This window comes from Diadema setosum, chromosome 16, assembly GCF_964275005.1.
Source record: "Diadema setosum chromosome 16, eeDiaSeto1, whole genome shotgun sequence".
Taxonomy (NCBI): Eukaryota; Metazoa; Echinodermata; class Echinoidea; order Diadematoida; family Diadematidae; genus Diadema; species Diadema setosum.
The window spans coordinates 18,465,347-18,528,468 of NC_092700.1; the positions used below are offsets into that span (position 1 = coordinate 18,465,347).

At 38.1% G+C, this 63,122-nt stretch overlaps 4 protein-coding genes across 4 annotated transcripts; 3 read left to right on the forward strand and 1 right to left on the reverse strand.

Moving 5' to 3' along the window:
- The first annotated feature begins 1,783 nt into the window (after window positions 1-1,783).
- On the forward strand, window positions 1,784-17,612 carry LOC140239654 (uncharacterized). The gene is made up of 13 exons (XM_072319483.1): window positions 1,784-1,964; window positions 3,481-3,537; window positions 4,210-4,305; window positions 5,174-5,284; window positions 5,372-6,862; window positions 7,496-7,595; window positions 8,249-8,338; window positions 9,522-9,575; window positions 10,190-10,284; window positions 12,524-12,625; window positions 14,388-14,466; window positions 16,223-16,528; window positions 17,479-17,612. Exons 1-13 carry the CDS (start codon window positions 1,881-1,883, stop codon window positions 17,541-17,543), a joined length of 2,730 nt encoding a protein of 909 aa, XP_072175584.1. The 5' UTR covers window positions 1,784-1,880; the 3' UTR covers window positions 17,544-17,612.
- Window positions 17,613-29,359: 11,747 nt separating this feature from the next.
- LOC140239931 (lipid droplet-associated hydrolase-like) lies at window positions 29,360-43,284 on the reverse strand. The gene is made up of 6 exons (XM_072319749.1): window positions 43,234-43,284; window positions 36,847-37,048; window positions 36,266-36,403; window positions 35,330-35,446; window positions 32,033-32,262; window positions 29,360-31,087 (listed from the first exon to the last, which is right to left on the reverse strand). Exons 2-6 carry the CDS (start codon window positions 37,016-37,018, stop codon window positions 30,752-30,754), a joined length of 993 nt encoding a protein of 330 aa, XP_072175850.1. The 5' UTR covers window positions 37,019-37,048; window positions 43,234-43,284; the 3' UTR covers window positions 29,360-30,751.
- A 3,409-nt stretch (window positions 43,285-46,693) lies between these two features.
- LOC140239655 (uncharacterized) lies at window positions 46,694-51,887 on the forward strand (the record flags this gene model as incomplete). The annotated part of the gene is given in 10 exon segments (XM_072319485.1): window positions 46,694-46,926; window positions 47,328-47,531; window positions 47,633-47,872; window positions 48,020-48,096; window positions 48,229-48,419; window positions 48,899-49,198; window positions 49,319-49,468; window positions 49,974-50,157; window positions 50,432-50,545; window positions 50,548-51,887. Coding segments are annotated over 10 exon segments (1,872 nt in total), but the record flags the coding sequence as incomplete, so codon positions are not given.
- A 2,980-nt stretch (window positions 51,888-54,867) lies between these two features.
- Window positions 54,868-58,030, forward strand: LOC140240089 (acyl-coenzyme A diphosphatase NUDT19-like). Its single transcript, XM_072319895.1, has 3 exons — window positions 54,868-55,582; window positions 56,113-56,320; window positions 57,714-58,030. The coding sequence occupies exons 1-3, from the start codon at window positions 54,884-54,886 to the stop codon at window positions 57,935-57,937; spliced, it is 1,131 nt and encodes a 376-aa protein (XP_072175996.1). The 5' UTR covers window positions 54,868-54,883; the 3' UTR covers window positions 57,938-58,030.
- Window positions 58,031-63,122: the final 5,092 nt, after the last annotated feature.

Genomic DNA, 63,122 nt, shown 5'->3' on the forward strand with positions numbered 1-63,122 from the left:
AACAACAAGGAGAAGATGAGGGACTGAGGTCGCGTCCACCCCCCCCCCCCAATCTGTTTGATCCCCTCCTGTGTTATATGCTTTCATTTTTTGAGACATGCTGCAATTTTGCTTGGAGTTGTAACGTATGCGCCTTGTCAGACACTATTAGGGAGCTTTAGATTTTAGACGCGCGGACGTTCAAAGGAAAAAAAAAAACATGATCTGAGCTTGCGCAGTAGCGCGCGTAAAGTCAATCTATTTTTAGCTACCGTCGCCTGAGTTTTTCACTACGCGTACCCACCGAATTTAGTTCGGTGCGCGTACCGGGCTATTTTCACATCCGCACAGTTTGCGACGTAGAGAGCTTCTTCATGCACTGATCATATGGGGGCGCGATTTTATTTTTTATACGTTGCGTCGTTGCGTCCCAGCGTAATCTAAAGCTACTTTTCCACACGACGCAGGGAGAGGAGAACGTCCAGCGTGAGCGTCGGCTCAAACGTCCGCGCGTCAAAATCTAAAGCTCCCTATTGTTAGACCCGGGTGGGAAACATTTGGTGACACAAATAGACACACAAAAATGAAACACTGACCTTAAAGGGATGGTTTATTTTTGGTTGAGATTGGGGATTCAGATTTAAACTTTTTGCAAGATAATTAGAAACCACCCGTGAAATATTAAGGAGCATGATACAATTCTATAAAAGAGAAATCAGACTTTATTTGATGAAATGGGTCTTGAAATGGCTGGGCTATCAAACAACAAACTAAAAACAAAGTGGTCCTGATAAAAGATGGGTCCCACTTTTGATTAAGACCTTCATTTCTGGATATCTCAGTCATTTCAAAACCAATTTCATAAGATAAAATTTGAATTCCTCTTAGAATTGTACGCACTTTCATATTTCTTTAGAGATTTCTCATTGTCACACAAAAGCGTTAGAAGCTGAAATACCCATCCAAACTTTCAATCCATTTAATGAGATTACATCTGATTGAGCCACAAGGCAAGATTCAGCATGATAACCCGTTGGTTCGTATTTATCATGAAATCTGCGTATACGATACAACAATAACAACACACACATATATATTATTATTATTATTATTATTATTATTATTATTATTATTATTATTATTATTATTATTATTATTATTATTATTATTATTATTATTATTATTATTATTATTATTATTATTATTATTATTATTATTCCTCTTCTTCTTCTTCTTACATTAAATGTACATAGGACTCTACATATCGACACCCAATCGGGAGTATGAGAGTCTCAACAAGAACATACTGTATGTTAACAGTAATGAATACACGTATAAAAATGAACACATTTACAATAATGAATGCACATTTTGTGCATTGTAAATATATTCATTAGTTAAAAAAAAAAAAACACCACATACACACACACTTGCACTAGCTGTGTTTATAGCACATTGTTTAACCACCCTGCCATCTGCCGCTTAGTTACATTCACTCTGGTAACTGTATTATCATCAAGGAAACAAATGTATTAATAACATTCCAGTGAATTTCATCTTTCTTTCTTTTTTTTGAATAATGGTGTATTATGTAAACTTTTTGGACCGCCCTCAAAGACATATAATATTAGCTACCGTACCTTGTTGATATCGATTCAGCGACGATCAGTAACAAGATAAAATTTTGCTATCGATCATTTGGCAAGCGCAGCAGCAGCTGCTGCAAGGTCAGAGGTCACGTCGCGGAGAATGCTGCGAATTTGCACAGAATAGCAGAAATGTAACACGTAAATTTCCTATTTTTCCTTGATCTTGCGTGGGATCCACTGAAGCCCTGGCGTACAAACTGGCTTCAAGATCACTTCTGCCCAGAAATTTCTGATATTCGCTTCGAGAGAAAGATGGCAGATCACGACGAAGTTGTTACAGCTGTTCACAGTCTTCGACAAAAGTTATGTGCTGATCCTATGCCCGAAGAACGACAGGTAATCATGCATTTTGTATGCATGTTGTGTTGTCTACCCAGGCAGGGTTGAGGGTCTAGATCTATTCTATAGAAAGATCTAACTGTTGTTAGAGGTTATAGACTGTCTAACGTTACCACTTTTTCTAGCTAGGCTCTTTTTGGCCTACTTTGTTTAGTAGACCACTCTAGTCTGTACTAGAGTGGTTCTACTAGAGTTCTTCAGTAAATAACTAACTAACCAGTGCAGTGACTGAGTGAGCATTCAGGCTATTGAAACTCAAGTTTGCTTTCCTTGGAGTTGGACTTGATACTGATTGTTACTATTAGAATAGTAATAATAATAATTAATACAAGCACACGTGACTCATTTCAGCGCTTCCAATTGGCTACATTCTTGAACCCATTTTATAATTGCAATTATTAATTTCACTTTTTGGTTAGTAACGTTACATGTACTTGTGTACATGACGTTCTAACAGTTTAAGGGTTTGGAAATGCACAATATGTCTGCATTTTGAAGACATGTAGGCCCCTACTGTAAGTTGATTTTACTTAATTTATCCATGAGAGCACTACACATTGCCTCTATGAATTCAATATTTGTGGCTAGAAAAGGGCATTTAACTTGACTAGCTCTGCCTTCTTTGCCATAATATGAAGATTTTTCTGATGAAATTAATCTGAAAGATTACTTGTTCATAATTGGTGAATTTGATACCTAATGATGTCAATATACCCTGAAAAATAGTTTTTCTTGAATCATCCATGTGTAAGTCAGACACAAAAATCAAAATTCAAAAAAAAAAAAATCAAAAAACAAAATTGAAAAGGCTCCCTACCCTGGGAGGGGGGACACCCCCCCCCCCCCCCCCCCCCCGCTCGGTCGCTTTGCTCCCTCACTACACACGCCAAGAGACCAAGTCATGAAAATCTCACTTTTCTCAAATTTTTTACTTGGCATCTCTGCATCATGTGGTGCAGATTCCTCACAAACATGCACCAAATCCATTGTTTTAAGGTGTGTGTGTGAGGAAAACATTACTCAAGAAATTTCACAATTTTTAAAATAACCGCTGAACTAAAAATGACACCCATGAACAGTTGATAATGCTTCCAAACCCCCGCGCCTGTTAAGCAATCTTTTGCAAACTACACTTGTAGAATGCAAATGTTGGACTTGCACTTTTTTCAGCTTTCGCTCCTTCACAAATTGTTATCATGCTCCATGAAATCAGCCCTTTATTTGATTGCACTGTACAATGTGTACAAAATCTATTCTCTGTTGTCACTCTATACAACTTTACAACTTAAGCCCACTTCATTGGTTGTTGAAGATACTTCATTACACAGTACTTGGCCTATAAAACGTAAAAGTGCAAAACGTGAATGTTTGAGATATTTTCTTAAGTTTTACCACTGATTGTGTAACCATTCATGTTTTGACTTTTGTCTCTATTAGTGCATTCACTTGTACTCACAAGCTGCACACAATTTACTTGCTATCATTTTTCTCTTGTTAATTCTACTTGAAACAGATACTCAAAATATTGCGGCGCCTGGACAGACTACCAATTACAGTCGAAGTATTACAGGTACAGCTGTACAGTGTACTGTATTTCTCCATGTTGTGTTTTCACTTCACTGAGACTGGAGTCTAACCATACAATCTTTGTAAAATGGAAAGCAGTTAATGTTGTAGTCTATACCTTTCTTAGATTCTGAATTTTGGACTTTGATTTATTCACTGTATACATATGGATGTATTTAGGGAGCCTAAATTCCCCACAATTTGCAAATGGTTAAATTTGTGGTCAGGAAAATGTACATTCAACAGAGAAATGTACAGTATGTGCTCATCGCATTTATGTTGGGATTAGAGATGATATTTTTTGTGTTTTAAATTTGTTAATAGTACCTGATTCATGAAGTTTGAAAAAAAAAGGAGACCATGCAATATATGGCATATATTATACAGTAACATTTAGCATTAATATTCTCTGAAATGATTTCCATTATGCTACATATACATGTATGAATTCATGAAATTATTCTTGCGGGTTCTACAATTTGTGTGACCCATACAATGTCAGTCGCAGCATACAATGTGAATGATCGAATGGCTCGAATGATGAAATTGATGTGCGGGCCTATCTTATCAGAGGCCATGTGTCCTTATCTGATTTGGAAATGATGTGCAGAAGCACTACATATCCTTTCTTCTTTACAATTATATTTTCATTATTTGCTTTGTCTGTCCTATTTAGGAGACGGGCATAGGAAAGGCTGTGAACAAATTGCGCAGGCGCGGTGGTGACATCACAGTGGCAGTGAAAGGACTCATTCACGGATGGAAGGAGCTGGTAGGTGAACCTGTAACCATTGATTTGGTCAATGTTACCATTGGTTGAATGGAATTTATAACCAGAAGTCAATTTATTGATGCAGCATAAAAGGATGATCCATATCACAAGGGTTTAATGGTGTCACAATGCTCAATTTTTTTTTTTTTTTTGTCACAGCATCTACACCAAGCACAGTGCCATAAAATGATACCATGCTGTTAGTGACGAAACTTGCAAACAAGACAAACACTTGTGGCAACCTGCTACCAAAATATCCAAGTTAAAGTTCATTGTTCAGTTGAAGATCTTTGTTCTTTGGATACAGGTCAATGACTGTGGTCACATTTTACCAAAGAATAAGGCTATTATTAACCTGTTGAGGACGAGTTCCGAGTATACTCTGGTAAGTGTGTATGGGAAATATGTGTTGTAGCAAAATCAGTCCGTTCTCAACAGGTTAAAGAGAAGTCTAGGATCATGCTAGTTTTCAGGCAAGAGCTCAAATTCCTGGCCCTGGTTGTATCAAAGTACAGGCCTTTTTCTTGTACAAGGTAGCTTCATACAGCTGTGAGTATTTCAGGCCATCTCTCTCATTCCAGCCTGCATCCCTGATGGAAACATCAGAGAGATCTAGAAGCTCAGATTTCCATGGTCTCTGCAAGGACTAGACCTCAGTTGCAGGAAGACTTCACCTTGAACTCAAGATGTGTACTTTGTTCTCACAATTTAAATTCGTTCAATGTTGATATGTTTAAAGCTATGTGGTACCCTGTTTATGTATTGCCATATAAGGCCAATCAAAGTACTTCTGTTAAATTCTTGCAAACTCCTGTAGTTCCTTGCAAACACAATTTTTCTTGAAGATTGTCTTTACCTCTGCCTTCAGGTGCGCAAAGCCATGGAGGCCGAGAGACAAATGGATGCTGAAGCTGAGCATTATCCAGCTGCTGAAGAAGAGAGAGATGAGGATGAAGAGGAAGGAAGAGGAGAAGAGGAGGAGGAGGTAGCGGAGGAGGAGGAAGGAGCAGAGGAAGAGGAGGAGGACCAAGGAGATGAAGATGCGGGGGAATCGATGGATGAGGAGGAAGAGGAGGGGGATGGTGAAAGCTACACTGGCAGTGACAATAGTGCCTCTCAGTCAGAGGATGACAGAGACGCCCCTTCGTCCTCTGGCGGGGAAAGTCCTCGATGTGACAGTCCTCCGCCTGCTCCCGCCCAGGAGTCCAAGTATCCTCACAAAACCGACAGGTCTTCATTCAAGGACTCTGGCAATCATCACAAGTATCGCGATTCTGATCGGGAGAGGATGTCGCAGAAGAGACCGCATGAGCATTCACCACCCCACAGACAGCACCTCTCCTCCTCGCATTCCAGTGAAAACACAGCCAAAAAGAAACGAGTGGAAGAAAACTTCACTTCCAAGAACTTGGCTGGTCCAAAGAAATTGAAAAAATCCACTCTGGGAGACAGTGTGCCGGTGCAAGACCTCTTCCAAAACCCCCATAAGCTTGGAAGCCAACCCCAGGCCCCATCTGCCAGAAGCACTAGTTTGAACAAAGTTAGAAGTTCCAATGCAGATAAAGATCGGTCTTCCCCTAGCAGAAAAGACCAACAGCTTTCTCATTCCCCTGCAAAGAATTCTGCAAATGGAAGTAAATTGACAAATGTGGATCAGACCAAGCAGAAGAAGGCAAACGCTGCAGGCGATGCGAAGAGACCCGAAGGGAGAAGTGAGGGTATTGTTGAGATGAATGGAAATGCAAAAAAGTCTGGCCCTTCTGTCAGTGTTGATGGCAAGCCTCCGTCAAGTCAAAATACTTCCAAGTCAAAAAGTACTGCAGTCAAAGTGCCATCAAAGAAGCCTTCATCGTTGTCAGTAAATGATAAGCTGAAAACTGAATCCACAAATACTGGAAAAGAGACAAAATCTGAAACACACAGGACTAAAGATAAATTGTTGAGCAAAAGTCCGGGCAAGAGCAGCATCAAATCAGAAAGTAGACCTAAGCCTTCATCATCAGTGTCGTCGTCGTCATCATCATCATCATCATCGCCTTCTGTGAAAGCTAATAAATCAAGTGCAATTCAGGGAGATGTGAAACGTAGCGAATCCAGTGCGAATGATGGGGAGAAAACGAGGAGAAGACTTTCGAGCGGTGGTGGGAACAGTGGTGATGATGAAAAAAACTTCCGCAACACTGGCATGTCTTTTGCAGACTGCCTGATGGGCCCCATTCCCAGCGGAAAGCCGAAAAAAGTGAAAAGATTAAATAATGGAGCGACAGCAGCGGCATCCACGAAGAAGGTGGCAACAGCCAAAGTGCCAACATCAAACAAATCATCCTCAAAGCAAGCAACATCCTCGTCTTCATTGTCGTCAAAGTCGATGACATCAGTTGGGTCAAAGTCATCGAAAAGTGTGCAGTCGTCCAGCAAGTCTGGTGTGCGAGAGCCATCTGGTGGCAGCAAGTCTAAGGCATCGGGAAAGGATAAAGGGAAGGTTACTCCTCGAGAAAAAGTCAAAACGGAGAGCCGGGGACTATCTCAGGAGATGAGTACACAGAGGATTCAAACAGTGAGTGTAGTAAAAAAAATAAGGCAAATGTTGTTTTCCGATAATTTTTTTCTTGTTCTTGTTCCTATCCTGGATGTCTTCAAAAACAAACAACACCACTTTCCAATCGATCTGATTCTCATAGTATGCACCTCGCTTTTTTAATCAGCTGCTTTCAAGCATTCATACTGCACTATTTCTTTTAATACAACACAAAGAGAGGACTCAAGACTTTGATAACTTACAGTATGTTACAATTGATCCTCCTACCAGTTCTTTCTGTAGAGCGTTGTAAGACAAATTCGTATGTGAATAAATATTTTTGTTATTATCATGGTAATTATGATGATGATGATTATAATTATTGCTCCTACAAGTACTGCTACTGCTGCTACTACTACTACTATGATTTGTGATAGAGCTTCTGTCTATTCTTTTCTGAAGAAAGTTACTATGCTAACTAAAGATTATCATTCAAATTCATGAAATTCTTCCGTTGAAATGTTTTCATTGCAACTGATTGACAAATTGCCCTACATCAACGTCGATGTAGGGCAATTTGTCAATCAGTTGCTAATCAGCTAATCAGTGCACAATTTTAGGTGTTGGTGTACAAATGTACATCTTGTATCATTCTTCCATGATATTTCACAGAGAGAAGAAGATTTGCATCAGGGTATAACTTTTAACTTACCTGAGATTTCAGCTGACTACAAACCTCTACGCCTACCGGAGCTTTCCCCTAAAAAGAAAGGTAAATGTAATGCCCTTGTTTTTTCATTTCCTCATGTTAACTTTATCGTTTGTTGGTTTGTTTTTATTATATTAGGTGGGGATAAAGTTTTCTTATTACAAGGACCCATTTAGAAGCACTTTTTTGTTTGACACTGTATTGTTTGTTGTTTTAGTATCAGAGAAGATTATGTGCTCTGAGATGACACTGGTATTTCATGTGCATTTTGTGAATTCTCTGTGTGAAAAAAAAAAAGGATTGTAAAAAGAAGATCAAATCCATGGAAGCTTTGAAAGAATTAAATTAGATCCTAGTTACTGATTTGCAAAGATGTATATTTTAATAGGTCATCATGTAATTTAGTCATTCCTGTGATTAAACTGAACAGTACTCATGGACAAAAGGGGCATAGAATGCAATGTACATGTAAATGTCCCCCACCTCTGCGCAAATATCACAATGGCATTTTAAAACAAAAAGCTACATCCACCCAGTGAAGTTAGGAGTGATTTATAGTTCTGATCAAGCCACAGACTTTGGTTCAGGAGAAAACAGACATAATGAAAAGTGGCTGAGTTATGCACTTGTGAGTTTGTTTTTATTGTTGTTGTTGCTGTTTTTTATATCCCTCAGTGGCAGTGATTTTGGTAATCTCTTTTATTTTGTCTCCCCAGTGTTGGGGCCGAGTGATGAGGGATCCTACATCGGGTCAAAGCATGCCAGAACGAAGGTCTTCTCGGGGAAAGCAAGGTCGACATGGAGATGTAAGTCCCTAGTAATGATGTTGTTTTATTTGTGACTAAAATAATTCAGCATTCTGCATGTAATTTACATACCAACCATTAGGAAAGTTTTGTGGTGATGAGATCACCCAATTTAATTTGCATATATGTGACTGTGACCAATATTAGTGCTTTTCAAAAATATGACATCAAAGCACAATTTATTTTTTGCTTTACAATAATGTAGATATCTTCCGTTTCTTTTTCATACACTGAAGGTGAATTCAATCGACACATTCACTGTTCTCATTGTTCTGTGTGTTGGCTTTATTCTCCATCAAAACCAATGTAAGGCAGAGTGAAAGTCTTTCTGAGTACATCTGCAGTACTAGGCCAAGAAAAACCCTTCTCTCTGTGGGCAGCAGTGTGACTTTAAAAAGTGTTGTATTAACTTCTCCAGAAAATACTGTGTGGTAGTCCACTGCTTGCAGTATGGTATATCTTGAGTGTCTCCCTCAGGTGCTGCTTGCAATCTGCAAAGATGCCAAGTTTCTGTGCCAGTTAAAGTGTTGTGTAATCAGACTGAGTAGTCACAGTGCAACAGCGCCATCTAGTGTTTAGAACATTGTACCTGTGACTTGTACCTCAACTGGGTCTCTACAATAAAGCTTTTGCTATATAATCAAAGATCAACCTGGATTCCTCCCTTTATTGCACTGAACTGGCTGGGAATGAAAAACTGATATAGCAAAGCTGTGAAGCAACAGAGGAGGGTGAGAGGGGTGTTGAGCAAATGTCTATACGTGCATAACAAATTTTCATTGTTGTCATTATCATGTCTGATGACTATCATTCCTATGGCCTATTCTTCTCCATGCACAGACAGACAAATGTGCTCTTTACATAAAATAATACCAAAGGATATGCTGTCATTTTGTATCATAGATTTTGTAAAATGCAGCAACTTAATTTTTGCGAGTTGCCTCTAACATTCAATGCATATAGTGTAGACAAGATATTTAGTGTTCATTTTAATTTTGTGAAACTTGGCTCTTACAAAATTCATGAAATTCAAATGCATGTGAACATTCCTCGTTTTACAGTATGTAGTTGAGTTCTGCAATTTGGGACTATTTTCTTGTGTGTAATGCCAGTTTGAATCTATTCCATACTTTAAAGACCCCCCTTTTTTGACCTCGTAAACTCCCATTTTCTCTACACATAGATGTGCCTACCTTGTTTGAAAGCTGCATGAGGATTTTGCTAGACAATATTGATGGTAAGCCTCTGTACTAAATATGATGTACGTTTTAATATTTTTATGTGTAGCAAACTGCTTCAAAGTTTCCTATTCTATTGAATATCCTATTAGGATGTTAGAGGTTGTAAGAAATATTTGAAAAAGAGTTTTAGATCTGATTTTATAGACAATTGAATTACATGTTCACTGTACAATATGAGAGAAGAAGAATTATTCAATCAGAATATCATGCCAGTTGACAGTGTCTTTGTACTGGTTGCCTAGCCAATTGGAGGAAAATTTTGTTTGTTTGTGCACTGTATTTTGTCTTTAGTAATTAAATGATTCATTTAAAATGTAAAGATCATTCATATATTGACTACTTTTTTCTAGATTCATTGTTTTTATTCTTTTCATCCACGATGATTCTATTTGTATATGCTGTTGATAGAAGTGATTTGTAGTCTGTGTACAATGTACAACTGTATAATAAACAGTATTTTCATGTACTCTGTTTTTGTTTTACTTTGTTTTGTTTCTTAAAAAATGAAGTGTCCACTACAGTATGGTTATATTCAAATAAGAGTCATCATTTGTTTATTTATTTATTTATTTATTTATTTTTGTTTTTCATTTTTTGCTATCCTTTGTAGCCCTTGATGAGATTGGAGTACCATATGACATCATCAAACCCATTCTAGAAAAGTGTACTCCACAGCAGCTGTTGCGACTTGAAGACTTCAACCCGGTGAGTTAACGGATGTCTGGCTACATTACATCCTGTTCTATCAGCCGTGACTTTGTGCTTACATTTAAATGTGTACTTGACAGCCAGAAAACTTTCGTATTAATTTTAGTAATACAGTGAATTATGGTCAAGTTTTTGAAGTGTGTTTACATTCATATTCATTTCTACAGAAGAACAAAATATGGGATGAGGAAGGATCTTTGCTTTAAATGGGCAAAATGATGAATATTTCCTTTAAAAAATTCACCAACATTGCAATATACTGGCTCTACATATGTCACTATTCCTCATTGTTTTGTCTGTCACGTCAATCAGGCAGTTAAATTATGCAAGATATTGTGATCCTTGTAGCCTGAAAGCATAGCACACCAGATTCCTTGTAGCAGTGGATTAAGTGTACTGTAAATTAAAGCTCCAGTTTACCTTTGGGAGCAGTGATTTCAAAAATGTTCAAGATATCACATTTGATGCATATGTGTAGGTCTGTTGTATCATAAAACATCCTACCATTTGAAATATTTGCAATAAAACCTAAAATATAAAGGAGATATCAGGGTTTTTCCTCAATAAACCATAACTGTACGCGGTTTAGTCTGGAAACATTTTTTGTCCCCGCCGAACGAGTTCGAGCAGGGGACTATGAAACGGGCTCCGTACGTGTGTGTGTCCGTGTGTCCGTGTGTCCGTCCGTGTGTCCGTCCGTGTGTCCGTGTGTCCGTCCGTGCGTCCGTGTGTGATCAAAATGTTCAAAATGCTACTCCTTCGCCATTTCTAACCCGATTTTGATTCTGTTTGCTTTATATGATAGCACTACATGAGAGCTTTGAAACTTGTATACAGAATTTCAGTTGTGACCTTTGACCTTGACCTTTGACCTATATTGTACATTTTGCTTCAAAATGCTACTCCTTCGCCATTTCTAACCCGATTTTGATTCCGTTTGCTTTATATGATGGCACTAGGTGAGGGCTTCAAAACTTCTACGCAGAATTTTGACCTTTGACTTCTTTGACCTTTGACCTTGATTTTTGACCTATATTGTACATTGCCTACAAAATGCTACTCCTTCGCCATTTCTAACCCGATTTCGATTCCGTTTGCTTTATGTGATGGCACTAGGTGAGGGCTTCAAAACTTCTACGCAGAATTTTGACCTTTGACTTCTTTGACCTTTGACCTTGATTTTTGACCTATATTGTACATTTTGCTACAAAATGCTACTCCTTCGCCATTTGTAACCCGATTTCAATTCCGTTTGCTTTAAGTGATGGCACTAGGTGAGCGCTTCAAAACTTCTACACAGAATTTTGACCTTTGACTTCTTTGACCTTTGACCTTGATTTTTGACCTGTATTGTGCATTTTGCTACCAAATGCTACTCCTTCGCCATTTCTAACCCGATTTCGATTCTGTTTCCTTTATGTGATGGCACTAGGTGAGGGCTTCAAAACTTCTACACAGAATTTTGACCTTTGACTTCTTTGACCTTTGACCTTGATTTTTTTACCTATATTGTACATTGGCTACAAAATGCTACTCCTTTGCCATTTCTAACCCGATTTCGATTCCGTTTGCTTTATGTGATGGCACTAGGTGAGGGCTTCAAAACTTCTACATAGAATTTTGACCTTTGACTTCTTTGACCTTTGACCTTGATCTTTTTACCTATATTGTACATTTTGCTACTAAATGCTACTTCCGGCGGGGACATATATTACGCACCGCGTGATTTCTACTTTTCCTTGTTATTATAACTATTGTGCACGTTTTGTGTATTTAACAACACTTGACATCGATTATACAGATTTAAATTTTGACAGTGGTTGTTTCTATTCCTAACTCACATTTTAGAACTATTTTAAAGCACTAATGCTGGGTTTTTGTTTTATCTGCAAATGGTAAATTATGCCTTCAAGCAATTTTCCATGTGGTTTGATTTACGTGCTGGACTAATTTCAGTGATCTTTACTTATAATGATTCTGCACAATACGGAAAATTGTTGTACATATTTTCTTATCTTCAATTAGCTTTTCCATTATCTATATTGATTTATGTGCTAGATCTGTGCAGCGCATAATTTGTGAAAAGAACCTATTAAGCTCAAAAAATTTCACACATAAAGCAGTGTAAAATAGGAAGTAAGAAAAAATCTGCAGCCCTCTATGAACACACATAACTATTAACATCTCTGCCCCTACAATCCGTAGTGATGTGTTTTTGTGTCCTTTAATTCTCCAGTACTTGATAGAAGACACTGACCATCTGTGGAGAGCGCATGCGGACCGAGATTTCAAGAGTCACCGACCAAAGGACATGGAATCATGGCGGGAACTGTACCTGGTAAGAAGAGTTGGAGGTCACGAGCGAAAATCTTTTCTTATCATCACTGGCCTCTTGTTTGTAATCCTTTGCAGAATATTTTTTTTCTGTGTGGCACGTCCTCTGTCATGCTTTTAAATCACCTCTCTGCACAGGTGTTGTAGAAAAGTCTGTCAGTTGATAGGGAGAGCATATAGTTTTATTGTTACATGTAAATAGGTTTGTATGTGACCCTGCATCACAAAACAAAAAGTCGCCAGACATAGATTTTTAAATATGGGCAGACTCTGAAAGAGCTGATTCTATTAGCTCAAAAATATGTATTTTATAACTCAATTCAAATGGACACTCCTAACCTATCTAAATACTGGAAAGAAAGCACAGACTCTGGAAAAAGTGTGAGGTGAGAAGAGAGGCTCTGAAGTACAGGGTTTGTTCAAGCGTTAATAATCTTTACCAAGTTGTGCTAGATATATAATGAATGGAACCAAAACAGGATATAGACAACCAAAGCAACAACGATGAAGGGATTATCAGATTAAGCTGAAATTTACCATGCTCTATTAACACATTCTGTCCATGATTAATGCTAACTTTCAAAGCAGTAGCATTATCCTTTCAAAAGTTTTTGGAGTTGAAAGTAAAGAGTGTGTAAAGGATTTTTTAAAAATGAAAAGGGACCCCTAAGAAATATATAATCATACTATTCTACCAAAAACGGGTTGTAGAAAAACTGCTGAAAGCTTACTTTCCCATTCGCTTTATGATCTCCAACTTAAGAATAATGTAGAAGGAGAATAGCTCTTGTAGAAAATATGAAAAACTCAAGATTTACTTGATTGACCTGTTTCATCTTCTTTGAGTCCTCACATAAAATCAAGTGGTGCGACTTTTTTTTTTTTTTTTGGGGGTGATTACATGAGATGACAATACCAACTTGGCATGTTATCGCTTTGTAGAAGCAAATAATGAAGATTGATAAGGGTCGCCATGCTGACATTTTTGACACTCTATGCAGGGAAGAAACATTGTTGCATTTACTCAATGGTCTCACATTGTCTTTTCTAACTATAAATTAACTATAAATATGATAATATAATAAAATAAACTATAAATTGCCTGATGAAAAGAGTGAATTGCTTTGTATAAATGAATGTGGCAACCATTGATTGATGTATGTGTTGATGTCTTTCTCTCTCTCACTCTGGTAAACCAACAGTGGGTAGAATCTCGGTGCTGGTGATTAATAGCAGTTCATCATCTTCTCACACTTAAAAGAAGAAATGACTTTTTTTTTTTGCCAGAGGATAACAAGTTTAAAACAACACTTTTCAATTTTGGGTGCAGTATTAATGAATTCATGGTATCGAGTCCTCTTCATAGTGGGCACCAGCTTTGTAATTGGTTATCATTCCGTATATGAAAATCTCCAAACCATTTTGAGTGCAGTCATTGTCCTCTTTTAAAGTATGCTGCAAGGATGTGCTCTGTTTCTGTCTCCTGGAGAATTATTCTTCATGATGTGCCCTCATTTCCCACAAGTATGCTGCAATACACTAGTTTGCTGCTTCATTAACCCGTTTTTAATAGGATGGACTGATTTTGCTACAAGGCGCATTTCCCATAGACACCTGCCTACAGTAGCTGTAAGCATACTCAGGATTCATCCTCAACGGGTTGAACGAAATGTGGTTCCAAACAGGTTGGCTGAATTGATCGCATATTGTTTGTACACTGTAATGTGATAGTGAATACTTGTACTTTCGGCATATTTTGATTTCAGAGAAAGATGGACGAGAGAGAGGAGCGACTGAAAAATGTCACTGCTAATATCAGTGCTGCCATGGCAAAGAAAGACCCAGGTAAAGTACATGGCATTTTTGATGTATTTGCTTCTAAGCAGTAGGCCTAAAATTTAGGCCTACATTTGTACATTTTGTACATTTGTACATAGGTACATTTGTAGTTGAAGATCAAATTTATGGTATGTAATTAGTCTGTGAACTAAAATTAGTGCGTGATATGTGTACGTTTCATAAATATTTGATGTCTGTTAGCGTCACATGATATTTGATAAGCATTTATGTGAAAAAGTATATGTTCATTCTGTGTTCCTCTTCTTACTTTGTATGTGTTAACCCTATTCTAACTGGGGGGGGGTCAAATTGACCCCCCCCTCGACGCTTCGCGCCACGATTTCTCAACGCGCAAAGCTTTTGCCGCGTCGTTTCACGACTTTTTTCATTGAAGTCTCCCGCATATTTTGAGACCAAATTTGCGACGTCCGGGTACACCGTTTTGAAGTTATGTAATGTTTTGCATATGCATGTCAACCAAAAAACAGCTCAAATTCATGATATCGTGTGCAAATCCAATGCAAATTGGGTTTTTTGGTTAAATTGATATAAATTAGATTATTTCAACTTTTAACCATTGAAATTAATCAATTCTAGTGTAGATAAGCCTGAAAAAGTGCCTGCAACAAGTTTTGGCAAAAAAACAATGGAAAACAAAAGGTTGAAAAAACAATAAAATACATAAGAAATTAACAAAACAATAAAAAACAAAAGAAATTCATTTCAATTGAGCTATTTTTTTACACAAAGATTGTTTGATGTGTCTTGAGGAATTCTGACACAAAAATTCAGCAATCCTTCAGTCTTTTTAATGGAGTTATAGGTGAAAATATGATTTCATGCACAAATTTGCATAATTAATTTATTAAAAATAGAAAGGCAATATTTTTCTATTGTATGACGATGTAATCTTGTAGTTGACATCAAGCTCTATCTTCAGGCAAAATTTCGCGGCGATCGCGCGATCGGCGGTCGAGATCTGAAGGGGGGGTCAAATTGACCCCCCCTCAGTAAAAACTTGGTCTCAAATAGCCCAGTTAGAATAGGGTTAAAGGTGTCGTAAATGAACCAAAAAAAAAAATGACAAATTGAATGTCAGCTATACAAATTATCTGTTCTTGTTTTTGTGTTTGTGTTTTGACAGGAGAACTTATAGATTATAATTTTAAATTTTCATTCAACTCTGTGCGAGAGAAAAGTGTGATTATCATAGAGTTAATTACTGAATGGCTGAAAGAGGAAATTGTCCTGGATTATAATTTGACATTTCATTGTCATGCTGGAACACAAGAAATATTGGACTGCATTTCATGTAACGCATCAGCTTTTGATGTTGTCTAACAAGGATACTGTGCATGATGAACTTCATTCAGAAATTATTATGAACTTGTTGAAAAGTGCAGTTTTGCTCACTTCTCATCTTTTGCAAGTTATAACAAGAGAATGCATACATAAGTGAAAGTTTAGTGTTGATGCCAGCATAATGTAAAAATTCATATCACTTCATTTCATCATATATTCACAGGTTTGTGTGCATCTTTTTGTGCTGGTGTATAAAAACTCCCAATTTATAAGAATGGTTATTCAATTGTCAGTACAATTGTAAGAGCAGTGTCATCTAGTGTCTTCTCACAACTTCTTCATTTTTGTGTGTGTGATGCGGCTTGAGATGTATTTCCTCTTGTCAATACCATTAGCATGTACAGTATGAAAGGTGTTTTATTCTTATTCTGTACGTCCCCTTTCCCTGGTACACTTGCAGGGCGTCTGACAAAGATGGCGTTTGTCAATGGACCCGCCAAACCGCCACGAAATGTGATGCGACAACAGGTGCGCCACGGGACGGGGCGTATCAACAGTGCCCCGCCCAGCAACACGCACAAGTCTTACGTGCCATCTAAGCACGTCGGTGACCGCCCCAGCAGTCACAGCTTCTCTGCCAGCACCAGCAGCTCGGTGCGCAGCAGCAGTGGAAGTGGGAGTGGAGGAGGAGGAGGAGGTGGAAGCGGTAGCTATGGCAACAGCCCGGGTAGTGGTGGTGGTAGTGGGAGAATGCCTGCTCCAAGAGGTGAGTGCTGAAAATCCCTGACAGTTTGCATGCTGTATGATTTGTGACCCTGCACCACAAAACCAACAAAAAGCCACCAGATATGGATTCATAGTTAAGGACAGATTCTGAAAGAGCAGACAGTCAGCTTTAAAATGATGTATAACTCAATTCAAATGAACTCTCCTAACCTATCTAAATGTTGGAAAGAAAGCACACACTCTGGATAAGTGTGAAGTTAGAAAAGAGGCTCTGAAGTACATGGGACTATTCAAGTGCTTAATCTCTGCTAAAGCTGTGCCAGCCTCTGCCAAGAATGAGACAAAAACCACTATAGAAACAACAATGAAGAGATTATCAGATTAAGCTGAAATTGATCCTGCTCTGTCAACACTTTCTGTCCATGATTAATGTCAATTTCAAAGCAGTAGCATCATCCTTTCAAAAGTTAGTAGAGTTGAAAGTGAAGAGTGTACAAAAGATTTTCAAGAAATGAAAAGGGGCCTCTCAGATATACCTGATCACACTACTCTAAAAAAAAAAAAAAGTTGTAGAAAAGGTGCTGAAGACACACTTTCCTGTTCATTTTATGATACCAAACAAAAACATAATGAAAAAGAAGAATAGCTCTTTCAGAAAATACGGAAAATGAAAAATTGACGAGGTTGACCCATTCACCTTTTTTGAGAGCTCACTTAAAATCAAGGGGTGCGACTTTTTGTTGGTTTGTGATGCGCGGTCACATATGCAAATTCTAGATGTTCAATTTTTTTTTTTGGCATCTGCTCAGGTTTGTTTGTTTCTGTTTTTGGTTAAACAGTATAAAGGGTTTCTTTTAATCCTCTTTATCTGATTCTCAGGTCACTCATTGACATTTTAAGTAATTTTCTATGAATAGGAGAAGGTATGGTGATGGATCTCTTGCAGTATAGAATTTCATGAAAATAACCATCTTTGTGTTTTGTTTGCAGCAAAAGGTCCAAAGGCTCCAATGATGCAGAAAGCCTTGAAGATGAAAAAGCTGTTTCGCCGCTAGGCGTGGCAAATTTCGGCATCTACTCATCAACCTGTCACGGATGTGCATGTTTCCCAAGTGTGCCATCTTATACAGCATCTCTGTTGCCTGTGTGAGTCAGCAGTGCTTGGGAAATTGATAGTACTCCTGGCCATTAACTACTTGCAACACTTTCTTCTACAGTCCATGTTGTTTCAGCTTTAAGACTACCACCCTTGTGAAGAAAGAGTGCGAAAATATTTCTGCTTTTCCAGCAGAAAAATTGCAGTGTGAGTTGTTTTTATATGTCTCAGTTCGTGAATGCTGTCCTGCATGTGGGATATTTTGTATCATAACATCAAATTCAACTGAAGAATATTGCTTGGTGGCATCCTGAAAACTTCAAAATTCTGTCCATGCCTCGATGGAATGATTTAAAAGAGATCCTCCCTGGTTCAGACCCTAAGTTTGTCCATGGAGATTCATGCAACACACACAAGTATTAGAGTTTGTGTTTGCCCTGTCATGTGGAATCTTCCGGGGTTTGATGGGTAAGTGTTGGCAGCCCCGACAATGTGACTGTGAGGTTGTGCATTGCATAGCTACGATATCTTGATGGATAGTGCCTGATCAGATTGGGTAGATCAGTTATCCTGATTGATGCTGGGAAATGGTCATGATTATGTATTGTCTTTTTTTTTTTTCTTTCTTTTTTTTGATAATGTCTGTAATATAGCGTTTGTTGCTCAAAAACAGCAACAACAAACTGTGTTCTGAGAGGTTAAGCCAGATCAAAGCCATGTCCATTACATACATGTATGTGACAGTGGAGAAATTGAAGATTAAGAATGATAAAGCAGAAACTTTTTGCTCATCATTAAGTGGCAGTAAAGTGAAAGACAGTGTGACAACGTGAACTTTTTGAGTTGACCAGCGCACACTTCTGATCTTATACTTATTCTTAACTGTGATATCAATAAAGGAGATTTGCATATGTTGAAGGTTTGAGGCAGAAATTTCAATTCACTTTGTGGCACTCCCGTCATTGGCAAGGCTCATGCCTTTATGTATTGCAGTCAAAGTGCACTTCTGCAATGTTATGTTTAATGTTTGCATACATACATGTACATATCTGACCATACCATTTCACTGGACTTTAATAGCTGCAACATGAAATTCTTGGTCTTAGTTTACACAATGTCTTGATGGTATCATTGGTTTCAAATGTACACCAGATACATCAGCCTTGCATTTTTTTTTTCATATTCAAAATTAGCTACATGTACAGCTACATCATCTTAGCTCATGGCCGGCGGAACCGGGGAGCATGGGGCCTCGCACCCCCACACTTTTTGTGCACCATACAAAGGAATACATAATGTGTCTAAGGTATCATCACTTTGGTCCCCCCCCCCACTTTTTTCAACTCGGAAGTACGAAAGTGGCACTAAAAAGAAATAGTGTGATCGTGGTAAGGTTATGTTTTTCCACTGAAGACCCCCTTTTTTTTTTTTTCGTGCTTGTCAACGGAAGAAACCTGGAAGTGGAAGGGGAGAGATGGGGTGAGGACCTTTTTTTTTTTTTTTTTTTTTTTTTTTGCTTGTTTGCTCATCAAACCTGGAAGTGGACCCCCCCCCCCCCTTCTTTTGAAAACGATCCGCCGGCCCTGTAGCTATCTATGTGTTTGCCAACATTGCAATATTGTCTGTTTTTTGTTTACCTGGTATACATACAGAATCATATGGTAAGAATGCTTTGTGTTATTGTAATTGATCTGGTACAGTATGATCAATATATGGTATATTCTGTGCAGAGAGGAAACTAAATATATATTTTTGAATATATTGAATTTGGAGTTTTCTCTTTGAGAGTATTAGTATACAATGAACTTTATAGTGTTTGTTGTTTTTTTTTGTCTTTTTCAACTGAAATTCCTCAGCAATGGAAAAGATGATTTGAATGTGCAAATATGAAAGCAAGAAACTTGCTCAGTGCAGTACTCTAGCTTTATATTAGTGGTGCATGTACATTTGTATGTATACATACAAATGTATGACCATGTATATGTATGTACATGTGTATTATCAAAGTTTGAATTCGAAAAAGCTGTAGTTCCCTTGTGTTATGTAATGCCTGCACAGTATGGCATTTGAAAACTATCAGTTTTGGTGTGAACATTCGTTAACCAGTGCTCTGTGGAGAATGTTTGTCTCGCAGCTGTGAAGTGAGTTTTCACCTGAAATGACAATATGCATTACATTTTATGCTATGGAGCCAGTACTTTGTCGTATTGATTTCATGAAGTTCAGTTCACTTGCATCATGAAATGACATAAAATATAATGATGAATACAATGTCATCATGAAAGCCAAATCTCCAGAGTGTTGCCAGAGGCCACTCTACCGTCAGTTTCCTCCAACATGTGGGTGGCGTACATGTAATATTCAATTATATGGAATTGAATCTGTTGTTTATTTGTGACTGCTAAAGAACCACCACGGGACAGATGTAGCTTCAAGACCCCCTCCAAACGACATGGCAATGAGGGTGAAGTGCCTTGAACACAGGCACCACTGTGGCAGGTTTAATAGGGGACATGAACCAGGGACCCTGTGACCCATAGTCTGTTGCCTTATCCACTTAGCCACAACAGCTTGTGTATTTAAACTTACAATGTACCTGTACTGGTCTAGCACACATGATGGAAACAGCCATTGTGTCAAAGTCACAATTTGTTGACTGTTTTATTGATGGAAGTGAGTTGTCTGTATCCCTGTATCTCTCTGCTCCATTCAGTCTTGTAACAGTCTGATTTCTGTTGCAGACGTTCCCAGTTACAGGGTCAGGTGACCCAATCGGCAATTCATGATGTTGTCATTGGTGATCTCCTTAGAAGAAAGCGTGTGTAGAACTTTGAATGCCATGCTGGCAAACTGATCTATAAACTGTGTAAATTGTGCCAGTTTTGCATCGTTTTGATTGACAGATGAAATGATGAAATGAGATTGAACATCAAGGACTTTTTTTGAAGCATTATTTGGAGTATAATTATTTGAAATCATGCATAATTCATTACCTTCCAAAAGTAATGCTTTTCTTATAACTGTATATGCCATATGTCTTTTATTGGCATAATATTGCGCAAGTTCGTACTTATAATACACTTTCTCGAGTGTGGAATTGCAGTTGAGAGTCACAGTGATAGAATGAAAAAATAAGTGTTATCTCTTTTCAGGAGAAGAGTTAGTAACTTCTAACCATGGAGATGATACACAGCACATTTGTGTTACAAGAGGCAGCGTTTTTGAAAGTTGTGTGTGCAAATATCAATCGACATGAAATCAAAATACTGCGAAATGTACCTCATAAATACAGCATTCATTAAAGACAAACTGCTTATTAAATTACAAAGTGGAAATATGCTTCGTACCTTGTCTTGTAATAATCCACTTTTTCATGTGACCTAGAGGTTTGCGTCTTATGAAGTTTCTGAAGCAAAATTATCCAAGGTGCTGGGTAACATGAAAGAAAGATAATAGTATTGTATTTAGCTATTAAGTTATCATCCAGTAAAACATGACTAATATATTGATAAAAATGAACTTTTTTGGCAATTTCATATGATGCTTTATGGTACATTGTATCTTAAAATGCAGTAACATTATCTTTGAGTAATCATGAAGTGTTCCAATCAATCTATGTGAAAAGTTTAAAGCTGCATTTTTTTACCATTTGTTACATACGATATAAGTGCAACTTCATCAGTCAGAGATTTATCATTTGTATTTTCTTCAACAAATTGTGTGAGTCTCCTTAATATGGCTTTGATTATATTTTCAGCCAGCATGAAAAACAAAGTGTCATAGATTGCAATTGCCCAAAGCAGTTTGAAGAATGTCTTCCAAATTTTGATCACTGAGAGTCGACATCTTTGTGCTGAGATACTGCGTAGAGCAAGCCTTTAAGAACAGAATCAGAAAATGAATTTCAAATGTAGTTTGAAGTGTAGTTGTGTTTAAGGTCAAACGGTTTCGTTACCTTTGTAATGATTTTGCTCGCATTGTCTCTGCCTTAAGTTTCAAAATATTTGCTTGGGTTTTTGTTTTTGTTTTTTTGGTCTTTTTCTTGAGAGTTGTGTTTCAAAATGTGAATTTGCCTTTCAATCATTTGAAAAATGTGTACAGTCTTTACTTTTCTTTGCACCTGTTGATGAATATACAAACACGACACTAGGCAGCTTGCCATGTTCACCCAGGGAATATCCTTCTGGATATTTCCCAGATTGGAAGCATAACACTAAAATACTGGTAATTTATACGTCACTTTGCTGAAACACAGGGAAAATATGGATTATTGATTAGTTTGTTTTCCTCTTGCATGAATATGATTACGGTTATTTGGATGGTTTAATTTTTTGTTTGTCTTTTTTGTTCAACCACATTGTGGCTAGCTATTTCTCTACATAATGTTTCTAATGTAGACTACCGTAAAAGCAGAAATGTTTGCATGCTTCAAACTTCCATTTGCGAGGAGCCAAAATTTGGATAAAGTAAAATGCACACCCATGAAAGTTTTTGTCTACAGACATTGAATGCCAGCTGGCAATTCACAAAATTTTCATGGCGTGAAAAAGGCAATCAGCTCCAAATGGTGAAAGGTTCGTGGTAGCAATATTTCTGGTTTTACAGTAATGTGTCGCATGTATGATGTTCAACATCCACTTCATGAATATTTCAGTAAGCAGATCACGTGAACTTATTGATTATATGAAAGTTTTCATTTGATAGAGGAAGATAAATTGAAGGAACTTGTTCTTTTCTCAGTGCAATGTTTTGAAATATTTCTTTTCTTTAAAAAAATTGTTTTATTGTCTAACAAAACCCTTTCAAATAGCATTCGATATACTGGTTTGTTGATGGAGAAATTGGTTATAAAGTAGAGAGTAGCTAGGGCTTGTTGTTGCTCTTTTTTGTTTCGTTTTAGTTATTTGCCTTCTGTGAAGATACAGAATGTGCAGAATGTATTATGTAAAGCAACTGCGGTAGAGGATGCATTGTCATTGTGTGATGAAAAATTGTGAAACAATTGAAGTGAAAGTTGTGGTGTTCGATTTGAAGAGATTGCTAGGTATATACTGTATCCTCAAAACAAGATATCCTGGTGTTATTTATCGCGAGATCTCATTGAAGTATTGTTTTAAATTGTTGGTGGGGGAAGATTTTGTGGATACCGATGGATTTTACGTATACAAACAAGGGAAATATCTGGGTACTGACAATAATGTGTCAAGTGATGAAAATAGATTATAATAGGCCACATAATGTGCGAACTTATCATAACACTGCTAATGCGGTTCAGATTATGAACAGAAATGCTGGAGATGACAAAAAAGAATGCGGTAAATCGAGGTATCACCTGCCTTTTCCAACATCTTTAAAAAGTGCAATACTGTGACATATTCTGGTAAAACCGGTCAAAGTATTACTCTATGAATTCGTTATTTGAAAGCTGCCCTGTCTCAATGTCATGCGTGTACACACACACAGTGAAAAAATGCATTGTATATTCCTGTACATGCAATTCAAAAGGAGCTTTATAAAACACAAATGGACAGTGATAACATTCAAGGTGATTCATGATAATATCAATGCTTTTACCATTGTACTCTTTTAATAAGTAACAAGGGAGAAAGAAAGAAAAAAATTAATCTTATAAATATGTGTTATCTCATGAAGTTAGATCCTTTAGACAATACACACACACACACACACAAACACACACACACACACACAAGAAAAGAAAGACAAATTCCACTAAAGTTTGACTCATGCTTTTTATTAAACAACAAAAAAGATGAGGAGGATTTGTGGTGCTATACTATATCAGTCAGAGAGTGTTTAACCAGTATGTGGTTGACAGATGACACATGCTATGAGGTTACCCTTTTACCTTTTCCCTCCCCCCCCCCCTGATTTCAATAAAACCAGTAAGATGCTGATATAGTTCATGCGTGTTTCAAATGTCTTTGTATCAAATGTTTAAGATTTGATTTTGCTTTTGATTCCTACTATGGAAGCTGAGCTTTAACCTTTTTGAAATGTAGCTACATGTACTGAAAGATTTGGAGCTAAGATTTGGAACCAAAATTGAAAGTCACCATGGGAGCAAGTGGATTGGTTGTGCCCGATTGCAGCCATGATGGACAATAGTAATTACGTACTTTAGTTGTTCTATGAATTCTGTCTGAAATTAGACCCTGGTGGCTTTCCCACTCTTTCATCACCATATTTTTTTTTTTTTTTTAATTCAAAATTTGTTTGCTGCTTCTGCTGCTGTTACTGCTGTTATATTATGAAAGAAATCAATACAATTATCAAACAGACAGATGCTATTAAATGGATATTTAGGACCCCATATCAGAGTACCTGGTACATGTACTTGCTGTATTTGCTTTCAATGAGATGTATCATCCCCCCCCCCCTAAAAAAAAGGATGAGAAAAACAAATCTTTGTTTTATGTTTATAATCACTTGTCATCATCATGTACTGTATGCGGAATTGCATGTACTCCAGTGTGATTTGAAATACGAGAAATTTGTACTCCAAAGCCTTCAGAGAGAAAAAAAAATGAGGTTGTACCTAATACTAGTGTTGAGGGAACACCCATTAACTGTGAAATCACTTTGATGTGTAACTTAATGTGACTGACTTTACAAATCTAAACAGTGAAGTCAAAAACAGAATGGTGTAATAAAGATATATATATATCAATTTACTGGTATTACCTCGCTATTTTGTCCCATTGGATTAATTCGAGTGACATAGTACTGTGTTCTTTTGCTTGAATCATCCCTTTTTCCAGTCAGTAAATGGTCCACCTTGTGTTTTTGCTGTCTTGATGTGTTGTATGCACAATGTCATTCTGTGTTTTGAATCTGTCCAGAAAACTTTCTTGTCAAACAACACTGTACAACCATGCATCAACAAAAAAGTTATTCAAATTCAAGATTTTTTATTTTTTTTTTTTTTTTCTTCGTCGAGATGTTTTCATTGCAACTGATTGACAAATTGCCCTACATCGACGTAAATAAGCACTGAATTGATCAGTGTTTTAGTAGTAGCCATGATAAAAAATCATGGGCGTACATACTCGAGCAGGATTTGAACCTACGACCTCCTGATCACCGGACAGGCGTCATCTCCACTAGACCACCGAGCTTTCGCCCGACAACAAGTGTTGGTTCTAGTCCTTATAGCATGCAGCGGGTACTGCTTTGTTATTCAAATTCAAGATTTTTTTTTTTTTTTTTTTTTTTTTTGATTTTTTTTTTTTTTTTTTCGTCGAGATGTTTTCATTGCAACTAATTGACAAATTGCCCTACATCGACGTAAATAAGCACTGAATTGATCAGTGTTTTAGTAGTAGCCATGATAAAAAATCATGGGCGTACATACTCGAGCAGGATTTGAACCTACGACCTCCTGATCACCGGACAGGCGTCATCTCCACTAGACCACCGAGCTTTCGCCCGACAACAAGTGTTGGTTCTAGTCCTTATAGCATGCAGCGGGTACTGCTTTGTTATTCAAATTCAAGATTTTTTTTTTTTTTTTTTTTTTTTTTTTTCCGTCGAGATGTTTTCATTGCAACTGATTGACAAATTGCCCTACATCGACGTAAATAAGCACTGAATTGATCAGTGTTTTAGTAGTAGCCATGATAAAAAATCATGGGCGTACATACTCGAGCAGGATTTGAACCTACGACCTCCTGATCACCGGACAGGCGTCATCTCCACTAGACCACCGAGCTTTCGCCCGACAACAAGTGTTGGTTCTAGTCCTTATAGCATGCAGCGGGTACTGCTTTGTTATTCAAATTCAAGATTTTTTTTTTTTTTTTTTTTTTTTTTTCCGTCGAGATGAAAACAAAAAAAAATCTTGAATTTGAATAACAAAGCAGTACCCGCTGCATGCTATAAGGACTAGAACCAACACTTGTTGTCGGGCGAAAGCTCGGTGGTCTAGTGGAGATGACGCCTGTCCGGTGATCAGGAGGTCGTAGGTTCAAATCCTGCTCGAGTATGTACGCCCATGATTTTTTATCATGGCTACTACTAAAACACTGATCAATTCAGTGCTTATTTACGTCGATGTAGGGCAATTTGTCAATCAGTTGCAATGAAAACATCTCGACGAAAAAAAAAAAAAAAAAAAAAAAAATCTTGAATTTGAATAACAAAGCAGTACCCGCTGCATGCTATAAGGACTAGAACCAACACTTGTTGTCGGGCGAAAGCTCGGTGGTCTAGTGGAGATGACGCCTGTCCGGTGATCAGGAGGTCGTAGGTTCAAATCCTGCTCGAGTATGTACGCCCATGATTTTTTATCATGGCTACTACTAAAACACTGATCAATTCAGTGCTTATTTACGTCGATGTAGGGCAATTTGTCAATCAGTTGCAATGAAAACATCTCGACGAAAAAAAAAAAAAAAAAAAAAAAAAAAATCTTGAATTTGAATAACAAAGCAGTACCCGCTGCATGCTATAAGGACTAGAACCAACACTTGTTGTCGGGCGAAAGCTCGGTGGTCTAGTGGAGATGACGCCTGTCCGGTGATCAGGAGGTCATAGGTTCAAATCCTGCTCGAGTATGTACGCCCATGATTTTTTATCATGGCTACTACTACAACACTGATCAATTCAGTGCTTATTTACATCGATGTAGGGCAATTTGTCAATCAGTTGCAACAAAAAAGTTAGTTGAATAGCTCTGTACAATCATGCATCATTGTCAAAGTCAAATGTCCTCTTTTTTACATTTTTCCCCCCCAGATGGTAGTAAGGCAGTATATCTCTCATAGATGGCATGTATTACACTTTTTTGTTTACACTACACTAAATGACATACTGCTTCATATTCACGCTCGTACACTGTAGGTATGCTTTTACGAAAATAAAAAGTGTGAACTTGACCACTTCTAGACATCACAGCACAGTCCCCATGGAAGCACACACACACGCACGCGCACACACACACACACACACACACACAGCCAAGGCCATTGCCAAGCGACGCATTACCTGCATGTCACAATTTGTGAAGTGTTTTTTCATTGTAAGTTTATCAACCCTTTGACCTTTGAACATGACTGTACATGTGGTAAGAGTTTTGAGGTCACAGCTCAAAGCTGTGGAAAGTTATTGAGAGCACACAACATAACATCATGGTACTTAAATATGGGAAAGTTCATTGACATTCTGACCATTGACCATGTCGGAATTCACCAATACTTGAACTTGACTGGCATCTTGGATGATGTACCTGTGGTGGGAATTTGATGGTCATAGCTAAAAACTGTAGAAAGTTGAGATTAATTACACCACAATACTATGTTTACAGTGCTCATCAGGTAAAGTTCATTGACCATTTGACCTTTGACCTTGTGAGAATTTATAATCATTTGAACTTGACCGGCATCTTTAGGTAATGAACCTGAGGTATGAATTTGGTGGTCACAACTCAAAGCTGTGGAAAATTCATGAAAGTACACCACAATACTGTGAGTAGAGAAAAAGTTCATTGACAATTTGACCTATGACCTTGTCAGACTTCACCCATATTTTGAACTTGACTGGCATTTTGAGGTTATGCTCCTGTTGTGGTGGTTTGGTGGTGCTGTCGATAGTTACAGAGAGTACACAAAATTGCTGACAATGCCAACACTGACACTGCCAAAGGAAAAGTGAAGTCTCACTTCCGCTTGACGGGCAAGGAAAAAAAAAATAATAGGAAAGAATTGCTTTTGCTATGCTAAAAATAGAGTAAAAGTTAATATCTCACTGCCTTGTCATGATTTTAAGAACACAAACGGACGACTGTGGTAAGCTTTGCATTTATTATCATCTCTTCTTCTTCTTCTTTTTTTTTTTAATTTCAAGAAGGCAAGCACATCATGACACAGACTTGATACTTTAAAAACATGTTTTGTTTTGTTTGTTTGTTTTTTTGAGCAGGAAAAGATGAGGAAACGTCAGAGATTTTTCTCCTCCCCACCACCAGAGGGCGGACTCTACAATGGTGTCAGTGATTTTATGGGGGCTGCCATTGTACCCACTTAGTAATGGCAGACTTTGCGTACTAAGTATACATTTCTACAGCGCGTATTACGTGAACTTTTGAACTTTTACGCGAGTACGCACTTGATTTTGGCTGCTCCTCGGTTGCTCGTTTGCTAGCGTGTCAGCACGAGGGGTGAGCCTACCGTTGTACCGCCTCGTTGTCATCCAATGCTCCCCTTGCGCTCACAAAACAATAGTACAGGGCGTATGAAGACTCCGCACTCTAGCAGTCACTGGGGAAAATCTCTTTGGGAAAAGTAGAGTATGCACCAGTGCCATCCTTGTCTTGGAGAATGGAAGGGAGCATGGCAGGAACTATAAGTCCTGTTGTAATGAGTAATCAAGTACATGTAAATCAAAGCACAGAGCATCTTTTGGTATTGACACAGACCAGGGTCCCGTTTCGTAAAACTTGTTTTCAGTAACAACTGCCACATTTCTATGACAAATTTGCTCTCAGCCAATCAGATGCAAGGATTTCAGTAGCTTATAACAACTATTGTATTAAACGCGTTATTGATTAGAAGTTTTATGAAACAGGGCCCTGAGGTCCACAAATCAAAATTTGTCGTTCAGTCTGCACTTCACAGCCTGCTAAAGATGTACGCTGTTTCACATCTATAAATATATTCTTTGCCATTCGTACAATGTTTTCATTGATCAATTATAATATATCTGCAGCATAGTTTCTGAAATGGACAAAAACTGGCAATGCCATGGTGATCGGTATCCTGTATGCACCTCCCACCGTTAAAGCTTCAATCAACCCGCTTTGGAATGTTGGATCTGCACAAGGCTGTAACTTCAGTAATCAAGTCACTTGAATTGCTGCAAACTTGACTCTGAAACTGAAATTCAGAGCAAATTGACAGCAATAATACTTGTCACAGTCTGTCCTAAAACAAAGTTTGGTTGAAGTTTGGGAATGTGTACAGTATTGTCCAACAGATATGTACATAAAAGTAATGCCTCACCTTATACACAAATGCAGCCAGCATTCATTTAAGAGTACTTGAAGGCTTTGTTTGCAAAAACCGATAAGTCCATTTTTGAAGATTTTGAAGTACGATCTCTGTCATAAAGTACAAAATAATACCTTTTGAATGATATATTGGTCACTACATATAAAGGTATATTTTTGAAGTTATGGTCAAAAGAAGCAAAAATTTTCTTATTATTCTCTTTATTTTTCTTGACCTTTAATCGCAAATATCTCCATTTGGCAAATATGGACTTATCGGTTTTTGCAAACAAACTCTTCAATTGTTTTCTCTCATATCATGCTTCCACTGAGTTTTTCAAAATACTTCTTGATAGTGTAAAGTGAATAAATAATTAAATTTCCAACAATGATTTTAACCCTTGTGATTCATTGAACCTATCAAAAATCAGAAACAAGATCTTCTCTGGAAAAGAAAGCCCTTGTGTCAAATTTGATTATCCCTGGTCTGGTATACATTGTAACTTTTTTCACTGCTAACCGAAAGTTGTCTTTGTATGTACAATGTAGCTGACCTATGACATGCAGACCTCAGCTCACGACCTTTGCCCTCTTGATGCCAACAATAAATTTTGACTGGATGAAAGGATGTGCAATGAGTTTGGCACAGCTTCCCTGAGTCTTCGTTCGGTTCAAAGTTGAATATGTTGTGTGTAATGCCATGATGGAAGAATAAGGAGCAGAGAGATGGAAAACGATACATTATATATATATATTTTTTTTTGTTCCATCTTTTCTTCTTCCTTCAAATGACCTTTCATGTGCTGGCAATGTGCATCTCCATTCCAACAAATACATTACACAATGTTAAAATGACTACATAATACTGAGTGCAGCTGCATGATTGCAAACACCAATGACCAAAGTACACATAGACATCATTTGTTACCCAACAAATGGATAATATTTATAATACATATAATATCAACACATAATAATAGTATTTCTAGAATCTATTTACTTTGTTAAATTTCTGTCACAGACATGATCATGATCACATTATGCCCTCAGTCAATGTTGTCGTTGATAAAATATTTCTCTTTCACATTTAACTTTCTACAAAATAAACTTAGATGGGCGCAGCAAGGTTTACTTCACTGTCCTATTAGGGAACACATTTAAAAGAAAGCATCAAAACTTACAGAGAGCTTGACATTTGAATGAAAAGGTACAATTGATATACGATCTTCCAGTATAGAGTCAGGACAGACGGCAAGAAGTGTAGTTCATGTACACAAACTTACATATGTAGAATGTTGTTACAAGGTTGGATATAGTAAGATACACTGTACCTGTACAACAATAATTTTGCACGTCTCGTCCCTTGTACAAGGGAACCTCTTTTATGACAAGCTACTTGGGACCATTGAAATTTCCTCCTTATATTGGGTATCTCGTTACATGAGGGATATTATAACGATTATATTATTAATGATTATAAAAGGAAAAGGGCAGGCCAAATTACCTTGCTATGTCGAGTATTGCTCTACATGTTGTATAGCCAACCTCGTTAAAACAAGGTTGCACTGTTTATTTCTACATTTTTTATCCCTGATAAGGACAAAATTTTAGTGGTACTAAAGCAGCTCATTTTGACAAGGTTCACCATGTACTATTTACATGTCCTCCATCAGTTTGTTTGTTCTCTATAATCACATTAAGGGTTGCATAATTGGGCAATTCGAATGCACAACAATACTCGTCTATCAAATTTGCACTTTTCACGGTAACACTGCCACTGTGAGTCATAATCAAAATCTTGGTCCTGATTATCAATCAGCAACAATGATTTAACCCTGAAGTCAAGATTGTTTGAAATGGGCATTAAATATGGAGACTGCAGCAAGATTCACAGGGCACAGTAAAAGGTCTCACTGCTTACCGAGTAATGACCCTGTCTGAATGAGGTACTGGTCAAGAATGCACCAATGCAACATCAACTTCTGTATTATTGAGTCTAGATCTCTCGACTGCAATATGCCTGCAGTTGTAATGGAGTGAGGTTTGTGACTGACACGCACACACCTGTTGGCACATGTGAGATGGGTGATGATGTATCGAATCATAATGCTCCTTGCAGAGGCAGCATCACAATGGAGCAAGGCTGGGACAAAGGGAAGCCATTGTCAGTGTCCTTCCCTCACCATGATCTGGCTACACCAGTTCCAGACCAAGTCTGCCATGAGCTCGCTCGTCTCCAGGCAGAAAGCGTGCTCCAGTCCGCGGCGGCAGAGCCGAACGTCGGCCCCGGGCAACCGCTTGCGCATGCTCTCGTAGTGGCTCCGCGGCGCCCAGCCGTCCTTGGCGCCGTAGTAGATGACGAACTTGTCAAGGTGCGACTCTATGGTGCGGTGGTCGGCGTGGCCAATGTTCTCCATCTCAGCGGCAGCCATGTACAGGCAGTTGTGCAGACGGGCTGGCTCAGCAAGTTGAAGCAACGCATGGAACACACATTCTGGAATCTGAGCAGAAATATGACAGACAGTTTTGAATGGGGACTACGGGGCCTGTTTCCAAAAGCTCTAAAATCAATCCCAAGTTCAATTTAACTGAGTTACCTACAATTTTTTGGTCAATCAGTCCTAAGAAGCTATGAATTGTCCCATTAACCCATGTGAGAATATCTTACACCCACCTTGCCACATTCTAGAATACATCCTGAAGGTCTGTGTATCCATCCCAAGAACATCTGATCCAAATCTGTCCCAACTTTGAGTTCATTGTATGGTGTGATTATAGTTCCCATGTGAGTGATGCAGAGCCCTCCTCATGCAGCAGCATTAGAAGCTGCTATGTAGGTCAAGGATACTTGAATACCTGGTCAACAATACTCATTCTATGATCATAAATTCTGCATTATGCTAGTTGCTGCAACATCAATTATCAAATATGTGCATTAAGTGCAACATAGGGATTGGTTGCAATGATCGAGGCAGCTGTGTATTATGTACATTTATCCAGCACTGCACACTGGCACTGGTCCCTGACCAGTAAAAATCACTGTCAGTGTCTGACCAGTAACTTTTTCAGGAATGAACCAGTCAAAAATGGAAAAACTGGGAACAAACTGGTCTGACAGACAGGTCAGACCAGTAGAAAAAATGGGTTAGTATGCAACCCTGATTTAACTCTTGATATTGTTGTAGTCTATATCTTCTGGTCTGATCAAATACATTGATTGAATATTTCAGGTCTTTATTGTTTTGTAGTCTTGCACATACAGCATACATATATGTATATTTAAAATTTATAAAGTGCCTACATTCTACTATTACATAAAAAGCTGTTGAAATACAAATGGCTTGACATCCAACATCCCCCATGTGACAAGACAAATTCGGAAGTGAGGCCTTTACAATGCCCCCCCCCCCCATCCCTTTGAAACCAGTCCACAGATTTCCTCTTACTCTTCGGCCCTTGAACCACCACTGCACCATCCTCCACTTTACCCAGTCAGAGAGGTAGTAGTTGATGTGGCACAGCCCCACCAAGGCCCAGCGCAGGTAGACGACCATGTTTCCGATGGTCCTCCCGTTGGGCGTGTCCCATATGTGTTCCAGCGTCGGGAAGAGGAGGACAGCTTTGAGGAGGTTTAGTTGAGGCATTCTTCTGATCAGCTCAACAATGATGTAACAACCTGGAGCAAAGAGGAACGGAGAAGTCAGATTGTTTGGCAATTGAAATGGGACCGAGTCAGATTTTAACAATGTATTGCACAAAGTATATCATTTACAAATTCAAGGAATGATACTAACACAATAACATAATAACAACTAGAAATGTCGCTTTGGCGACTGGTATGCCTCCGCCATAATGCATGATTTTCCCAATAGGTCTAGATAGTACATGTGGACAATGTGTGATTACATTTTCACAAAATTGGCAAAATATTGAAATGACAAGTTTGTCACAAATGTGTTGAATGTTCACCTTCCTTGACCTAGGTTTAATTGGATGAATAGGAGAGCATGTATCTAGGGATTTAAGGACTTTAACTTGACTTTGACCCATTCATACATTTAGGCAATGAGTAATTTTCAAGGTACAGGTGTGGAGAAAAAGTGCAATTTCTGAATTGAATAGTAAATTGTTACCATTTTCATCTGGCCCTTGACCCTAAAATTCATAAGATAATCACTTTCAGGTAGAACATGCATAATATGTACTAAGTTTCAAGATACAGTAAACCTCGGATAAGTCGACATCGAGTGAGTCGAAAATCACTTAACTCGAAGCAAAATAAAAAGTCCCGATTTTTCCCTATGTATTTTCTCTAAGAAATATTTGGATAAGCCGAAGTACGAGAGTCGAATTTCGGCTGTGTCGAAGTAAAACCTTCAGTCCCTTTTGTACAAAACACACGCAATTTACATCACTTGAGCCGAAGAAGATTTGTCTGGCATTCTCATTACATTTTCGAGAACAAAAAAATCGGCATGTCGCAGAACCCCGTCCCCTGACCTGCTGCAGGTAAGCATGCACACTCGCCGTACCGCTCCGCACGCATGTCGAATACATACACGTTGATTGTATACATGTACATTGTATACACACAGCACATCGATCCATACTTTATCCACACACACAGCACATCCATACTTGGTCAACCAATCGCTGCTTTAATATTTTAGTGACAGGCCAAGTGGGCGGAGCTTGTTTGTGCGTGCCCGGCTGGCTGTATAGTTTTGTTCAATGGAGGTGGGATGGGCCTGGGAGAGTGTTTGTCTCAGGGTAGGTTGACAGAGATGGCTACCTATGTTGCACCATAGACATAGCACATGCACATTGCGACATTAGCATGCACATTGCCACATTAGCGCAGACATTCTAAGAACTACGTTTAACTACTAGTATTGATACAAATTCCATGTTCAATTTAGAACAAAATAAGAACATTATCTTCAAGAACAGACAAATTTGAATGCAAACACACACACGCACGCACACACACACACACATGCATGCAAATGTACTATAATACATGTACATAACTGTGAGTCGAAAAAAAATCGACTCTATCGCGAGAGTCGAAGTTCACTTAAGTCGACGCATTTTTGACAGTCCCGAGAGCTTCGACTCATGCGAGGTTTACTGTAATTTGAGCCACTTCGAGATATGGAGGAAAAAGTTAGTTCAGCACTTTCACTTGATCTTTGACCTTTTGACCTTTGAGGCAAAAAAAGAAGAAAAAAAGACTTTCCAGAGAAATTCTATTAGGTTACACATGCATACACCAAGTGTAAAAAACTAATAACCCTGCTGGCATTGCATAAATATGAGGGAAATAGTAAAATTTTGAAGTGTTGCACTTGACCTTTGACCCCTGACCTTTGACCCCATGAACCCTACATTCTCTAGATAATCACTTCCAGTCAGTACATGTATATACTATGTTCCATGAAGATACCTTGAACAATTTTCCAAGGCACGGAGAAAAAAAAAAAGAAGTTTTAATATTTTTACTTGACCTTTTGACCTTTGACCTTTGACCTCATGACCCAAACTTTCACCAGAGAATCTTAATTGGGTAATACATGTATACACTAAGTTTCAAGAAAATATCTTCAGGCATTCAATAGATATGGCGAAAATAGTGAAATTTCATGTATTTGACCCTGACCTTTTTACCTTTGACCTTTGACCTCATGACGCAAACTTTCACCAGAGAATCTTAATTGGGTAATACATGTCTACACTAAGTTTCAAGAAAATATCTTCAGGCATTCAATAGATATGGTGGAAAAAGTGAAATTTTATGTATTTGACCTTGACCTTTTGACCTTTGACCTTGAGCATGTGCACCCAAAAGTTGATAGGCACAACTTCACCCCCTAATACACATACATGCCAAGTTTCATTAGGATACCTCAACAGGTTTTGATAGTTACCTTGTCCACAAAATTCATTACGGACGGACGGACGGACAGACAACCCGAAAACATAATGCCTCCGGCACCACTTCGTGGCGGAGGCATAAAGATGATAGTATTATAACAATAGCACTACTACGACATGTAATACAGTCAACCTTGCTTGTGTTGACCTTGCATAAGTCGAAAAATTGCCTAAGATGAAGGTCTTTATAAGTCCTATTCTCTTGGTGTTCTATTGATTTTCATCCCCCATACTGTAAGTCCAATTTCCTCTGAAGTCAAAGCTATTTCTTCAGTCCTAATAGGCTTGGCCACATTTTTCGTCTCCCTTTGGGTGGCCACTATAGACAGGTTCGACTGTACTTCATAATTTTCCTGAATACTAGTAAAACAATGAACCAGGAAATACTTTAACTACGCCACAAATCTCCAACACGTGATGATATGTACTGCTTTTAAATTGCACATGAGAGTTTCGAAATGATCCTTTCTGTTTATTCTCCAAACCATGGTACGAAGGAGGAAAAAGAGATATTGAAAGGTCAATCTCAGCCTAGCCATTCTTCAGAATCATTGTTTTACGCTGCAATCATGTCTCCAAAAATCAGAAATGTTCCTTTCAATATTCTCAAAATGAAAAAAATATTTACAGCTTGATGTGACTCACCACACCATCACCGCATTCAAACTTGAAATACTTATTCTCACAGTATGTCCATGTCTCAATTCCCACTAACTCGTTGAGGACGGACTGATTTTGCTATAACACGCATTTCCCATAGACACTTGCTTGAGTGTTCTTGGGACTCTTCTCCAACGGGTTCAACTCACCTACAGAATGACCAATGAGAACCAGCTTGACCCCTTCTGGTACGTGGTCATCGATGAACGCCATTTTGTGCTCAATCTGTTGTCTGAGGTCATAGATCTCATCATCTCGATCAACCGCTGCAAAGGGAACAAAAGCCTTGAAGCGTGAATTAACGTAGGAATGTGACTATCAAACAGAAAAGAAAGAAATGAGAAGCTAATGGACACTGAAATTGCAGACTTTCCAATAAGATTATGCTGCTCAAGGAATTGCTGTGAACACTTCCTCAAAAACAATACCGATAGTTCACATTGTCTTAATCAATATGTCATTTTCTTGGCAATGTTACAAAACATAGCAAACTTTCCTTCAAACAACTTGGGTATTCTTTTCCTGTTTTTCTTTTTTATATATTAAAGCACCATGAGAGCGACAGGTACCTTTTAACACCATGATACATAATGCCTTTAAAGAAATATATAATTATATATATAAATATATACATATATATATATATATATATATATATATATACATATGTATTTTCTTAATGATATTGATAGAACTACAATAATTCCATTAGCAGGTTAATTATATAGCCCACATTTAAGTTTGTAGTACTTAATATCATAAATTCTTTAATTCTATTCTTAGAGGCATTACCTGTGGTATTTACAATTTGCAGATGAAACAAAAACCCAGCTTTAGTGCTTGGAAATAGTTCTAAAGGTGAGTTAGAAATAGAAACAACCAATGTAAAAATTTGAATCAGTATAATCAGTGATAAGTATTGTTAAATATACACAAGTATCTCTGATTTCTCCCTTTTTTTTCTCCTTGGGGTAAATTGAGTGATTTGTTCCACATTTATTTCTACATGTAGGCCTGAGATGCTCAGAGTGTTTTGAGAAAGAGCTAAATCTTTTGGCTTCATTGTAGCATTGTTCTTAACTCACCTTTTAATTTCTCCTGGAGACTTTGAGGAACTTCTGCATGTCCAGCATGCGACACAACCCATGCTGGTGTTGTGTAGCCGCTTGCTTTGTAGAGTGTCTGACAAAACAACTCATAGAAATCAGGAACACCTGGATTGCCTTCAAACATAAGTACAAATTAAAAAAAAAAAAATTAATGTCTTCACACACAAACATTGAAAAATGAATACAAACAACAAAGGAAATATGAGAGAATTAATTAACAAGCAATAGTGTCATTTGATTTTTTTTGTGACTTTTCAAAGTGCATTTTACAAAGAATCTTAGAATACAGGAAACACAGTCATTCCTTGGTGTTTCTGTCACTGTCACTGTCACTGTCGGACCAGTAAATTTTTTAGGAATGGGCCAATAAAAGATGGAAAAACTGGGTACCTACTGGTCCGCCCAGTCTGTCAGACCTGTAGAAAAAATGGGCTAGTGTGCAGCCCAGTACAGTTTATGATGACAAATGGAAAAAAATAAAAAAAATAGAAGACACACACACACACACACAGAAAGGGAGAGGGGGGAAAAGCTCCAAGAAGTCAACAACCTCTTACCTGGTATGACAAGGAAAAGTACTTTTGGAGTTTTTGTGCTCTTGGGGTCAGAGAATCCCCCGCCAACCTTGATGATTCTGGTGGGCATGCCATCCACCAAGACATTCTCTGTGATGGCAGTGGCATCCTCCTCACAGGACACGCCCGACGACGAGATGGAGGATGAGGCCATTTTCTCCCAAAAGATCCAGGCTCAAGATGTCTGGGATGTGAGATCAACACAGGCGAACACACAGTGAACATTTCGATCAGTATGCTAGCCACAGCAAAGAATGTGTTCGTCTTTGAAATGCATGCATGACAACTGCAGACTTTGTACAAACTATACTCAGTAACGAGAGTAGACACAGGCTTCTTGCATTGCGATCTCAAAAGCAGTCCTTTCTTTTGATAGTGAAAGAGAAAGGTTGTGTAAAAAATGGAAAAGAATCTGTTGTATATTCAAAGAAACACTGCTTCATTGCTGTGTGCCTTAGTTTGTTGTTTGCTGGGCTAATTTTTTGGAAGATAGGATGTACTGGAGCTGGATCTGGATGTATACAATGCTAGGCCCTTCAGGGTGTAAATGCATTGACGTAGAGAGAGAGAGAGAGAGAGAGAGAGGGAGAGGATGCAAGAGTGTTTTAAAGGGATCTTCAAGGAGTTAGTATGGTAGAAGGCAAGTTTACATACATGTACTGTCACTTTCAGATGGGAAATAAGAGTGTCAGAACTGATCACTTTGCGCCCGGATGGGATTTTAGTACTTGTTGTTATAGTGCACTCTAGCCCAACCAGACGCCATTCGAAGCACGGCGTCAGACAAGCGGGGCCTCGCCATCACATTGGGGAACCACAACACAACTACAAAACTTATATCAATTTATATGTTACTTATAAAAATCTATACATTACAAACAAATACTCACAAACTTATAAAAATGTATACATTACTCATAAAAATCTGTACATTACTCGAGTAAAGTGCATGCTTATATTACAGAAGGTACATTCAGAGTCCATTGTAAGAGCCCTTGCGATAAGCACATGGAACAAAAAAATGACACTTTCTAGCGCAATCCGTGACGTCGGGGTTCATCGTTGCAGAATTCAAAATGGCGCGTTGACCTCTGGAAATTATGCGCATGTGTGACCGGAAGTGCTCCATAGCAAGCATGGCGTGCGTTGTCTGCTGCGCAGCGATCTTTTGCGTGCGTGCACTGCTTGAGTGTAGCAGCACGGTCGACAGCACGCGTGACCTTTTAAAAGTGCATTCAGATTGCATGAACTTCCGATGTCTGGCGTGAAAGATGATGTATTTATATGTACTGTTTGCACATGCTGCATATGGTCAATTCCAGCGTAACGGACATGACATTCAGACCACTTTTTTGTGATTCAAACCATCACACAGTGAAATTGGGAGTCTCCAAAAGTTTCTAATTGAGTTTATCAGACACATTTAAGTATATGGAACGTACACTGAAAATTTCATGGAAATTTATCAAGTGGTTGTTGAGAAATTGCATTTTTAGCGAGCGTAACGGACATGACACTAAATGGACAAGGCATTTTGATCTACTTACCATTATGAAAATTCCTGTGAATTTTTGGATAAGGTGCAGCTGGTTTTGGTCTTGATTAAACCTTTAGGTCATGCTTTACTCATAAAGTCCTAATTTAGAGTAGTTTAACTGTTCATTATTTTTTGATAGTTTAAAATATTGCGTAACGGACATGACACTTCGAGTGTAACGGACATGACAGTTTTGTCCACTTTCTGTAAGCTAAGAGAATTTTTTTATTACAAGGTATAGCAGATATTCAATTGTTGGCATAGTAAGGTTAGAACATAGGGACACACATCATAACTGCAATCCTGTAATATTTCTTATATTTATATCATTTTAGGGGGGTTAGTCTTTGTATATATTTACAAAACAAACAAATATAAAAAAAAATTCACTCCTGCACCAGCTAGCTACAATTAGTGACAAATTTCCAGTTACTACCACCCACCATAGCAAAACAGGACATATTATTATCTTATACTGTGGTTATTTTTTTCTTAGTGGCCTAATATTTGATACTTAGTATTATACACCAGCGTAACGGACATGACACCCTTGTAAAGGTGAACCATATTTTCACTTCTTTGTTTCAAAATAAAAAGATTAAAATAACTGCACACTGCTATTACATTATGTTCTTGAACAAAACATCAAAAAGTCCTTTTATTGCAGGTTTCAGTGATCTAACAGCTACTCTAAAGCACATGGAGTACAATGCCCAGAGTACCACAATGGCATACATGTACAACACAGAAGATCATGTCTCCATATCTGCGGATAGGCAAAGAAAACAGAACAAACCAGAACCAGATCTGTATGAAATAAAAAGTTTGAATACAACATCATTAAAATGAACTCAGGATTGCATCAACTTTTATGCAATGAAACAGGACCACAAAACTGTTAGGTACCATTATCAAATTAATGTTATCATCTGAAAGAAATAAGGTATGTAAATTTTATTTCTGCAAAGTTCTTTCATTTGGCATTAATGTCATCCTTGGAGTAGAATCATCCTAAGTTATCCAATCTTGGATAGACTATTGTAGAAACTTCCACTGCTAGTACCAGTACTTTATCATTGTCAACAAATGCTTACTTTCTTGGCTAGAAGTGAATGATCAAGCCCCTTTTTTTTCTGAGAATTTTCACAACAAATACCGGTAATCCATTTCCATGTAGAGTGGTCACCTGGGCAACAAAGTATTTCTTGTTTTCTTCACGGCAAATTCAACTCGTACAAATTGTATAATCAACTTCTTGCTTGCTTAGGCTTGCCAGAGTGGTGTACTGGTTACATTATTCTCACCAGCTTGTGAGTAGGACTTTTTGAAATACTGGATGCTTTCCCTACCAACTGGTTGTACCTTTCAGTGGATAAACATCTTCTCATAGCATCTAAAAATTGTGCTTTTTGTACGATGCTGTGCGCTGTCATATATACCGGTATATCCCTTGGCATAGAGGTACATCTACATGTAGTTTAGTTGTATTGATGAAATGGATATGCAGCATTCAGACCGACTTTCTCTGACGATAGAGCTACATGTACTGTCAACACGCTTAATAAAGAAACAATTCCATTCTCAGCCCTCTTGGCAAGTGATATCTCATTAACGTGCCACTGAAGGTGTGGATTCATAGAGTCATAGAGATCAGAGAGGTACATGTATGGATGCAGCACAAACTTTTTTTTTTAATTATGGGACAACACCATCATTGAAGACATTGATGCTGGTGACATTTGGATTCTTTGTTGTATCATCAGTGATCATGTTCATTGGATGCACGAGGATCCATTTGTGCAGGAGTTCCTGGCTGTTGTGTTGACTCCATGGCGAATATGTGTTAAATGTTGTCTACAATGTACTTATATGTAGAAAGTGCTCATTTTAAGTATTGAAGGGAAGGCCAACAGTGAAAACTCCATTGTCTAAATACTCCTTGGAATGACAGCTGCTGTTTATCAGTCAGGATTACAAGAGGTGGGAATGGATCAAACCGGTGTAACAGGGTAGCAAGATCATCTAAAATCAACAGTCTTCCAGTGGCAGAAAGCAAAGTCTGCTTGTTTTTGTTTTATTGAGTGATGTGCAGACTTAATTATTTACTCAAGTATAGAAATGTCCTACTATCCTCAAACAATTAAAACTAATCACCACCCTGTTTCACTGAGCCACAGTGTTATTTCTGCCACTTGTCTAATATGAGGTGTCATGTCCGTTACGCAAAGCGTCATGTCCGTTACGCCATTTACAGGAAAACTAGAAGTGGTATACAAAAGTGGTTTCCACACATGCAAGGGGATTCAATCCTAACATAGAATATGAATTTGCAGCAACTTTACACTAATTTCCTCTTGGCTATGAGAACTTATAGTAAAATACGTAACGGACATGACGCTTCAAATGTTAGAGAAATCACACAACTTTGAGGATCAATGGGTCAAAAACTGATGAATGCTGAGGAAGTTGGTTGTGATTTTCCGTTGATATATACACTGGACTATAATTCAAAAGCTGAACAAGGCCTCTAGGACATTATCTGGCCTGCTTTAGAGACAGGAACACTAAACTCTTTAAAAATAGCCAAATTTTTGCCTCACTGCAACACATCATACAGTATTTTCATTGACTGAGAAAAATACAAAATTTTGTAATGACAAAGATGAGACTAGTGAAAATTGAAAATATATATGTTACTTTTTCAGAATATTTGAGAACTTAAATGAAACTCAAAACTTCATTTTTTCACCAAAGTGAACATTTCTCATGGAATTGCCCATATAATCTTCATTTTTGGGAAGTTGTAAAATGTGTATTAATGTCAATACCAATAACATAGACATGAAGTCTCATTAATGAAGATTACATTCAATGAGTTTGAAATGACAAAAAATGATCCAATGTCAAGTATCAAAACTCAACGCGATTGTAAAATTCCCGCTGAGCTTGCTCTGTGTTGTGGGCCACTCGAGCTCTGGTACAGCCCTGTCGCTATTTATACAGTGACTGGGCTGTGTATAGTTACCGGTAAGTGCACTCCTGTTAAAACAAACATGGTATAAGTATAACAAAATTCCTGTTACGATCATACAAGGAAGCACAAATTCAGACTGCAACAATATCCGCTATCTCCTAAGGCTACTTAGTTATACTATACTATACAACTACTACTAGTTATACCATCATGTCTAGCCCACCACAAGACAAACAGGACAGCGCATCATCCATTAACCAGGGCTCCACACTAACTTTTATTTTTGGTGGCCCAAAGGCAAACATCCGACCTTTTTTGGTGGCCCGATCAGGCCATCAAATTCTTCATTTCTAAAAGTTTGGTGGCCCGACGTGCGTTTTTGGTGGCCCTGGGCCACCGGGCCACCGTTAGTGGCGTTACTAGAGTAACTGCGTCAGTAAGCGGCCGTGCAGCCGTTCGCGGCAGGTACAACATACACGGTAATATACAGCTAAACACAGCATTGCACTGTTACATGCACACTACACATATACTAACACACTAGCAATCAACAAAAACCAACCGATAAAATGGGCACCATCTCTGACGAAAGTGAAATTTTCTCACCTAAATGACAACATATCGCATCCAAAATGAAATTTTTGGTACTTCTTAACATAACAGTTAAGAAACAATGGTCCAAGAAACTGGATTTTTTGTCGTTTTCTCGATGTTCATGGATTTTGAAAACATATCCTCACGTAAAATAGAATTTTCGCGAGCCAATGTGGGCCGCCATTTTTTTCGGAAAGTGGATGTTACCATCGAAAAAAATGAGAAAAACACGTGAAAGACATCAACAACACCGCCAGAATTGCGATCTTGTTTGCGGCCAATGCAAGTGCGCCCGCTATTTTCACGTACGTGCTTTCGCAATGGGAATTGGCGCTTACACAATGTTCGCGAGACATGTAAAGGCGTTCAGCTAAAGATCGCGGAGCACGCGCGTATTGCATAGGGATTGTACATCGTGCCGCAAGCAGAAATACTACGTCGCATATCGCCCTTATCGGCGAAAATTGTGCCGGGTTTTGCCCTCGTAAATCATGAAAACTGCGTTGGTCAGTGGTAAATTTCTTTCATGAAAACAATTGCGTTAATGAATAATCTTGTCTATGATATATGAAATGGTTGAAAATAATTTGCCTGATTTGTTTACAAGTTGGAAAAACCCTTAACAATGCTTAAACTGCCGCAAACGGGATATTTTACTCTAGAGTAGAGTGTCGAGCCCTGCATTAACTATATACACAGCCCTGTCGTTGTACACCATCCAAATGGCTATCTGGTTCCATCTCCAGGACAGAGCAACATAAACAGTTCTTCTCTAGCTTCTTTAACTTTCTACTTAGTCTGATCTAGACTATGTGATATGGATCATGATTGATAATGATAAATTGATGCGTGCACACACACACACCAGTACACACACACACACAGACACACACATGTGTCATAAGTAAATCTGCAAGAATCTTCAGGATTGAAGGAGGCAAAATAAACAGAAGAAGAAGCCTACAGAGTCTATAACTACTATCCTTGTAGAAGGTCTCTACATCCGCGGTCCGATCTGCTCTCTTGATCCTTGGCCTACATTGTTCAATTCATGAATAGGTACACATATTGCAAGGTGTGGGACTGCACATTAATAACGCATGCCATTCCAGTTACCAGCCAGCCAGCCGGTACTTGCCACTGCATATCTGCAGTCAAATTACATTCATTACCTTTCCTGAGATTCTTATCAAAATCTTATGAAGTAGTGACTAAGTACCGTAAGTCCACATAATGGAAAGATTTGAGAGTAACTGAATTTTACCTTCACCAACTTCACCATTCATCACGGTATTCAACAACAGTTAGTGCCCACACCGGCCGGTGCATGCTTGTGTGTGCGCGTGCATGTGTAGGCTAGGCCTATTGTGCAATATTGCTTTCACCACACACACCACGGCACGGAGCGGATGACACTGAACGGCACTGCCTGACATGACAGTAGGCACAGTCTACACTCAAATCAGCGGTGATTTCTTGTTGTCACACTGATGCAACGTGATTCCGTTAGTTGAGAGGTAAAACTTTATGAAGAATCTTTCTATGATTATAGAATTTTAAACAGCGATAGACTGGCGAACAAAGTCATAATGGGGGGGGGGGGGGGGGTGGGGTAAAGGACGGACGATTCTAGTCCCATGCGACCATTTTTATGTTAGTACGTTATATAGTGTAAGTTGGTGGAGCTAGTTAGAGCGAGCATTTGGCAACCCTGGGTTTTCCCTACGGTGCGGTGGACACGTACTCACCTACTGTACGCGTTCAAGGACACAGCGTGCGCGCTGCCATATTGTCTCACTGTACGCTCTGACAACGAGTGGGGGCGCTGATCACTTTCGGCCGATTTAATTTATCGCACTTCCTGTTACTACGGTAAAAGATCGAGACCTACGTTTTGGCGGCAATTTTGAAATAATCTCAAGGTCACATTGTCCTAAAATGTGGATATATGAAAACAGAAAGAGCCCTCATCGTCCTTTGTCATCACAGATATAGATGACATTATGAAATTATGTTAACCAAGCCCTCTTCTCTCACTGCCTCAACACATCGCCAAACACAGTCAGTTCCACGCATATTTTCCACAATATTTAGCCCACTTCATTTTGACAATTTTTGAACATATTTCAAACAATAACCAAAGTTTTTCCATAGTGCCTTTTGAGTTTTCTTTGTTAAGTGATACATATTTTTTGATTCTGTAATTTCAATTGCAAGTCTAATTGGGCAGTTTTTTTTTTTTGATTGACTTTATATTACCATGCATGCCTGTGTTAACACAGGCTTGGATGCCCATAGGGACCATCTGTCTCACGTGTGCAGGGTGTGTGGTGGCAGGCTTGCCACCTCAAAAAAATCCCATCCATGTCATGGATACAATGACATGTTCAAACAAGTAATGTCCATCGACTTGGATGATGATGAAAGGGATGTGCATCCTCCATGTATGTGCCACGTATGCTATTGCCAGATAGTGCTGTCAAAAAAAGTGCCCACAAATGTTGTTAATTGGCAGCGGCATCCTCGTGTTGGCATATGTAGTGTATGTTCGCTGGAAATGGAGAAAGGCAAAGGTGGGCGCCCTAAAAAAATCACAAAAAATCTAGCAAAAAATTTGCACATGCACAAATGCAAGATGGGAACCGAGACCGCGGAAGCACCACCAGTGATAGACACCAGGAAGTACGACGTAACAATTACATGCACGCAGTGTTTGCAGGTGGTGCGATTATCTTCCATTGCACAGCACACATGCGTGAATACTGCTGAGACAGCACTCCATGACCACATATATCACAAAAAACCTGAAACACACTCAAATGATCTTACACAATCTGAAAAAGAGGCAATAGCCGTCAAAGTTGTGAAAGAAAAGATTACCAAATCCGCAAACAAAACGGCCTTTCTCAAGGATGGCAACTTTGGACAGGTAATGTATATTTCTTTTTTGTTTATTAAAATAATATATGAAAAAGAAACTTAATTGTATTGTATATTACAATATAAACTATAAATTCATATATGAATCATATCATATAAATTACTTTAGGATCTTACACTGTTGCAGTGTTATGTATAGATTATTTCCTCTACTTTTGAGGGGGACAGGACATAGGATATCAGTGTAATGCAGATACATGCTGTCATTTCCATATTATTACTGTATAAGTTATATATCTTGCGGGAAGCAGGGTGGGGATATCTTCACGAGTCAGTCTTTACCAAAAAAAAAAAAAATCCCTTTCCAACATTTGGCTATTTACAGCTAAGGAAACATCACTAAAATTGTGAAATTAAACTCTTGCTAACTTCCCAATCTAGTCACAAAATCACAAAGAAATTATGTACAATGTATATACATGAAATATATAGCTTATACAGTAAAATTCAGAAGTCACATGTTTTATATTCTAATACTCAAGCCTTAGCCAGTGTGTGACCTTTCCTTATTATTTTTTTAATTACACCTTGTGTAAATTAAAACTTAAGGGGGCATTTTTTCAAAGTTTGTCTGCAATGACAACTTGATGTTCACCAACAGTTTCCACACTTACAGTCAGTGACCATTGTTTTTAGCCAAATAAAATAAAGGATTCCACAATAATTTTTTTTTTTTTTTTTTTTTTTTTTTGGTGCTGACAACTTGTTAGTGCTCCTCCCTCCCCCAGTAAAATTTAGCCTAGCATAGCAAAATTACCTTGTGGTAACAGGGTTTTATTATTTCTGACCTCTTTGTTCCACTATATCACACAGAGAGAAGAAATAACAGATTATGTGGAACCTCATGATAACAAGGTCCTTGAGACCACAAAAATTTTCCTTTGTAACGGCTAGGTGTCTTGTTACGTCAGGGTCAAAATACAAACAAAAATGTATAAAGAATTAGGACCACTAAATTTACCTTGGTTTAAAGATGGACCATCACTTTTGTATTCCTTGCCAAATAGCACAGAACATGATTATATCCCAACACAATAACAAGACTATTGTGAAGCTATAACATTTCTGTGATATTTCAATGTTGTTTGCCGTTAAACTTCAAATACTGCAACAAATGCTCACCGTATCATATTCTGTGCACTAGACACAGCTGCATACATTAATCCTCCTATGGTTGTTATATGATACTTATACTTTGAACAAAAGATAATATGCATGTTAAAGCTGTCAGAAGGGAAAAGAAGAATTCACTAGCTTCTCTTTCTTTGTTATTGATGGAAAATAACAACACACCACTTAGATGAACTACATGTGCAACTAAGTGCATCACGCAGGTCTGTAAAACTAGACAAGAAGTTTAGATTTTTTTTTTTTTTTTTTTTGTAGTAGGAAAAAACTATTCAAATCTTCAAGGTAAATTTAACTATATAAAATAAAGACCCTTGAGTTCAAAATTTACAAGAGACGTCCAAATAGTGTTTTCTCTGATACAAAGTGCTCTCACCAATTTTTCAAAATTTGCATGCAAAAGGGATTGGCTGTCTTTAACAGGGTTTTGTTATATCCAACCTCTTTATAAAAGCTTCTAGCCTTCTATTGTAGTCAACCTTGTTTATGTAGACCTCTCATAAGTTCAATAATCACCAAAGTCAAAGGTCTTTTTAAGCCTTCTTCTCCTTTTCATATTCTATTGATTTTAAGTCAAAGCTAATTCTTTGGTCCAAATAAATTTGACTCAAGCAAAGATGACTGTATGCCTATTTGGTAGTTTTCTTTAATTATCACATCAGGTGTGCACTACTAGAGTAACGGTGGCAAAGACCCCTTCCTCCTTGGCCAGTGACAGGACCAAAAGACGGAGGAAGGAGTCCCTCAATGCCCTGACCCAGCTTGTCACCAAAGAGCAAACTACCTCATTGGAAGACCAGATGCATCCTATCTACCTTGACGACAAGGACATAGCGGATTTGAAGGCAATGATGGGCATGTCCTGGACAAGACTCAGGAAGTTAAAAGAGTAGGCAGTAAAGATACATACAAAATTATCACTGCAGACTTGAGTGGCTCCTCAGTGGAACTCTTAATTGCAAAATTACCCTTATTGTGTTGCTGTTTCCTCTTGTGAGACTTGAAGCTTTCAATTTCCTACACATGTGCAGATTAATTCCAGTAAAGCTAACACTTCCATTTTCTTGTTAGACAAATTCACAATTCCCCTCTGATGCACAAAATCAAAGGTGGAATGTTGATAATGAAGCCTTTCATGCAATTCAGAACTAGACAACAATTTATAAAGTCCAGTCTACAGGCTTGATTGATGCCACACTACTTTTAAAGGTCATGACTTTGTAGCTTGATACCAGAATGGATGTTGCTTAATGCTTTCTAGTGAAACTTTGGATGTTCTGTTTCCGTCAGCTGGCTGCGGCAGCGGGATGTGCACACTGCTGGTGAGAACGCCGTACGTCTTCTACACAAGGAGATGACCCAGTCCCATCTGCAGGCTTTCTATCTGCCGCTGCAAACATGGCAAGACACAAGCTGCATTGTTAAGATGGCACCCTTTGTCACAGTCAGAAGTCTTGAGGAGAAGGTGATGAGCCTCCTGGAGGAATACGAGGAGTAAGTTTGACATAATGGTCATACAAACTCTTGAATACTTGTTGGCATATCAAAGAAATTATTAAAAATGTAAACTCACTCCCATTTTATCTCCTTTACAGACTTGGTGAGCTCTACGACCATGGAGGCCATATGAAGGAATGTTGGATAAAGATTGGGGGTGACAAAGGGGGCGACACTTTCAAACTCATGGTGCAAGTCGCAAACCTTCACACCCCAAACAGCCTGCGAGCAACCCATGTTGTTGGCCTCTTTCCCGGGAAAGATACTCCGTATAACCTAGATGTGTGCCTTTCATCCATTTCTCTACAGATTGAGGCCCTCCAGAAGAAAACATTCAGGTAAACACTCACTGTAATTTACAACAAATTTACAGATAAAAATTTTGAACCTGTAAATAGACATTATTTTCACCCATTTTCTTCCAAAAGAATATATAGTTTTTCTCTCACAAAATAATAGATGTGTCTATCTTTTTTTTATTGCAGAGGAAAGCCTCTGAAGATCTTCCTCTTTGGAGATTACGAGTTTGTTTGCAAGATCTACGGCCTCTCAGGACCCAGTGGTAAGCTTTTTTTTGTTGTTGTTGTTGTTTCTTGTTTGTTTTTGATTTTGCTTTACTTAATAAGATATATAAACCAATCAAAATTAACAAAGCAACATGAATTTAAAATGTTTTGTTTTCTGTTCTGAATAGGAAAGCATCCATGCATATACTGTGTGGCTACCAAGGATGACATGGCTGTTCCACAATCTCTCCGTGGCAGATTGCAAGAGAGAACTCTCGATTCACTGGCACAATCTTTGAACAAGTTCAAAGAGTGCCACGTTGCGAAAGAGGCCTGCAATGTCATACGCCCCGCTCAATTCGAAATCCCCATCAATCAGGTACAGTATTTATCTCATTATTTCCAATGAATAAAGCCTGCATGTTTTGACAGTTTAGCTTGTAAAACTTTAATTTACTCTGAGGATACAGTGTAATAAAATAATTTGTTTTTATCTCTTTCCATCTGAAGTTCATTAGATCTACTAGTTCACATTAACAGTATTATATCATGCATATATGAGATTAAAACCTAAAATGGCATTAAAACGCTTCATCCTGGCGAGGAAATTAAGCGCATGAATTATATCATGCATATATAAATAAATAAATAGATAACTATAGATATATATATATATATATGTATATACACTTTGACGTAAAAAAAAATAATGACTTATCAAGAATGGAAAAATGAAAAAAATGATAAAGGAATAGGGCTTGTAAATGTGTTTAAGTCAGGCAATTAATCTACTTATGCAACATCTTCTTATGCAGAGTTGGCTGTACAGATACAATGTATTATCTTTTACAAATTCAGGTTTGCCCGCCAGGCCTACACATCTCACTTGGAGTGTTTTTAAAGCACTACAAGAGTTTGGAGGAGGCCTGTCATGCCCTTGATGTGAAGGCTGCCACCTTGCCTCGGGAGACATCATTCCCAAAACTTGACGCTGCAGCAAGGCAGCACCAGCTCATCCAAGACATAAAGGAAAAGGAGGAAGAGTACAGAGATCTACTGGATCAACACATGTACCTGTCGCTCCTTCATCCGGAGTCACAGCCAGTTGCGCTGCTGTTGGAGACTGCACAGGAGAAGAAAAGAGAAATAACAAAACTGGTAATATTCTCTTTGTACTTACATGATCCTAGTGGTATTGCACATTAAAAAGCCAAGTATAAATCATAAGTTTCTCCTTAATGAATGTAGAACTCTACTTAATGTTTCTTCTATAAACAGACTGAGGAAAGGAAGAAAATTCCAGACCTGAAAATGGGAGAAGGACCAATCACTCAGTCCCTTGATGAAGCATTGCAGAGGATGAATGTCCAGCGTCAAGCTTTCCACGGACGTAGTTTTGTTGGAAATCATGTGCACAAGTGCCTGAAGGTAACACCTGGCCACTAACCCCCTCTCCCCCCCCCCCCCCATTATGATCTTTAAATAAACAAGTAATAATAAAATAATTGGAATGATAATGCATGTAAAAATAACAATAAACTGTAATATAATAATAACTATAATAGTAATCATCATCATCATAATTAATCAATTAATAAAATAAATATCTGCTCAGCTAAATATATGAAAAAATATCAAAATATATCAAATAGATGGAAATATTAGCAATAATGACTGAACATTTTAATCATATTTGACCACTCCTCATCATTTATTACTTACTCTTTTCTTAAATCACCAGATGCTATCTCCATTTTCCTGCAATGATCTTGAGCTTGATTAACCAATCTCTGGATCTGCTTTCTCCTTCATTCCTCCTTGTGCTCTTTTTTCTTTCTGCAAATTGACTTTACACACACAAAAAAAAAACAAAAAAAAATCAATGAGGCAAACTAAAAGCATGCCTTAGGTTATTGTCTCAATATTTTCACAGGAGCAGAACATTGACAAGCTCACCGAGGCCTTTGTGGATCGGACAAAAGAAGTATGCCCAAGTCTTCTTGCAGATGCTAGGGCTACAGCTACAAGGTATAACACCCTTCTGAAGCTCTATGCAAAGTGTGACAACCTGTTCAACAGAGGAGATTTTCTTACCAAAGAAGAAATCCATACCCTTGGTGAGTTTATATGCTATGTACACAAATAAACACATATTACTGTTTCATGTCAAAAGAAAAGTACATCATACCATCTACTAAATGGTCTAATACTTGTTTGTTTTCTTTTTTTTTTTAGCATTTATAGAAATAGATATGTAGTCATAAAAAGGGGATGGAAGACAGGTTAAATTTATCAGTTATATGTTACTTGAAAAATTTGGGAAATGTCAAATGCTGGAAACCTAAAACACATTTCATGATTGTTTTTTGTTTTGTTTTTTGTTCTGCACAGATGAGTCGGTGAAAGAGTACCTCAGCTTCTTTCGCACCAACTTCCCCTCTGAGTCGATTACACCCAAACTCCACATCATCGAAGACCACATCGTCACATGGTTTCAGCATTGGGGAGCGGGTTAGGCCTCATGGGGGAACAGGGAGGGGAAGGCATGCATTCGCATCTCAACACCATTCGGAGCAACTTGAGGCGTTTCTCGCTAACAGATGAACTGCAGCTGCATCTGAGGTCAGTGGAGGAGCAGTGGATTTTCTCAAACCCGGCATCCTACCATAGAAACAGAAAAAAATGAAATGATCAAATGATATAAAGTGAATGCAGGGCTGAGAAACACAATAGACTGTCATTGGTTCGGTCTGAATCACATACTACTCTCTACGGACTCACTACGCAGGTCATCACATCAATTACATCGATCCATGCCAAGCAGCTGCTCATGATCGTGGTCGTCTGCTTTTCTGTTATTACAATAACCAAATATGATTAATTTTAATAATCAATTTACTCGAATCCCCTCTGTTATATTTTTATTTTCTAAAATTTGTTAAATGAAACGACGTGATATTCTTGGAATGAATAATCAACTATTTTTTACATAATCTACAAGTGTTGATTTAACAATTCGCCTCTGAACTTTTTTAGTTGTTGTGAATGATATGCTATTTACACGTTTTATACATCAAATACTGTCATTTTCATAATGTGTGTGTATATGTACTTTGAATTAATTTGCAAGAGAGTATAAGCTTGCTTAAATGTCCTGTAACATGAATTTCTAAATATGTGTATTCTTTTGTTATGTATGATTTGGAAAAAGGCAGAAACAAATATCAATCAATCAATCGTTATTGTGATGGCCACTTTGGAAGCAGCAAAGAAGATGAAAAAGAAGAAAGCGCCTGAGCAATTACCAACTCAGGTGATGGTCATTTGGTTTCTTGCAGTAGAATTGCACCTAATACTTACACACACTGCAAATAATTTTCACATAACAACATATATATGTTTTCTTAAATGTATCCCAAAAGGACTGGAACAATCTTCCCCCTAGCATTTGCACTGATCAGTCAGTAGTCTTCCCCTTTGAGTAAAAGTACATGTATGTACACTTGTATGTTGTGTAAATTTTCTCTCATACAGGTTCAAAAATTTTACTGCAAATCAAATTAAACAAAAAATGCAGATATCACATCACATTTACAGGACTGAGGAGATACAGGTACCTGAGTAAACGTTAATGTTCCAGGATGCAGGTTCATAATCTAGTTTGAACCAACATTGAGTGATTCTCAAATATCCATACAATATGTCGATAAAGATGTTAATTTGAATGCTAACGAGACTGAATATTGATATTTCGATATTCGATTCATGAGAAATAAATTCAGCAGATCAAGTCTGTGTACATTTATCTGGCAGGAAAATACCAAAACAGTGTCCTGACTATTGTTTTGAATTTTTATCTAATTACTGTACAAATTCATACAGCCCCCCCCCCCCCCCCCCACCCGGAAATCAGGACAGGGCTCAAAAACTGTATATACACTGTTTTTTTATTTCAATTTTTACTAATCATCATGCAGCCTGTGGATGAGAGCCAACATGTATGAATTAAGCAAAGATACGACACCCCTCATGCACCCTAGACTAGTAGTAGTAAAAGCATGACTACTGTCCCCCCCCCCCCCACCCTTTGTGTGTGTGTGTGTGTGGGTTTTTTTTTTTTTTTTGAGGGGTGGGCACAGGGAAAAAAAAAATCATTCCCCCCCCCCCCCACCATAAAAAACAAACAAACAAAATAAGTTCCGACGCCTATATGGGCATAGCACTGTAGGAAGGGGGTGGTTTTGTCAATATGATGATATTCATATTCACTGATCAGAGAAATAGACCATCATTGCATCAATATCATCACAATTGACAAACGTTTGAAAGGTTACTGTGTCAAAGTGAAGAGACCAAACACTTTCAAAATGATTGGTAGCGATTAAAAATATTATAATAAGACAAGATGACCTTAAAATGCGTCGTAATACGTAAAAGTGAATTTTAAATATTTTTTACAAGTTGTGTTGGTGGTTTTTGAAGCGTACACTACGCGTATAGTACGGCATGGGACCACGCTCACATCGAATGCGAACGAAAACTCACTTGCACGTCGCCCCTACGGCACCGGCGTACTCCAGATGCGTGTCCCGATCAAAACACGATTATGCTGCTTTTATACTCAGTTGAAGATCAGTCTAATCAAGGTTTTTTCTCCGAATCAACTAAAAATATCAGACAGAGATATTGGTAATATCGTACTGTATAAGAGGTTCGAAGAATTACATCTCAGCGTCACATGGATGTTCAAAAATCGAGTAAAAACGGTCGCGATGTCAAAAATTACGGAAACTTTGGTCATTTGTTGCCGAACTTCAGACACACGTAGAAAAAATTCTACCCAATTAGACTTGCAAACTTAATGGCCAATTTGAAGAGAAAATAATAAATATCAAAATTATATAAACGATTTTCAGCAAAAAACTTTAGATAATTTTTTATCAATCAACAAAAAAAACCTTAAATTTTTTAAAGATTGTATTGATAGGAAAAGGGAATTTTTGAATGACTTTTTTAAATGTTTGGATTGATATTCTATTCATGAAATTGGCATTGTTAGAATGAGTATGACACGAGGAATATATTGGCGATTATTTCAGATCAAACATTTGATTGGCTGATCGACGATGGGAAAATGTTTATGCATGAGAAGAGAGAGACGGTAAGCGCATGAAAATGTGGAATTTTGGGTGACAAAATGGCCGCGCGCTGGCTGTGTCCGTTGAAGTGAGTACGTGTGGAGGCTACATTATTTGGGCTTCTAACTCTAGTACATTCCCTATCCTATCTCTAAATCTGGCAATCATGCATCGAACCCTATTAAACCCTAAAAGCCACCTGTCTTTGAATTAAAACGTATTAGAGTTTCTAGGCCTAAATTTATTTTTAAAAATCTAGAATCTAAATACTCTTCGTTCTGTGTTTGTTTTTTTTGTTTGTTTTTGTTTTTGTTTTTGTTTTTCAATTTTAGCGGGGCAGGGGTAGATTAATGGCTGTGCTGAATGTGAAAGCCTGAAATGATTTATCTTAGCAAAATGTGTTGAGAAACGGGTAGGATGTCTGATGACATCTGTGAAGAGCAGGAAGACATCTCTCCACATGCAACCTGGCAGATCTGGGCTACTATTAACTGCGACCAGCCCCAACGCGTACAGCGTTGGGGCTGCGCCGTTTTCGCATTCAGATCTTAATGTTGTAGTCTCTTGTACAAAACGGGTGCCGTTTCGGCGCTATATTTCCTTTATTTTTCGACAAAAACTACTAGGAATACTTACATGGGTCGATTAAACCTAAATGATTCCAATCGGCGACTGTTTGATGCATTTCATTGCTTATGATGCAGAAAATGTTGTCTTATAAGGCGAATTATCTTCAGCTCACCAATGCTCACTAAACTCACAATAACTTGCACAAGCGCACAAGGTGAGCTGAAGATAATTCGCCTTATAAGACAACATTTTCTGCATTATAAGCAATGAAATGCATCAAACAGTCGCCGATTGGAATCATTTAGGTTTAATCGACCCATGTAAGTATTCCTAGTAGTTTTTGTTGAAAAATAAAGGAAATATAGCGCCGGAACGGCACCCGTTTTGTACAAGAGACTACAACATTAAGATCTGAATGCGAAAACGGCGCAGCCCCAACGCTGTACGCGTTGGGGCTGGTCGCAGTTAGGCTGCTATCTATTAGTACTATGATAAAAAGCAGTTGGGGAAGTGATATGGGACTCAGCCGGGCAATGTACTTGTGTGTCTGTGCATTGAATGAGTGAATGAATGAATGAATGTGTGGTTTATTGATCATCAAACTTTGCAGCCGAATGGCTGAATTGCATCTGATTTAACGGGATAGAAATACAGTGAGACAAAATGAATTACATATATACAAAACACAAACATAATACAATCATTACGACAACAACAACAAAACAACAGATCATTAGTACCAAGGTACATCAATAATGGCAATACATACACATATATAAATCATATTACAACAAAGGCTAATAGTGCTTGCATTTGCAACCCTTCTTAAAAACCTAAAAAGTACTGCTCCAGTCTTGTACATTTGCACAATATATTTTGTGTGACACTCATCAGGGAGGTTATGACAACAAATTAAATGGTGTGTTTGCTTCATTGTATTTCTTTAAGACTTGAACAAGAATTATCAGACATGTGCAAGTTGCGTTATATTTCTTTCCTTCATTAAGGCAATTGAGAATAACCCTTCTACTGTACCGTTTACTATTTATGTGCTAGCAGTAGTATCTGTAAATTTTGCATTGTGTAACAAAGTTCATCACACTGTTTTATACCATTAGGTTGATTATATACCACCATGGCAAGCGGCCTAAAGTACTGGCGGGAAGCTGCCACTCTGATTCTCGCTGCCAGAGTCAAGAGCCCCATCACCAGTTACCTTGGTAACAGGAAATTTGTCTTTGACTACCAGATCCTCATGCTTCAGCGAAGCGCCAAAAGTGGTTTCTTTCCAGCTGCGCAGGTGTTCCCCGGTGGTACGGTTGAGAAGGCAGACTTCAGCTCAGAGTGGTTGGGCATGTTTCGCGAGTATGCAAACGTCCAGGCCCCATCAGACTTTGGCCCCATGGTGCAGATACAGGGGAAGCGGCCACCCATGTTTCTACGGGACCACGGGTCTGAATTGCCGCCGGCCGTCGCGTACAGAATATCTGCCATACGCGAGACTTTTGAGGAGTGTGGGATATTGATGCTGAGGGATGCCTCACAATGCAGAACTCTTGCCGGTGTGAAGAGACCTCCACTCGGAGCAAGCGTAACCATGGCAGAGCAGGACCTACGCACATGGAGAGAACGGATCCACAAAGATGCAGGGAGCTTTCTTTCCCTGTGCCAAGAACTCCAAAGTGTTCCAGACATCTGGTCACTAGCGGAATGGTCCAACTGGCTGACCCCTTCGGACATGACGAAGAAGCGATTTGACACAATTTTTTTCATCTCTTGCCTGGACCATCTTCCCGTTGCAGTTGAGGACAATGCTGAAATTAGCCAATGCAAAGTATGTTAGCAGTAGTAATCCTTCTGTAAGATGGTACATAATCCTGAAAGATTAACAAGAACAGCTCTGCATCCCTATCATTCATCTGGCATATGTGGATGACAATCACAAATCTTCAAAATTTAAGATGGAAAAATCAACTTTTTGTGTTCATGTCCCCAAAGGCTGTGATTGGTGATGTGGTTTTGGAAATGACCGAGAAACAGTCATTGAGTTACTTATCTCATCAAAAACAATACACTTGACAATAATAGCAGAGATGAAAGATAATAAGGAAAGATCAATCATCAAGTTAATTCTGTAACATGTGAATATACAGAACATCATTTTTAGAAAATGAGTAGACAAACTATTGAAAAGCAAATTTTATCAAAGTGAACTTTATAGGATGCTTCCTAGGACAAGTGAAAATTGTAATATATTGCAGTACCAGTTAGGTGCCAACCCTTATGTCATTTGACAGAGAAATCATTCCGCATTACCTTAGAGTACATCTCAGTTCACTTGTACGATTCCCTTTCCCTTGCCAGTGGATTACTCCACTGGAAAGTCTGCAGCTGTACTCCGACGGCGTTACCTACCTACCTCCGCCACAGGTGTATGAGTACAGGAGACTGCTGAACAAACAGCGATTTGAGGACCTCGCTCAGTTCTGCCAGAACAGAGCCTTTCAGGGCACGGAGAGGTTCCTCCCAGTAAGGTGCAATTGCTCCAATGGAGTCGCATCCCTGTTCCCAGGTAATGAATATTTATTAATATGCAAATTATTTCTGCTTCATTCCTGGGTGATTTTGAAAAATATTTCATGTTCTTCAAGAAGTTATTTCTATGCTTTAAACAGAGCTACCAAGTCTCACGCACACATGCATTTAGGGTCCATCTCACGATCTCACACATGGCACCCATTTTTCTCGTGCATCAGGACCATAGGTCAAAGGATTCAAGTGATGGTTGCATTTGGAGGTATATTTCCCTTTTTTCTTTCATAATAAGCAAAAAATAGTCACTTAAGTATGCACCAGATCGCACCATTAAGAGCTACAAATTGAAAAAGCTATCTGCCATAGGCGGTAGGACAGTCCCCTTCCACACCCTCTCCCTGCTCGGTCGCTTCGCTCCCTCGCTCACGAGCATGCACATGTGCCGAGATGCAGAGTCATGAAAATCTCACTCATAACAATTTTTTAAACTTTGCATCTCTGTTTAAAATGCACATGTATATGGATATGTCCAAAGTGTCATCAGAAGTGTCCAAAATGCCATTGTTTATGTTGAATGTTAGTCTTATGGTAATACATCTTAGTTTTTCACAAAAGAAAAGAAAAAGAAACAAAATACTAACCCTGCCACTTGAGAATATTCTCCCCTTTTGTACCAAGAATGAAATAGTTTGAATTTTTTGGGTCCAAATCTGTAATATTATTTTCCACTCAGTCTTGAAAAAGTTTCCAGTTTTATGATTCTGAGGAAAAGTCTGACTTGCCTACCTCTACAATGTACCAGCTTATGACAGGAATCTAACTTTGGGGGTTACAAAAGTTACACATGAAGTGTAAATGTTCTATTGAGCAATGTTTCCAGGTTGGAAAATCATTTAACTGCATGGTTGTTGTTGTTGTTATTTTGATTTTAAGGCGAGTATCATTCAGTTATGAATATCTATATGGTGAAATAAAAAAAAGAAAGAAATATATTTATATTCGTATGGTTCTCCATGCCTCCAGTAGCCTTTTGACAAGGCCTCGTGGCTGAGGAATGAGACTAACTCGCCATACCCAGCACTGCGAGAAATGGGTGAACGCGAGACCAAGTGGTTCAACCGGTCTTGCGTTCACCCGTTCTCTTGCACTTAGTCTCTTTTTCAGCCACAAGGTCTTGCAAAAAGTCTATACCTCCAGTGTCTTTGATACATGTATTGAAGTCTTGGAATGAAGCAACTATTAAATAATTTGAGAATGTATGCCAAGTGCTATGAATGACCAAATTCAAGTTTTCCATTGTTCCATAGGAAATGGTATCAGTCACAGAAAATAATGTTATCATGTGAAAAGAAGACCATTTGTATTCCTTCATTATTCAATTCTTCATTAGTTTTGTTGTCATTGTTGTTGATTTTGTTGCCGTTGCCTAGGAGACGATCATTATCCGGAGCATCCAGCAGAGGACACCAATGAGGACAACCTGCTGCACTATGAGGGCACCGTAGAGGACCACACCCGGTCCTCAGCCCACACGAACAGGATCCTCTTCCACAGCGTGACTGACTACCGGCTACACGTGTCTGGCCCAGAGAGATGTGGGCACCCTCATCCAGTCACTGTCCATATACCAGCTCGGGACGCTTCCAAGATATGAGGCGTGGCACCACCGAGATGTGAGGCGGGGTGCTAAAATCTCAGATGCCGTCCGAGTAGAAGGGTGGTAGGGAGCTCCAGCTCTTCCACATTTCTGGGCCAAGTATTAGAGCTACTGAGTCCGTACAAGTGCTCCATATAATTATTATGCGATTTGTATTCAAATTGCTATATATAGATATATATACAGATAACTGTAAAGCAAGTTATTTTTGTGGCATGAACTTTTCATGAATTGCAGCCAACATTTTTTTTTCGGGGCATGCGATTTTCATGAATTGCCACTGGTTATTAATGCATACAGTGTCAAAGAACTTCGTATGCATTTTAATTTCGCTAATCTTGGCTTTAAAAAAAAATTACGAAATTAAAATGCATGTGAAAATTTCTGGTTTTACAGTGTCTAAATTCTCAAAATGTCTGTTAATTTATGAAGTAAATCAGAATTGTACAACACATGTTGCTTTAAACTTCGCTGTGGAGCCAATGCAATTACTTGGCCATTGACTCCCGATGTTACAAGCTTTCATCAGAGTTGGGTATAAACATAATTTCCAAGGCTTGCATTGCCATTTTTCAGCATCTACTAAAGTCCTAACCTCAGAAATGTTCCAGATAAGTTTATAGTAAGGACAGTGTAGTGAAGTGGATAAGACTCCTAACTTCAAAACAGAGGTCCTAAGTTTGCATCCTGCCGAGTGCCTACATCCCGAGAAGAGAAAATTCACCCACAAATGTCCCTCTCTATCCAGGCATACACGTATTAGTGGGTATTATATAACGCCTGAAGAGATCCTTGTCATTTGATTGGTTGTTTGACATTGATCATTCGGCCCATTTCACTATGACGTCATCATCCGTGCAATTGTGGCTCCATTTACCGTGCAATTTTGGATCCATACGATTTGCTCCATTGCACGCTCGGCACACTACGCGTGTAAAACGCATGCGTTTGCAGTGTGTGCATGCGACAGCACGCTAGCGTAAAGAGCTCAGTGAGCACTCCCGCGATCACAGATTTTTTCTTATTTCTAAATTAATAACACGTCAAATGACAAGGATCTAGGCCTATTTTAGGCGTTATATAAAACAAATAATAAATGTTTTTCATTCGTGCAATGGACAGAATATTCCATTCGGTGAAAGATGAAATGTTTGATCCATTCAACGAGGCTGCGCCTCGTTGAATGGATCATTTCATCTTTCACCTCATGAAATATTCTGTCCATGGCACTCATAAACATTCATTATTTGTATACCAGGCTATTCTTGGAGCAAGGGCTAATGATCAATGATAATGGCAGGGCTTTGTGTAGAGCAGTGATAACGGGTTTCCCTTGGCAAATAGGACCATCATTTTTTAATTTATCGTCCTGGCCATCATACCAGCTATCAAAAAAACAGCAGGGTAGACACATTGATGTGTGGTGTGAGAGGAAATGACCACAGAAATATTACATTTTTCATGCTGGATGTTTGTATATCTCGTGACAGCCTATCGATCTATGGCAAAATCAAATTTTTTTCTCCATAGATTCATGTAGTCCAGCCAGAAAATTCGGGAACCGTGTGGTATCAGAACTGTGCCATGATGTTGTGAGAAAGTACAATGACTTGCTCGCGGCAAGATGTGGGTATTAAAGGACACGTCCAACTTCACAAATGTGAGAGAATGCAGCAATATTGGTAGAACACATAGGTGAAAGTTTGAGTAAAATCGGACAATCCTTTCAAAAGTTGAAAATTGTTGAAGTTTCAGTTCCGTGCATGGCTGGATGTGAAGAATACTACAGCTTGTGATGTCCTATGCGTAGAAAAATATAAAGAAAACATAAAGAAAATTCAACATATTTTTACTTTTCTGGCATTATAAAAGAGCACATGAGGAGGAGTAATATTTCCCATAACATAATAGTCAGTTACAAGTTGAGGGAATGTGTACTTTTTTTTTCAAAATATGAAATTTTGGGGAATTCTATCTGTATTTTCCTTATATCGTTCTACGCATGTGACATTATCAACTGCAGTAGTCTTCTCATCCAGCAGTGACTGCTTGGAAACTTTTAAAAATTCATAACTTTTGAACGGATTGTCCAATTTGTTTGTTTTGGGTTTTTTTGAACTTTCACTGATGTATTCCACTTATATTGCTGCATCATCTCAATCCACATGTACATGTATATGAAGGTGAACTTGTCCTTTAACATGGTCATGCTGTTGATATGGGCTTCTAATGTTGGGGGGGGGGGGGGGGAGGAAAGGGTTATAACTGGGATAACTGGTCCAGAAGTCGTCCGGATTGAGGACAGATTAGCCCGTAGAATGTTCTTTCTTTGCTGATTGACAACACAAGTGTCTGCAAACTATTGTCAGTAAAATATAGAGTACCTAATCTAGTACAGGTGTACAGTGCACTCCTGTTATAATCAACACAGTTATAAAAAAAAATAAAAAAATAAGAAATTCCGGTTACAACAAAGTAACAATTCAGGCAGCAACATTATCCACTCTATGTACTTCTGTTGTTTATTTGTTTGGTTATAACAAAATTTTGGTATGACGAAAGAAAACTGCTGGTCCCGAGGACTTCGTTATAACAGGAGTCCACTGTAATGTGCAATATGTCACTATGGCCTTCCTGTTGAACTGAGGCACATTGCTGCACTGGAGTAGGCTCGCTATTTAACTTTATATCTCGGTCAAGTTTAAATATATTACTGAATGCTGAGGATCAAGCTTGCCCGGGCATCTAAAGGGTTAAGGAAAATGGTGCAAGTTGCAGATATTTGACAGCAAAGCCTCATGGTAACAGGGAGCAAGTGACCAATAATCACCCAAATCTTGTTTAGTGAAGTATTCTAGATTAGACTTAGCATGATCTACGAGGATGCCAAGTTTCATGTAGAAAGTCTTAGTCCCACAGGGAGATATCTATGTCAAGATGTCATTATAGAACAGAAATAGTCGTGGAAGGTTGATGGCAAATTCATTTTCCTCATTAATTGTAGACAAAAAACAAAAATAAAACAAAAAAACACTGTGGTCACTTGCTGTATGCTACCAGAATTGTGCAGGGAACTGTATGTGATGATGCATACAGTGTATTTTTTAATATCAACAGACGCAAGTTTAACATTCATGTGCGTGGCAGGGGACCTGTGAAAGGCGATACAAAGACAAAAAGGCAGAGAGCACAGCCATTATGACAGAATGTAATTAAAAAGTATAAAGAATGAAAGTGATTCTAAATATTTAAGTACAATGCAATGTTTTTCTCCCCAGTTTTGTTAACTATCTTTATCATACACTGTTTCTTCTTGTTTCATTTTTTCTTTTTTTTTCCTTTTCTCATGACATGTGGTCCATGTATCATTGCATGACAGTGTCAAGTCATACTATAATGTAGAGTGTATTCATGTTCACCATTATGTCCAATTTTACTGCTGCATTTTGCATTTCTTACTTCCATCTGAAATAAAGATGTCGGATTCATGTTTCCACTAAAAAGCTAGAATGCAAAATCTTGTGAATGCCCACAAATAGAGATAGCATGTATTCCTGTATTAACAAACACGGTTTTAATCAAAGTCTTGTAATACAATGAAGTAAAAATTCATGTCCCAAAATTATGATGTACAGTATATATATTTATATACTTTATTGTTCAGCTATAATAAAATTTCAAGACTGTGTATAATGAAAGAAAACTGCTGTTCCCAAAGACTTTGTTATAATTTACAGGAGTTGTCTATATCATCTTTACATGTACATGTATTATTATTGTTATCACAATTATTATATGATTACTATTTTCAATAATATTCTTATCGAGACTGCAGTTTCCTCTTGATTGGTAGGTACAGATTGATTTGTACAGTTTGACACTGTTTAGATTGTCTAAACTTATGAGTGGAAGAGCTTGGTTGTGTGAAACTGCTTTTTCTGTCACCATGTGCCTTTAAAGTCCAGTTCATGTGTGTGACAACCTTCGATGTACAGTTGGTTAATTCAGTCTTGATTGGACAATTTTGTATAGATGCATGTATGTGTGTGTGTGTGTGTGTGTCTGCATGTGTCAGTGTCTGTATAATATGCAGCATGCATGCATCTTTTTATACACTGTACAATGTACTGTAAAAGTGGATATTTTCGCGCGACTAATTTTTCGCGCTAGGCCGGGTCAGAAGAGTTTCGCGTGTTTTTAATTCCGCGGAATCAAGACATCACGCACGGGAACGTATGGCAAGCAAAAATATTCGCATGTTTTTATTTTCGCGCTAGTTTCTGGTTGCGCGAAATGCGCGAAAATTTCAACACCGCGAAAATTTCCACTTTTACAGTATTCCATTGATTTTAATCCCTCATATTAAAGTCGAATTTTCACTAAGTCAGAGCTATTTCTTCAGTCCAAGTAGATTTGACTTAGGCAAGGTTGACTGTATACATGTATTTGTGCAAATATGTATGCATGTAAAGGTACAGCACGATCGAATGCAAAGTATATCATCATAATTTAATCTATGTATTCCATTGATCTTTACTTGACATTTTGCCTATTGTGAGCATCATATATGTAACAGTACTTGTGTACGATGTGGATTAAGATTGCTTTTTGAAATTGAGATAAAAAAAAAAGAATATAATCTTTAGAAACACATTGTTTATTGTTTGCTTGTTATAGTAAACATTTAGTTCTGAATGTTCAAATGAAATAGAGTGTACTGGAAATCCAAATCAGGAAGAGAGAGAGAGACAATGAGATGAATAGATAGATATATAGACAGATAGATAGATATATAGATAGATAGATAGATAGATAGATAGATAAATGTATTGATTGATCGATTGATTGATTGATTGATTGATTGATTGATTGGTAGGTAGGTAGATATTATTATATATGTATTACAGGTAGATAGATACCATTAAGATGAGTAGATAGACAAACACACAGATAGATAGATAGATAGAACAGAAGACCAGTTGAAATAATTGTCAAAAGCTACAAATTGTCCTGATAGTGGTACATCACAGCATTCTGCTTGAATGTTAGTCCATGTGCAATTCAGCGACAATGGGGGCGCCCTCAATAATTCTCAACTAGAGTACATTATGGAGGTATTGTATTCTCAACTAGGGTCACTTTGTACAGTCTATTCCACCCAGGCTATAATGAGCAGCAGTTG

Bases quoted from the DNA above. Each gene is read 5' to 3' on its own strand.
- LOC140239654 (XM_072319483.1), top strand. From the start codon at position 1,881: ATGGCAGATCACGACGAAGTTGTTACAGCTGTTCACAGTCTTCGACAA. The intron at 4,306-5,173 runs GTAGGTGAACCT...CTCTGCCTTCAG, and splicing joins TTCACGGATGGAAGGAGCTG to GTGCGCAAAGCCATGGAGGC. The intron at 10,285-12,523 runs GTGAGTTAACGG...TTAATTCTCCAG, and splicing joins GACTTGAAGACTTCAACCCG to TACTTGATAGAAGACACTGA.
- LOC140239931 (XM_072319749.1), bottom strand. From the start codon at position 37,018: ATGGCCTCATCCTCCATCTCGTCGTCGGGCGTGTCCTGTGAGGAGGAT. The intron at 36,404-36,846 runs GTAAGAGGTTGT...TTATGTTTGAAG, and splicing joins ACTTTTCCTTGTCATACCAG to GCAATCCAGGTGTTCCTGAT. The intron at 35,447-36,265 runs GTGAGTTAAGAA...TTCCCTTTGCAG, and splicing joins TCTCCAGGAGAAATTAAAAG to CGGTTGATCGAGATGATGAG.
- LOC140240089 (XM_072319895.1), top strand. From the start codon at position 54,884: ATGGCAAGCGGCCTAAAGTACTGGCGGGAAGCTGCCACTCTGATTCTC. The intron at 55,583-56,112 runs GTATGTTAGCAG...TTCCCTTGCCAG, and splicing joins CTGAAATTAGCCAATGCAAA to TGGATTACTCCACTGGAAAG. The intron at 56,321-57,713 runs GTAATGAATATT...GCCGTTGCCTAG, and splicing joins AGTCGCATCCCTGTTCCCAG to GAGACGATCATTATCCGGAG.